Genomic DNA, 72,089 nt, shown 5'->3' on the forward strand with positions numbered 1-72,089 from the left:
CAGACCGCAGCCATCTTGCCTGCAAGGTGCTACCTAGGTGATACTTCCCATAGACAGCTCATTCATCCAAACAGAAAAGTCCTCTCTAATTATATTATACAACGTCAAAATCACCAACATTGCAGCTGTAGGGAAAGCTTGAATTATCCTCTTTCAATCTGTAAAGTGTTTGTTTCATAAAAATCCACCGTAGACATTTTATGAGCTACTTCCTGTCAAGAAATTCCTTGCATGTGATTTTTTTATAAGTGTTGGAGTTTGGAAGCGCTCGTTGAATATCACTCAACGGCCCATGCGTACCACCTGTTTTGAATGTGCACATAGTGCAGCAAGCAGCAGGAGGCTGCTTTACTGATAACAAGCGCTTCCATACTCTGATACTTCTTGACAGGAAGTAGCTCATAACATGTCTACGGTGGTTTATTATTAAAGAAAAACTTTACAGATTGAAAGAGGATAATTAGGTAATAATTAGGTTGCTTAGGTAGTAGGAACCTTTGTAACAGGTACTGTGTGACACAGGAACCTGTCAATGGTTGCACCTCTGTTCACATGAGCTGCAGAGCATGTTCCAAACGCGTGAATTCCATTTGTGTCCGAGCATAGGCATGGTAACACCCCGCCTGCCAGTGATTGGCCTACCGACACTGCCTGTCTTGACTGTCCTCCGAGGTGGATATGCTGGATAGTCTGATGCGAGGTTACTCCGTGGTGGGAAAATAAATACAAGTAGTATGGTATGATACAAGAGAACGCTAACTTGTAGGCCAAAGTTTTATTTTTGTAGAAGAGGCAAAGTAATATTGTTTATGCCGTTTGCTTTGATGGAATAATTGATTGAATTTGAACATGCACACCATAATATGATTTGTTCTAAAATAAAGTGTTTGTGTTGATTATTGTGTAATTTGTTTGTATGTGTAAACTTGAAACATTATTGTACTATAAAAAGGTCTATTTTCCCTTCATCTTTATCCTTTTTAGTGTAATAGTATTAGTTTACTATAATTAGATTAATACACGATAATCAACACTAACACTTTATTTAGAACACATCCAAATCAAATCATAGTACAACATACGTGTTCAATCAATTATTCAATCAAAGCAAACGGCATAAACGATATTAGTTTGCCTCTTCTACAAAAAAAAATCACACCCGTGTGAACTGAGTGGTGTAAGGTCTTATATAGACTGATCAGCTGTGGTCTGACGTAATGTCTGACGTAATGAAATCACACCCGTGTGAACTGGGTGACCATAGCAACCATGCTCATTTTTTGAGCACAGACAGACAGACTAACAAAGCCAGTTGTAGGAGTGGTTTACACCACTCAAAAAACTTACAAGGCTGCATTCTGTCACGCGTGTCAAGGCTCAAGCTGTCATTGTCTTGTAGCCTATTATTTATTTCTCAATCTCACCACGGAGTAACCTGCGTCTCGGAGGACAGTCAAGACGGGCAGTGTCGGTAGGCCAATCACAGGCAGGCGGGGCGTTACCATGCCTCAGCCATGCCTATGCTCGGACACAAACGAGATTCACGCGTTGCAAACTCATTTAATAAACTATTGCCCAGGTGGATTAATTAATGGGGTAAGAACATATCAACATGCCCCTGAAAATATGGGCACCCCTCACTTCACACAGGTGCGATTTTTTGTCTAATTGTAGTATTCTTACTGAATGTACAGCACTTTGGTTCAATGCTGTTTTAAATGTGATCTATAAATCAGTAGCTGTGAAACTTTTTCATATCAAGGACCCACAAATTGTCCACCGACCCCCATTTGAAAAGATTTGCCAGGGACCCCCATAAGAGAAGATTTTTACGGCTCTAGCAGTGACCCTCAACCATTTTAATTTCAAAGACCCCCAGTTTGACATGCATTAGTCTGCGGACCCCCATTTAATGGCATTTCTATCTCTGGGACCACCAATTTATATTGTAAAATCAATGTTAATTTATAAATGGAACCAAATGGACCATATAGCAGGTCCATTTGGACCTGAGGGAAGAAATCCTCTGAATTAGCTAAATTAGCCAAAGTAGCAGATCTACAGTAGAAGATCACAGCATGCCCTTTTCCCATTTGATTGATTGATTGTTTGAGTAATTGTTTTTGTGTGTGATGAAAATGAACAATATATGATTTTCTTTAATATATAGTAAAAGAAACATCATTCTATCAATGATCTCATGTGATCAGAGCATCAGTTAGATTAGTCAACATGACCTAAATGTTTCTACAATAATGTTAATATTCAGTGATACTCATGGATGTTGTAGTTATCATACTGTTAATATTCAGTGATACTCATGGATGTTGTAGTTCTCATAATGTTAATATTCAGTGATACTCATGGATGTTGTAGTTCTCATAATGTGTCATATATATGGACATCAACACATCATCACTGCTCTTCTAGAATGTATCACAGTCTTAATATTAATCAGTAAAACCTACAACAGACAACAATGCTTTTCAATGTGTTTATTGACAGGATGGATATGAACATTATGGAGGCTCTTTAACCTAATGCTTCTCAAACATGTTCATGTCAAGGACCCCAAAATGATCTATTTGTCTGTGGACCCCTGTCTGTGACAGCATAGACCCCAACATGATCTATATTTGTCACATAGAATTACACTCTAATGGTACCAGTAGCAGTGTTACATAGAATAGACCAGAACACTCTATAAAGTAATGGTACCAGTACCAGACAGTGTTACATAGAATAGACCAGAACACCATTGAACACAGAGCGGTTGTTTGGGTCATCATAGAGCCTGTCCCTTGTAAGTAAACGCATGTAAACAGTGTCTCCCTCCTCCAGTTCTACCACCATTCCATTAGATATCTGTTCCCAACCTCCATTATTGTATCCACAGTTAAATAAGAGTGTCTGCTCATTCTTAGACATGTAGACACAGAATTGCTCTGATGACCAGTTGTTAAATGCAGTATAGAAGTGATAGAGTCCTTTGACCAGTGCAGAGAAGACCCCTGAGAACACAGGATGAGAGAACACATTCAATTAATAGAAATACAAATACAAAATACAATTATAAAAATTAAAACCTAAATTAAAAAGATGTTTATATGAAAACTTGAAATGGCACATTTCTACTTTTTACTTGTAGTACTTTAAGTACATGTGTGTACATAGATTGATTGTAGTTGAATCACCTGTAGATGGATTGTAGGCGTTGCCGATGTTACTGATGACTCTCTTGTAGACCAGAGTGGTGACAGAACTATACGGTCCAACTTGTCCAACATCAGTCAAACCAGCAGAGAAGGCCACCTTTGGTTTGTCTGTCAACACAGGAGGAGCATTATCAAACTGTTTAAATATTATAATAGCATATTATTAAATTAAGCCAATACACCAATCTTGTTGTAAAGCAGCTTATCAGCTCCAACAAGACAAAAGATAGGCTACTAAAACTAAACGGTCACTAACAATACTCCATGGAATATTACTGTCTGTCAAATACAAAGACAGGATTTATTATCATTTATTATTAATTACTTGAACCCTAGTACCTCTGTTCTGGAGCAGAAATAACAGATATCTTGCAATGTGTTGAACTGGGCCATGTTGTGCACTTGTAGATCTTTTTTTTTGTTGTTTTCTTTTAAATATTTATTATCCCACGATTTTGCAACAATTTTTTTTCACCCAGTGTCAATTATCTAATGTAATCCTGGGCGCTACACTTCCTCTGCCAACCTGGGGGGGGCAGCGGACTTTGATTGATTGATTGAAGAATTTATTAACAGTTTGCAGAATTACAGTACATTTCAAGCACAAACTCAATACAAAGGCTGTTAACTGTGAGTGGACGACCCAATTAAGCATTACACTTGTTTCCAACAGGGTCCACCATGTTCAAATCATCAAAACATTTAGAGACGTACAAATAGACACTTCTATAGACAGAACAGGAATTCATCAAAAAGGAGGTAAAAAGGGAAAAGAAATATATACAGTGAGGGGAAAAAAGGGGGGGGGCGGGGGGGGGATTCAGATTTTACGGGGGCCAGTTTCGAATTGCAGCCATCCGTAGGTGCCCTTTGAGAGCGGTTTTGAAGGAGTCAAGGGATTCGCATGTCTTAATGACAGTTGGTAGGGCGTTCCACATTTTGGTGGCATAGGAGCGAAAAGAATTTAGTCCCTTGTTTGTGCCGAATCTGGGTTGTACATGGTTCGTTGCACTCCCTCTGGTGTTGTGGGTGTGGACTTCGTTAACAATAAAGAAGTATCTAGACAGGTACATGGGTATCTTGGTGGTGTATCGAATCTTGTGGACCAGACCCATTGCAAGTTGCTGTACTCTGTCGTCGACCCTAAGCCATTCCAGCCTGTCGAAGTGGGCAGGGGTGAGGTGGGTTCGGGGGGCTAGATCAAGTAGGAGCCTGACCAGTTTGTTTTGGGAAGTCTGGAGCCTGGTTTTAAGGGCCTTTGAGGTGCTGTGGTACCAGGAGGTGCATGCATAGTCAAAGAAACCCTGTACAAGGGCTCCTGTTAAGGTCTTCAAGGTGTTTTTGTTGACCAGTGAGGAGATCCTGTAGAGGAATCTTGTTCTATGGTTGACTTTTTTGATTACGTTGGTGGCCATTTTATCACCGGAAAGATTAGCCTCCAGGATGGAACCTAGGTAGGTAATTTCATCTTTACGTGTGATAACATTGTCACCCACTCTAACCAAGAAGCCATTTGCCTTGCTGAGATTACTAATAGAGCCAAAGAGAATGGATTCAGTTTTTCCCAGGTGTAAAGATAGTTTGTTATCAGCGAGCCAGGTGCAGATTCTACCGAGTTCAGAGCTGAGGGCATTTTCAACCTGCAGTTTGTCCCTGTCCGAGACCAGCAGTGCTGAGTCATCTGCGAACAGGAACAAGTTGCAGTCACAGGCTGAAGTCATGTCGTTTACATATATTAGGAACAGTAGAGGCCCTAGTATGCTTCCTTGTGGAACGCCACAGCTCACTGGGAGGGGGGGGGACAGTGTTCCGTTCACTTCCACCATCTGTTCTCTCCCCTCCAGGTAGGATTGCATCCAGCTCACTGATGTGCTATCGAAACCAATTGCTTTTAACTTGTTAACCAGTATGGAGTGGTTCACGGTGTCAAAAGCCTTTTGGAGGTCCAGCATGACCATGCCGCAGTATTTGCCAGCGTCCACCTCTTGTTTGATGTGGTCGCTCAAATAGAGAAGGCATGTGTCAGTGGAGTGGGATGTTCTGAAGCCAGATTGGAACTCGTACAATAATTTATTAGTGGCAAGATACTTTTCAACCTGTTCATAGACTATTTTTTCCATCACTTTCGAGATGGAACTAAGAATAGAAATAGGGCGGTAGTTGCCGGGGTCTAATTTACTCCCTTTCTTGTGCAAGGGGGTTACTTTGGCCAGTTTGAAATCTTGGGGGACCTGTCCCTGTTTGATGGAAAGGTTTACTATGTGGGTGATGATTGGAGCTATAGAGATGGCTGAGTCTCTGAGAAATTTGGAGGGAATGTTGTCATGGCCTGTGGCCTTGTGGGGTTGGAGGGCACTCAGTTTCTTAATTATCTCATCAGTTGTTACCATAACTAGTTTAAAATCGTCTTTACAAACACCTAGGTTTTTGTAGAAGGTTGTAATGTGCTCTACACCAAAGAGCCCAGAGTGGGAGGGCAGTTTGTTAACCAGACTGGCCTTCCTTCTAGTCTAAGCTGCTTATTTTCACCTGACAGGGGGGGAGTTTCCCCGGCCAGATGTAGCGTGTTCCGACCAGTTCTTTTCCCCTCCATCAGGCGCCCCGGCCAGGTGGAGGCATGACCAGGATTACTGCATGTTTTTTTTCTTTTTGGCCAAGTGTGTACCAAAGAATAGTGCTACAGTTATTTTAAACTGATCATAAATTCACAGAACTAGTTTCAGATCATTTCATGTTCTATGCATATTTGGGGAATAATGCTCAGTATTCAGTCCTCATACATAATGAAGACTGAACATAATGTTTACTAAGCATACATATAGTATTTTATATTAGTATATCATACTTACTTACTCTTTTGGGGATTTTTTCAATTCCTACTTTTGATATACATGGATACGTAATATGTTAGTATATATTATATTTATAAAACATACTTACTCCACAGTTGGTGCACTTGGCTTTCAGCAGCAGTCAGCCTGGTTTCTATGGTGGTCAGCTGAGCAAGATGAGCTGAAATCAGTACATTAGCATTAAGTCAGTCATACAGTAAATACTCATGCACTTTCACTGTTAAATTGCATACATGATCAAAAAAGGATCAATTACATTAATTAAAGGAGTAGTTCACCCAAAATGTGACTTAATTACACACCCCATGAAGCCTTGAATTCATGGACATTTCTGAGGGGTGCTAGCCCCTCCTATGCCCAGGTTTGTCTGTTTGTGTGACCACAAACACGATGATTTGATTGGCTGATCGCGCAATAGCGATGATTTGATTGGCCAAAGATGAAATGTGATGGCAGAAAAGTGAAGATACCAAACGTGATTGGCCGGAATGACATTTGTGATGATTTGATTGGCTGAGCACGGAATGTGATGTATGATGATGTACGGTATGGTGAATGATAAGAGCGCCCCTCACTTCACACGGTTGTGATTTTTTATTTGTTTTTGTTTTAATTTGATGACCGGCTGAGTCACGGTCAATTCAAGGCTTTGTGGGTGTGTAACTGATAAGTCATTTTTGGGTGAACTACTATTTAACCCCAAAGTAAGTCCCTTTTCAACACTACACGTGTATACTTGCATTCACTGAACACAATCTTGATCAAATTACCTTTGCTTTCTTCCTTCAAGTCTTCAACCTGGACATCACTGGTGTTGAGTCTGGTCTCAAAGCCCTCAATCTGACTCTCACTAGCATTTAGTCTGGTCTCAAAGCCTTCAACTTGACTCTCACTAGCACTAAGTCTGGTCTCAAAGCCTTCAACTTGACTCTCACTAGCATTAAGTCTGGTCTCAAAGCCTTCAACTTGAATCTCACTAGCACTAAGTCTGGTCTCAAAGCCTTCAACTTGACTCTCACTAGCACTAAGTCTGGTCTCAAAGCCTTCAACTTGACTCTCACTAGCACTAAGTCTGGTCTCAAAGCCTTCAACTTGACTCTCACTAGCACTAAGTCTGGTCTCAAAGCCTTCAACTTGACTCTCACTAGCACTAAGTCTGGTCTCAAAGCCTTCAACTTGATTCTCACTAGCATTAAGTCTGGTCTCAAAGCCTTCAACTTGACTCTCACTAGCACTAAGTCTGGTCTCAAAGCCTTCAACTTGACTCTCACTAGCACTAAGTCTGGTCTCAAAGCCTTCAACTTGACTCTCACTAGCACTAAGTCTGGCCTCAAATCCTTCAACTTGACTCTCACTAGCACTAAGTCTGGTCTCAAAGCCTTCAACTTGACTCTCACTAGCACTAAGTCTGGTCTCAAAGCCTTCAACTTGACTCTCACTAGCACTAAGTCTGGTCTCAAAGCCTTCAACTTGACTCTCACTAGCACTAAGTCTGGTCTCAAAGCCTTCAACTTGACTCTCACTAGCACTAAGTCTGGTCTCAAAGCCTTCAACTTGACTCTCACTAGCACTAAGTCTGGTCTCAAAGCCTTCAACTTGACTCTCACTAGCACTAAGTCTGGTCTCAAAGCCTTCAACTTGACTCTCACTAGCACTAAGTCTGGTCTCAAAGCCTTCAACTTGACTCTCACTAGCACTAAGTCTAGTCTCAAAGCCCTCAATCTGACTCTCACTAGCATTAAGTCTGGTCTCAAAGCCTTCAACTTGACTCTCACTAGCACTAAGTCTGGTCTCAAAGCCTTCAACTTGACTCTCACTAGCACTAAGTCTGGTCTCAAAGCCTTCAACTTGACTCTCACTAGCACTAAGTCTAGTCTCAAAGCCCTCAATCTGACTCTCACTAGCACTAAGTCTGGTCTCAAAGCCTTCAACTTGACTCTCACTAGCACTAAGTCTAGTCTCAAAGCCTTCAACTTGACTCTCACTAGCACTAAGTCTAGTCTCAAAGCCTTCAACTTGACTCTCACTAGCACTAAGTCTGGTCTCAAAGCCTTCAACTTGACTCTCACTAGCACTAAGTCTGGTCTCAAAGCCTTCAACTTGACTCTCACTAGCACTAAGTCTGGTCTTAAAGCCTTCAACTTGACTCTCACTAGCATTAAGTCTGGTCTCAAAGCCTTCAACTTGACTCTCACTAGCACTAAGTCTGGTCTCAAAGCCTTCAACTTGACTCTCACTAGCACTAAGTCTGGTCTCAAAGCCTTCAACTTGACTCTCACTAGCACTAAGTCTGGTCTCAAAGCCTTCAACTTGACTCTCACTAGCACTAAGTCTAGTCTCAAAGCCTTCAACTTGACTCTCACTAGCACTAAGTCTAGTCTCAAAGCCCTCAATCGTCTCTCACTAGCACTAAGTCTAGTCTCAAAGCCTTCAACTTGACTCTCACTAGCACTAAGTCTGGTCTCAAAGCCTTCAACTTGACTCTCACTAGCACTAAGTCTGGTCTCAAAGCCTTCAACTTGACTCTCACTAGCATTACGTCTGGTCTGGAGAACTTCAACTTGGCCTTCACTGGTGCTGAGTCTGGTTTGGGGGTCTTTCACGAGGCTATCGCTAGCACTCAATTTGGCAGCCATTACTGAAAAACATCACAGAGCAACATTATGTTAAACTATGAAACATTTTAAACACATTTCAACCTGTATACCTTTACAACTTCTTCCCTCCAGCTCCATTGTGACCATGCTAACCTGTCATGAACATCTTCTGCTTTTTGGCTTCTTCCTCGCTGGTTGCCACCCTGGTCTCCATGTCCCTCACATATACCTCACCGGTGCTGAGTCTGGTTTGGAGGTTTGCGACATGGACCTCACTGGTGCTGAGTCTGGTTTGGAGGTTTGCAACATGGACCTCACTGGTGCTGAGTCTGGTTTGGAGGGCTTTCACGAGGCTATCGCTAGCACTCACTTTGGCAGCCATTACTGAAAAATATCATAGACAAGAGCAACATTATGTTAAACTAGAACTGCACTCTGTCGAGTGCCTACTTGCTTGTTGCACACAAGTAGTAGTGCGCAAGCAGAGCGTGCAAGTACTGTAGACCGCTACAAACTTTCAAATCTCAGCCTCTCTGTGAACGTTTGCAATATTGAATTATTAGGTTTAGCCATTTGCTACGTACCTTGTTTTTGGAGGGAAAAAAAGTAGTATTTTGAAGTATGGTAATGATTACTTATGCCTGTTATGGCAGTGGTGTCAGATTACATACATGTATACATAGGGGCATTACCTTTACTCCACCCGACACTGAAACATGTCATCGTTACGTCACCATCGATAACCAATTATACCATGGCATTGGTACATATATTCATCACGTCATATGCTCATATGTCTATATATATGTATATGTCTATATGTATGTATATGTAATTTCTGAGTTGGTTAGTGGTATAATGTGGTTAATCGGGTGGTTTGATGCGTATGTCCCTTTAATCCACCCGACACTGAAACATATCATCATTACGTCACCGTCGTAAACCAATTATACCCTGGCATTGGTACATATCTTCATCACATCATGGGACATACGCTTAGTAGCATGACGGAACACATACCTGCACGGTCTGCTTCCGTATGTACCGTGCAAGCATATGACGTAATATCTTATGCTGCTAAGGGACATACGCATCGTAGCACCTGACTGATAACATTACTTGCACGCTCTGCTTGCGCAAGTAACTATGAAACATTTTAAACACATTTCAGCCTGTATACCTTTACAACTTCTTCCTTCCAACTCCATTGTGACCATGCTAACCTGTCATGAATATCCTCTGTTCCTTGACTTCTTCCTCCATGTTCCTCATCTTCTCTTGCTGCACCACCACCATGTCTCTAAGCTCTTTCAGCTCCTCCGAGAGGTCAGGTGTGAAGAAGGAACCTGGTTCAGCATCACTCTGTCTCCCATTGACCAGTCCGTTCTCCCCCGGAGCCCCAGCAGCCTCAGACAGACAGAACAGTAAAACAAGCAAAGCCACACAGCCCTTCATCCTGAAGCAGAGTCACTATATGATATCGTGCAGCTGCTTTTTATATCCTCTCCCTGCTCGTCCACCAACACTAGACACGTCACCGTGCCCAGTGGAAAGTTAGTGTACGGGACACTAAATGGTGTCAAGGACCACCTGAGAACTACAACATGTGCTTTGATAAGACATGAATTAATGTCCTCACTCTGAAGAGAGCGGCTGTGAAAATCTTTAATGTAATCAGCTGTTGTTATTTTTAACCCCTTATGGACGGAATTAATTTCTAAAAAAATATTTCTTTGTGTTTCTGCCATCAATCAGATACTATATTAAGTTGAGATACTCAATTTGCATTTAGCACCAACAATAGATAATAAATCTAGGTATGTGCCAAATTTGGCACATTAGGCTATTATGGTTATTACACTATTACACTATTTCACTATTGTACTAATTACACAATTACACTATTACACTTATTACACGTATTACATTAGTACACCAGTACACTTATTACTCTTATTATGCTTATTATACTATTACACTATTACACTTATTACACTATTACACCATTACATGTATTACACTATTACACTATTGCATTTATTACACTATTACACTTATTACACTATTACAAAATTAGACTTATTACACTATTTCACTATTCCACTATTACAGTTACTACTATCTCTATTGTGAGATGCCATGTCCTAGTGCCTGATGGGTCAAATTTGTCCCAAAAAGACAGTAGTCCTAGTGCCTGATGGGTCAAATGTCAGACAAAAGTAAGGTCAAATGTAATCTACTTCAATATTTCTATAGTTGAGTCATCGAGTTAGCTGGTGTGTATTTTTATTTTAGCACAACTAATCTCAGATTTCGGCAGTAAGTCTTACACTGGCAGTCTAGAGCCATGTGCTGTCATCTCCACTTCCTGCTTTTTCAAATTAATGTAATTTATTCTCCAAACCACTTGATGGCGCCAAAGTACTTCCAGTCCTACTTTGGCATGTGCCAAAACTGACCCACTAGGCATTGACAGCCTCCTTTTTCTACATCGCCTATATAAACTGGTATGTGCCAAATTTGACCCAGTCGTCCAAAAGGGGTTAAATTGAATTGAATTAATATTGAACTGATTCAATATTAATACATACATTTAATACGAACAAGAAACAGGTGAAACAGTTTGAAATGGAAAGTGTAGCTTTGCTGAGATGTGATGCTGGTACAGTAGTTGTAATAGTTTATCCTACAATCATTAAGATTTCATGTTATGTTCTCTTTGATACAATGTCAACCAAACACCAACAATTAAAATAGCATTCAGTCTTGTTTAGTTGTTGAATTTAAGGCTTCAACAGAAATGTTACTTTATAGCACCTTTTGTCATATTAACGGTATCTAAATATGTAAATCTTTCCCCCAAAGATACAGTTTATGTCACGATGAAAACTGAGGAGAATATTTGGTTCCATTTAGGACACTGACAATAACTTTTATACTTGGTGTTTTAACCACTTAAACGCCAGAATTCCTATTCTGGGGGGAACATTCACCACAAATAGCAGATCTACAAGCTCACAATGCGTCACGTTTTGGTGAGGCTGAAAAATAACCCACAGTAGGCCTACAGTTTAACTCTGGTCCTAAGTTTAAAATAACCCACAGTAGGCCTACAGTTTAACTCTGGTCCTAAGTTTAAAATAACCCACAGTAGGCCTACAGTTTAACTCTGGTCCTAAGTTTAAAATAACCCACAGTAGACCTACAGTTTAACTCTGGTCCTAAGTTTAAAATAACCCACAGTAGACCTACAGTTTAACTCTGGTCCTAAGTTTAAAATAACCCACAGTAGGCCTACAGTTTAACTCTGGTCCTAGGTTTAAAATAACCCACAGTAGGCCTACAGTTTAACTCTGGTCCTAAGTTTAAAATAACCCACAGTAGACCTACAGTTTAACTCTGGTCCTAAGTTTAAAATAACCCACAGTAGACCTACAGTTTAACTCTGGTCCTAAATTTAAAATAACCCACAGTAGGCCTACAGTTTAACTCTGGTCCTAAGTTTAAAATAACCCACAGTAGACCTACAGTTTAACTCTGGTCCTAAGTTTAAAATAACCCACAGTAGACCTACAGTTTAACTCTGGTCCTAAATTTTAAATAACCCACAGTAGACCTACAGTTTAACTCTGGTCCTAAGTTTAAAATAACCCACAGTAGACCTACAGTTTAACTCTGGTCCTAGGTTTAAAATAACCCACAGTAGACCTACAGTTTAACTCTGGTCCTAGGTTTAAAATAACCCACAGCAGGCCTACAGTTTAACTCTGGTCTTAAGTATAGAACTTAGTCAATGTGGTTAAAAAGCAAAGTATAATATGTATTTCTTCTGGACCTGGAGTTCCCTACTGACAGCAAGGAAGTCTAGAGAAGGAAGTGTCATGGTCACGTGACTGTGCTGCGCCATGACACTTTCATGGGAGCCAAATCTCCCACCGGAAGTTACATGAATAGAAATTGATCAGCTCATAACAAACATTATTTATGAACTATTGAGACCTGTGTCATATAATCGGTTCAGGCATATAAAAGAAGACGTATCAAAGTTTGTTTTCTAATCACTTGCTTTTCGATGTGCACAGAGTGCACAGTAGGCTACATCATTTTATTTGAGGATTTAAACAGCAGCAAGTTTCTGTCCCGGGGGTATCGCAAGATTTGGCTGCCAGACAGGAAATGGTGGACAGTCTCGCATTCAGAAACGTACTTTTTGCTCTTTAGATACCTCTATAAAATTACACGGTTTACACATCGAAAAGCAACACAGCAGACAACTAGAAAAAGTGAAAGAAACAGGAAACAAGAAACAGGTGAAACAGTTTGAAATGGAAAGTGTAGCTTTGCTGAGATGTGATGCTGGTACAGTAGTTGTAATAGTTTATCCTACAATCATTAAGATTTCATGTTATGTTCTCTTTGATACAATGTCAACCAAACACCAACAATTAAAATAGCATTCAGTCTTGTTTAGTTGTTGAATTTAAGGCTTCAACAGAAATGTTACTTTATAGCACCTTTTGTCATATTAACGGTATCTAAATATGTAAATCTTTCCCCCAAAGATACAGTTTATGTCACGATGAAAACTGAGGAGAATATTTGGTTCCATTTAGGACACTGACAATAACTTTTATACTTGGTGTTTTAACCACTTAAACGCCAGAATTCCTATTCTGGGGGGAACATTCACCACAAATAGCAGATCTACAAGCTCACAATGCGTCACGTTTTGGTGAGGCTGAAAAATAACCCACAGTAGGCCTACAGTTTAACTCTGGTCCTAAGTTTAAAATAACCCACAGTAGGCCTACAGTTTAACTCTGGTCCTAAGTTTAAAATAACCCACAGTAGGCCTACAGTTTAACTCTGGTCCTAAGTTTAAAATAACCCACAGTAGACCTACAGTTTAACTCTGGTCCTAAGTTTAAAATAACCCACAGTAGACCTACAGTTTAACTCTGGTCCTAAGTTTAAAATAACCCACAGTAGGCCTACAGTTTAACTCTGGTCCTAGGTTTAAAATAACCCACAGTAGGCCTACAGTTTAACTCTGGTCCTAAGTTTAAAATAACCCACAGTAGACCTACAGTTTAACTCTGGTCCTAAGTTTAAAATAACCCACAGTAGACCTACAGTTTAACTCTGGTCCTAAATTTAAAATAACCCACAGTAGGCCTACAGTTTAACTCTGGTCCTAAGTTTAAAATAACCCACAGTAGACCTACAGTTTAACTCTGGTCCTAAGTTTAAAATAACCCACAGTAGACCTACAGTTTAACTCTGGTCCTAAATTTTAAATAACCCACAGTAGACCTACAGTTTAACTCTGGTCCTAAGTTTAAAATAACCCACAGTAGACCTACAGTTTAACTCTGGTCCTAGGTTTAAAATAACCCACAGTAGACCTACAGTTTAACTCTGGTCCTAGGTTTAAAATAACCCACAGCAGGCCTACAGTTTAACTCTGGTCTTAAGTATAGAACTTAGTCAATGTGGTTAAAAAGCAAAGTATAATATGTATTTCTTCTGGACCTGGAGTTCCCTACTGACAGCAAGGAAGTCTAGAGAAGGAAGTGTCATGGTCACGTGACTGTGCTGCGCCATGACACTTTCATGGGAGCCAAATCTCCCACCGGAAGTTACATGAATAGAAATTGATCAGCTCATAACAAACATTATTTATGAACTATTGAGACCTGTGTCATATAATCGGTTCAGGCATATAAAAGAAGACGTATCAAAGTTTGTTTTCTAATCACTTGCTTTTCGATGTGCACAGAGTGCACAGTAGGCTACATCATTTTATTTGAGGATTTAAACAGCAGCAAGTTTCTGTCCCGGGGGTATCGCAAGATTTGGCTGCCAGACAGGAAATGGTGGACAGTCTCGCATTCAGAAACGTACTTTTTGCTCTTTAGATACCTCTATAAAATTACACGGTTTACACATCGAAAAGCAACACAGCAGACAACTAGAAAAAGTGCCCTTCTGGGCACAGGTCTCCACCAGGAGGATAGGAGTGTGTGTGTGATGTTTGGCAAAATGTTTAGGAGCAATATAAATGTGTGTGTGTGTGTGTGTGTGTGTGTGTGTGTGTGTGTGTGTGTGTGTGTGTGTGTGTGTGTGTGTGTGTGTGTGTGTGTGTGTGTGTGTGCGTGTGTGTGTGTCGCGGCTTGGCCTGTTGTAGCGCCACCATGAGGCTGATTTGAAAACGGTCAAGTGGCATTTCTTCCAAAGCCTAGTGGGAATCTGCATGCACAGTTTCACCACAATCGGACGCTGCGTTGAGTAGTTGTGGCGATTTGTACAAAACGGGCTACTCCTGAAAAGTTTAGAAGCCAATCGTAGCCAATGAGGGTGGATTATGAGAAATCAAACAAACCCGTCTTGATCACATGACTATGGAGAGCATGTGTACCGATTTGCGTGAAATTTGGATAAAATCTGAAGGAGTAATATTAGAAAATGTTTTTTACATGTCGGCCTCTTGCTATAAAGAGCAGATGTGAAAAATTCCAGGCAAGGGTTTTTCCTTGGCTTCTAGGGAGTTGGCATACAAAGTTATTCACAGATCCGTGCAGTTAGAGGTAAAAACACTTTTTGGCCAATTATAGCGCCACCATGAGGCTGAGTTGAAAATGTTCATGTGGCATTTCTTCCTCTGCCTAGTGGGAATGTGCGTGCACAATTTCACGGAAATCACACAATGTGTTCATGATTTGCAGCATTTTGTTTGAAACTGAGCACTCCTGCAAACTTTGGAAGCCAATCTTAGCCAATCAGGATGGAGTCTGAGAAATCTGAAAGACCCGTTTCGTTGAATTGCTCTAGAGAGACACCAATTTGCGTGATGTTTGGACAAAATATGTAGGTGTACTGTCCAAAAACGTGTTTTGCACAAAGCGCCCTCCTGGTGGCGCTATAACAGGCCGTTCTGGAAATTTTGGGGCAGAGGTTCATCGTTGGCATCCAGGGAGTGTGTGTGCAAAATTTGGCATCGACTGGGTTAACGGTGCCGTAGATTAGCTGTTCACAGACGGACGGACACACGGACGGACGGACACACGGACGGACGGACACACGGACGGACGGACGGACGGAGTGCAAAACATACTCTCTCCCCATGCCTTCGGCCTGGTGGAGACAATAATGTGTTATATGTCTTCTGTTATTTGCCAGAAGCGATTACTTTACAAAAGATCTCAGTCATTCAGAAATAGTTTGTTCATGAGCTGGTCACAGAGCTCTCATTGACTCCAGTGCATTCTGCCGAACTTCCGGGTGCAGTTTGGCTCCCATGGTGCGACAAATCTGCCATCTGGAATTGCGTGATAGCGAAAATGACGTTGGTGACCTTACCTCCATTTCATATACCTTGACTGACAGTGTAGGCTTCCATAACACCTGCGTTTGACAAAGGCTGATCACCTCCATGCCACGCCCCATTGATGAAATAATTTGTTCAAAAGTAGCCCAGACCAAGTATTGACTGCATACATTAATATACTTTTCAGATGGTCGACATTTCTCGTTTAAAAAAAGGATTTTTTGATTTTCATGAGCTGTACGCCATCAAGATTAAAACAAAAAAGGTTTTAAATACTTCACTTTATGCACAATAAATTGAGAAAATATGAAAGTTTCACTTTTTGAATTATATTACGGAAGAAAATGCACTTTTACACAATATTCTAATTCATTGAAATGGACCTGTATATAAAGATTTGCGCCACATTTTCACAATCTTTAAAAAATAGCAGACCTACAGGCTCGTGAGCTTGTAGATCTGCTGTTTTTCCAACAGCTAAAGCATAACATAATGCTTAAAACACCAAAAGGGGTCCCCATCCAGAATGTGTTAATAGGATGATTCACCACTGATTGATAGAGTACTTTATTAACAGTTTGCATGGACAGGTACCGTACAAAACAAGGTCTGCTAAAAGGATGAAACCAAAGAGAGCCTTTTGGATTCTTTCCACTGATGTCCTCACGCTCAATAAGGGCCTTTCTCGGCCCCACCCCTCTCCCACTGTTTATATTGTGTTTAGTTTCCAAGATGGCCACAGCACCAGGAGGGGGTGGGGCGGAGGTGAGCGGGCGGGGTTGACATATGCCCTTACTGAGCTGCATTCAAGACACTTGCCTTGTGCCTGACACCTGACTTGTGTCTGAACACAGCTTTGATGGATGTGTTCTGCCCCCCTCCCCCCCCATCAAACAAAATGTTTGGTCAAACCATAAGGGCTTCCATTGGAAATGCATTCCATTAAACACAGACAAGACAGGTGTCTTGAATGTGTGAACGCAGCCCAGTAAGGGCATATGTCAACCACACCCGCTCACCTCCGCCCCACCCCGTCCTGCGGCCATCTTGGAAACTAAACACAATATAAACAATTGGAGAGGGGCGGGCCGAGACAGGCCCCTTATTCATGGCAAAAACATTAAAGACAGACATATACACTGTACACACTACTACGGGTATGTCGTGAACCAGTACAGATTACAGAACATTTATTCACAGAACCTCTCAAAACACAACAAATTAAATCACTATGAATCTGAGACAAACAATGAGACGTCCATTAATTAATCCTGTTAGCTGGTAGGTCTAATGTGTTCATCCATTCATTCATCCTGATACATAAATGACTTATACATTATATTATAAGTCATAATACTTCATGAACCTTGTTACAAGTTGTTAATATGCATAATTATGAACATGTACAACACCATAATGCTTTATAAACTATTATAATGCATTATCAATGTGGTTATAACACAATATAGACCCAACCTTAATATAAAGTCTTACCAGGCACGACGGCTAACATTGGGAAGAGATTTTAATTGCAGACTAATTTAAAAAACAACTTATAAAAGAACAGGTTTCAACAGCACCTTCCTGTACAACAATTCCGTAACCGTACTGAAATATTGAAATATTGAACGATACATAATATATACTTGTGATTTATTTCACTCCAACAATGCATTTCATGTTTTACTAATAAGTTACGTACATTTAAGGGGAGGGGGGTGCTTCTCAACGGTGGGTTCTGGGGAAAAGCGGACACTCGGTACCTATGACCAAATGGACCCTTATCCCAGTGCAGTGTTCCTTTCGACAGCAAATTTTGATTTATTTTTAGTCATAGTCTTTTGACTAACATTTCATTTACCGCTAGTTTTTGTAACATTATAAATCATCTGGAATGTTTTGGTTTTAGTCCGGTGTTTTTACACAAGATGGCGCTGTTCCGCTGACATTTGAAAACACACGAAAAAAAAGGCCATGAAAGTCGTCCTTTGCAGTCAATGAGTTAACTCTTTTACCGCCAACAGCCCCATCTGGTGTCTGAATTGTGTACTCCAAGCCAATCATTTTCTATTGCGGACCATCTCATTCTGAAAACCATTTCACTCGGAAACCGAGTCAGGAAGTGAATATGCGCTATGTAACGGGTCCCGCGAACGTTATTTAATTCACCCAAAACATACATCTTGTAACCGGGGATAATATAGTTTGGAGAAATGAGCCGCAAATCTATTGAAAATAGCCGATCTACAAGCTCACAATATGTCGCAAGCTTGTAGATCGGCTATTTTCAAATGGCCGAAATGTATAGGGTTGAAATGGTTAATGTATGTTTTCTAATTAAAATGAAAATCACCAAAGTAACTAGTAAAATGTTCAAATAATTGTAGTGAAGTAAAAGTACAAATGTTGGCTCCGAGATGTAGTGTAGAAGTACTGGAAATTGGAAATACTCAAGTAAAGTACAAATACCTCAAAATTGTACTTAAGTAAGAGTACTTAGTTACTTTCCACCACTGGTTTTGATCCAGAAACAAGAATCAGAGATATTCCGATTCTAAAATCCAGCCAGACGTAGAGAAACCGACGTTCACAAACTAACGTTACGCTACAATACCGGGAAGAAGTCCGAGTCCGTCAGAGAGACGCCGGCCTGCGATAGGCCGAGCTGCACGTCCGTCAGAGAGATGCCGGGCTGCGATAGGCCGAGCTGCGAGTTGGAGTTTGCGGGGTTTGATGACGACGAAGTCACAGCGTGCTGATTGTTGGCCTGCTGCTCGGGGGGAGGAGCCGAGGAGGACAGGGAGGCGGGGAATGTGTTGGACGACGTCATGCTGTTGAACTGAGGCAACGCTGGGCTGATCCTCCGCTGCTGGCCACTGGAGGGCGCTGCTGCAACACAAAACCCTGAATGGTCACTCTTTATAGATTGCATGTATTTATTTATAACTTTTTATTTCAGTATTGTCGACTAAAAAAAACTATGGCGAAAAATGTTGGTTGAAAACTAAGCTATGGTGACTAAAACCAATACTAAATATATTGACAATTTAAAAAATGTAGATTTAGTCGGCAAAAATATTGACGCAACGCAACCAATAAAGACTAATAAATAAAAACTAAGCAACGACATTTGCTAGTAAACTAAAAAGCAAGAGAACATTTGCTATACGTCAAAGCTATGCTTATTTATTATTTAAGTTATGCTTTAGCTATTGAAAAATAGCAGATCTACAAGCTCGTAGTGCGGCACCGAGTGCCGCGCTACGAGCTTGTAGTTCTGCTAGTTTTGAAAAATCGTGAAAATGCGGCACAAATCTTTGAATATATATATTCTTTCAGAGCGAACGTTTTAACTAAAATATTTGCTTCTGAGGGGTTCCTGGAATAACAACTTTTCAGATGGGGGTCGGCGGCCAAATACAGATCATTTTGGGGTCCTTGACATGAAGTATTGAGCACCACTGATATAGAATTTCAGAAAACCGTCATGATTTAGAAGACATTTTTAAAATGTCGACGTCAGGCCTAAACGGATTGATAAATCTAGATGCCTCATTGGTCGCTGCAGTTTGTTGGAGCGACCTGCCTCCAATGGGAGGAGGAAGTCAAGCAGGAAGTGCTGAAGGCACTTCCGTTTACATTGCCAAAAGCAAGTGCTGCTGGGAAAGAGGGAGTTACGCTCCCTCTGATTGGCCTACTGCGAACGTCCCCTTCCGTTAAGTACCCGGAAGCTTGGCAAGCCTCCGCTATGCTTCGCAAGGAATCTCGTGAAAGCTTAACCCATTCTGGGCGAGAACCCCTTTTGGTGTTTTTAAGCATTATGTTATGCTTTAGCTATTGAAAAATAGCAGATCTACAAGATCATACTGCAGCACCGAGTGCCGCGCTACGAGCTTGTAGATCTGCTATTTTTTTTAAATCGTGAAAATGTGGCACAAATCTTTGAATATAATATTCCTGCAGAGCGAATGTTTTTAACTAAAATCTTTGCTTCTGGGAGGGGTCCCTGGAACAACATATTTTCAGATGGGGGCGGCGGCCAATTATATATATTTTTGAGGGTCCTTGACATGAAATATTGAGAACCACAGAGATAGAAACATGAGGTTTTCAGAAAATTGTCATGATTTAGAAGACCTAAGAGGGCTGTGATGCATTCTGGGTGTTCTTACCTCTGAGCTGCTGCTGCTGTTGTTGCTGCTGCTGATGATGAAGATGATGATGATGTGGCGCGAAGCTCTGGGCCCCTGCCCCTCCCCCCACCTGAGACAGAGGAGAGACACGGTTACCATGGTGACAGAACCCCTCCCGAGACATGACCCCCTCCCCCCACCTGAGACAGAGGAGAGACACGGTTACTGTGGTGACAGAACCCCTCCCCCTCCCGAGACATGACCCCTCCCCCCACCTGAGACAGAGGAGAGACACGGTTACCGTGGTGACAGAACCCCTCCCCCTCCCGAGACATGACCCCTCCCCCCACCTGAGACAGAGGAGAGACACGGTTACCGTGGTGACAGAACCCCCCCGAGACATGACCCCTCCCCCCACCTGAGACAGAGGAGAGACACGGTTACCATGGGGACAGAACCCCTCCCCCCTCCCGAGACATGACCCCTCCCCCCCCCCACCTGAGACAGAGGAGAGACACGGTTACCATGGTGACAGAACCCCTCCCCCCTCCCGAGACATGACCCCTCCCCCCTCCCGAGACATGACCCCTCCCCCCCCCCACCTGAGACAGAGGAGACACATGGTTACCATGGTGACAGAACCCCTCCCCCCTCCCAAGACATGACCCCTCCCCCCACCTGAGACAGAGGAGAGACACGGTTACCATGGTGACAGAACCCCTCCCCCCTCCCGAGACATGACCCCCTCCCCCCACCTGAGACAGAGGAGAGACACGGTTACCATGGTGACAGAACCCCTCCCCCCTCCCAAGACATGACCCCTCCCCCCACCTGAGACAGAGGAGAGACACGGTTACCATGGTGACAGAACCCCTCCCCCCTCCCGAGACATGACCCCCTCCGCCCACCTGAGACAGAGGAGAGACACGGTCACCATGGTGACAGAACCCCTACCCCCTCCCGAGACCTGACCCCTCCCCCCACCTGAGACAGAGGAGAGACACGGTCCCCATGGTGACAGAACCCCTCCCCCCACCTGAGACAGAGGAGAGACACGGTTGGATGTATGTTGGATGTGGTTGGATGTATAACGAATTGCATTTTCATAGCGCTTTTCCCAAGTGCTCAAAGCGCTTTACAACGGTTCATTCATTCATACATTGAGGAGGTGAAGCGGCGAACAGTCGACGCCAGCGTCCTCACTTCCCACATTCACACACCGACGGTGGCGAGCTCACACAACCGACTCATTGGAGGCAATGTAGGGTTCAGTGTTGTCTTGCCCAAGGACACTTCGACATGTGGACAGGAGGAGGAGCCGGGATTCTAACCGCCGACCCCAGGGATCATTGGACGACCTGCTCTACCTCCTGAGCCACAGCCGCGTGCAGATTTGCCGTTGGATCAGTGTTGATTTCGTCGACTAAAACTAAGAGGAAAAATGTTCGTCGACTACCTTTTTTCACTGACGAAAACTAAATGAAAACTAAGCTATGACGACTAAAACCAAGACTAAATACAGTATACTGACAATTTCGTCTAAAAACTAGACTAAAATGTTACGAAGGGACTAGTGGACAAAAGATCCATTATAAGTCATTTTACACTTGGTTTGAATGCTGAAAATAGCCGATCTACAAGTTCACAACGCGTCGCTCTGCAACGCGTTGTGAACTTGTAGATCGGCTATATTTAGCAAGTGTAAAATCAGCCATTACGACGGCATCAAGGCCCGCCAAAACACATTTTAGTCGACTAAATCAACTGTAGAATTAGTCGACTAAAATCTTGTGACATGTAGTCGACTGAAACTAGACTAACACTAAAACATTCCGGGTGACTAAAATGTGACAAGTGAAACCTATTCAAGAGACTATGACTAAAACTAAAATCAAAATTTGCTGCCAAAAACAACACTGCGTTGGATGCAGGTTGGATGCAGGTTGGATGTACCTGTTGTTGCAGCTTCCTCTTGGCCCTCCAGCGTGCGACCCTCAGCCTGGTCTTCTCGCGACGCTCTCGAACCTGCGACACAAGTCGTAAAGCGGTCCTTAGCAGTAGATGAGTTAACCGAACACATGCCTATACCTTTCCAGGGATTTCAGCCCTTTTTAGTGTTATTTTGTAGAACAAGAAATTCGCAACCCACATGAACCCGGAAGCAGTAATCCGCCATTTCGTGCCTCCAGCTGGTCCCCTTCGCTAGCGTCAGAACAAGCGCTAATATGCTAACCGCGATGTAGTGCATATTTATGCGAATAATTTATGTAGAATAATTGTTATTTTGAGCAACATTTGCTTGCCATCCCTCCTAATAGTATACCAACATCAGTACAGCATGGAATTGTGGACAAAATATTATCCAACGACAACAAAATGTTTTGTGAACCGGTCTGGAGCTGATGATATCGTTACGTCATGTTGTAGTATTGTTTTGTAGTCATCAGGATGATATCGCTACGTCATGTTGTAGTCATAGTTTTGTAGTCATCAGGATGATATCACTACGTCATGTTGTAGTCATTGTTTTGTAGTCATCAGGATGATATCGTTACGTCATGTTGTAGTATTGTTTTGTAGTCATCAGGATGATATCGCTACGTCATGTTGTAGTCATTGTTTTGTAGTCATCAGGATGATATCGTTACGTCATGTTGTAGTCATTGTTTTGAAGTCATCAGGATGATATCGTTACGTCATGTTGTAGTCATTGTTTTGATGTCATCAGGATGATATCGTTACGTCATGTTGTAGTTGTTTTGTAGTCATCAGGCAGGAACCATCATCTAGAACTTCCTTTCCCTCAAACCGGAAGAATAACAATAAAAGCTCTCGTAGCCTGCAGCTTTTATTGAGAAAAATCGGTTTGAGGGAAAAGTAAGTTCCAGATTGATGGTTCCTGCCTTATGACTACAAAACAGACTACAACATGACGTAACGATATCATCCTGATGACTACAAAACAATGACTACCTTGATGACTACAAAACAATGACTGCAACATGACATAGCAATATCATCCTGATGACTACAAAACAATGACTACAACATGACGTAGCGATATCATCCTGATGACTACAAAACAATACTACAACATGACGTAGCGATATCATCCTGATGACTACAAAACAATGACTACAACATGACGTAGCGATATCATCCTGATGACTACAAAACAATACTACAACATGACGTAGCGATATCATCCTGATGACTACAAAACAATGACTACAACATGACGTAGCGATATCATCCTGATGACTACAAAACAATGACTACAACATGACGTAGCGATATCATCCTGATGACTACAAAACAATGACTACAACATGACGTAGCGATATCATCCTGATGACTACAAAACAATACTACAACATGACGTAGCGATATCATCCTGATGACTACAAAACAATGACTACAACATGACGTAGCAATATCATCCTGATGACTACAAAACAATACTACAACATGACGTAGCGATATCATCCTGATGACTACAAAACAATGACTACAACATGACGTAGCAATATCATCCTGATGACTACAAAACAATACTACAACATGACGTAGCGATATCATCCTGATGACTACAAAACAATCACTACAACATGACGTAGCAATATCATCCTGATGACTACAAAACAATACTACAACATGACGTAGCGATATCATCCTGATGACTACAAAACAATGACTACAACATGACGTAGCAATATCATCCTGATGACTACAAAACAATACTACAACATGACGTAGCAATATCATCCTGATGACTACAAAACAATACTACAACATGACGTGGCGATATCATCCTGATGACTACAAAACAATACTACAACATGACGTAGCGATATCATCCTGATGACTACAAAACAATGACTACAACATGACGTAGCGATATCATCCTGATGACTACAAAACAATGACTACAACATGACGTAGCGATATCTCCCGACCGGATCATAAACCTGAAAAAGAATGCTGCCCAGGCTAAGTGAATGTCCTATAATACAGTTGAGGGTGCAGTGTACCAGGTCGGCCAGCAGGGGCTGAGGCAGCGCTTTCTCCATCTCCCGCCGTCGGTTGATGCTGCGCCGGCGCAGCTCGTTGCGCCGCAGCTTGTACTCCTCGTAGAGACTGAGGTCTTTGGACCAGCTGGGTCTGCTGGGGGGCCGCGGGGGCCCCGCCGCTAGCACCGATGACAGGCCCCCACGGGACCGCGAGGGGCCCGCCAGCATCGCCGGACCGCCCCGGAAGCCGCCACCACCCATGGCGGGGGCTGCCGCCTGGTGGGCCATGAAGTCTGGAGAGAGGAGAGGAGCAGTTAAGCCATTTTAGACCTGGGAACGATTCTACAAAATGTCTTCTAAATCCTGACAGTTTTCTGAAAAACCTATGTTTCTATGTCAGTCGTTCTCAAACGTTTTCATGTCAAGGACCCCCAAGATTATATGTAATAGGCCGCCGACCCCCATCTGAAAATATGTTGTTCCAGGGACCCCCCCTCCCCCCCCAGAAGCAAAGATTTGAGTTAAAAACGTTCACTCTGAAAGAATATATTCAAAGATTTGAGGCATTTTCACGATTAAAAAAAATAGCAGATCTACAAGCTCGTAGTGCCGCGCTATGAGCTTGTAGATCTGCTATTTTTCAATAGCAACATAATGCTTAAAACACCAAAAGGGGTTCCCACCCAAAATGGATTAAGGGTGTGGGAGGGGGGAAATGGCTCTGGCTCTGGTCTCAGCCACCGCTGTGTATTTTTTGACATTCCGTTTCTCTCCAAAGCAGCCATAAATTACACAGGTTCATCCCGATGTTCTGGGAATCTTTGTAAAGTTAGTGTTAGTAAAAAGCAGGTAAAAGAGTAACGTTTGAGGCAGACTAACATTCAATGTAGTGGAAGAGCCGACCGCAGATATGTCGTCTCCGCGTACAGGAAATACGTTTCTCTGAATGTGTCTATAGACCGATTCAGAAACGGGTCTCATGGTTGCAGGCAACGTATTTCCTGTAGTGGAGACGACACTGCACCTCTTCTACTACAGTGAATGGAAAAGTGACTGATGTTAGTCTGCCTCAAACGTTACTCTTTTACCTGCTTTTTACTAACAACACTAACATTACAAAGATGAACCTGTGTAGTTTATGGCTGCTCCAACAGTAGTGGCAACATTAAAAAAAAACAAAAGAACGAATGTCAAAATATCTACCGCGGTGGCTGAGACCAGAGCCATAGAGTAATGGTCGAGACAAAGCAGCGAAAGGTCCTGAAAGATACATAACGTCAGTCTTACCCAATACCCAATCTTTCTGTTTTAGGAACACAAGGCTGCTGTACTTTATACCTCATACTAAGCATTTAAAGTATGAGGTATAAAGTACAGCAGCCTTGTGTGTGTGTGTGTGTGTGTGTGTGTGTGTGTGTGTGTGTGTGTGTGTGTGTTATTCTTGATGGTCATGTGACTTACAGCTGTGTGCTGCGCTGCTGAAGGTGACACGTTGACCCATGTGACTCCGCTGCTGGCCAGCAGAGGGTGCTGTTGTCCACTGAGACCTAGCCTCCTAAACAGACAGACACATGTCAAAAGCTGTCGACAACCTCTTGTTTGTATCAATTTATATACAGATATTTATATACAGATATTTATATTTATATACAGATGCATCAAAATATAAGAATATAATTTTCTTAAATTTCTTCCATAATATAATTAAAGTGAAACTTTGATATATTCTAGATTAACACCCCAATCGCCCAGGACGAAGTTCACCGTCCTTTGTATTAGTAACACCCAGCGCCCAGGACGAAGTTTATTGATATGAAAACCGATCGCATCGCTCCACAGCCTAGGAGCGCCTGTTGCGCAATACTCGATGTTGCGTAACAGTGGGACGTCATCGTCCCGACCAATCACGACACTCGTTTCATACACGGAGAATGAAAACAGATTTGTAAAGCGTCAACGTCATTTCCCGGAGCGGTACTTCCGCCATATTCCAGCAGTGGACTCTACAGCGTAGGTCTTGCCCAGCGTGACCAAATGGATAGTAGGGGCAAGACAGTGAGACACTGTGTGACCTTTGACACTGACCTCCAACCCGGGAAGTGGTCCTGGTAGATGGAAGTCGGGCAGCAGAGTTGCCAGCACCTCCTGCGGCTCCTCGACCTCCTCCTTGATGCAAATCACCTCCTCTTCATGTTGAAACTCCTCCTCTTCCTGTTGAAACTCCTCCTCTTCCTGTTGAAACTCCTCCTGCTTCACCTGAGAACAAACCTTAGTGTAATATAGTAATAGTAATAGTAATACTAATAGTAAGAATCAGAATAAGAATAATAAATATAGCTGCAAGCAGCGATAATATGGAGTCAAGCCATGAAAGCTTAAATAGCTGCTTGGAGACTGGAGATGACGTCACTTTTTATTAAACCGGCCTCATGGTGGCGCTATAATGGGACAATCTGAGAAACTCAGGGCAGGGTGTGTGGGTGTGTGTGTGTGTGAGTGTGTGAGTGAAATTTTGCAGCGACCGGGCCAACAGTGCCGGAGATTAGCTGTTTACAAACAGTGTGTGTGTACCTGTGGGGTCATGGTGGAGCTGTCAGCCTGGGGTCGGAGGTCAGGAGACGGCAGGGGGGTGGAGGAGGGGCCGGGGGCAGGGCCGGGGAGGTCCATGGTGATTGGCTGCAGGCCGGAGGCAGGGCCGAGGAGGTCCATGGTGATTGGCTGCAGGCTAAGCTCCGCCCACACACACTCGTCAGACTCCTCCCCTTCCTCCTTCCTGGCCACGCCCTCTGTGAACAGACCAGGTCAGAGGGGTCAAGGGTCATCGTACAAGAGTGCAGGGTTGCCAGATTCAAGCAACCAGGTCCACGAAAACAAGTAACTATTACTGTAAACCTAGCAACCAGGTCCACGAAAACAACTACCTATTACTGTGAGCATTTCTACATTGTGAGCTTGTAAATCTGCTATTCAAAAAGAATCACACCCGTGTGAAGTGAGGGGAGCTCTTATCATCATACATCATCTCATTCCGGCAAATCACAATTTGCGTCCACACTTTTGTCTTCAATGTTTGTGTGTACACAAACACTCAACGCTGGACATTCATTGTCAATGGCATTCAATGTTTGTGTTAGGGCAATGTTTGCACAAATCTGGAAAAGGGGTCCCTGGCACAAAACATGTTCAGAATTTAGATGGCCCCCTCTATCTTAATCTGGGGGCGTTCGTCAGGGACAAGCCTGAGATCAATACCTTTAAATTCATGGTATAGGGATAGGCTGGGATCAAGCCCAAATAAACAACTACACATTAGAAACAAGGCCAAAGAAACAACTACACTTTAGAAACAAGCCCAAATAAACAACTACACTTTAGAAACAAGCCCAAATAAACAACTACAATTTAGAAACAAGCCCAAATAATCAACTACACTTTAGAAACAAGCCCAAAGAAACAACTACACATTAGAAACAAGGCCAAATAAACAACTACACTTTAGACACAAGCCCAAATAAACAACTACACTTTAGAAACAAGCCCAAATAAACAACTATACTTTAGAAACAAGCCCAAATAATCAACTATACTTCAGAAACAAGCCCAAATAATCAACTACACTTTAGAAACAAGCCCAAATAAACAACTACACTTTAGAAACAAGCCCAAATAAACAACTACACTTTAGAAACAAGCCCAAATAAACAACTACACATTAGAAACAAGGCCAAAGAAACAACTACACTTTAGAAACAAGCCCAAATAAACAACTACACTTTAGAAACAAGCCCAAATAAACAACTACACTTTAGAAACAAGCCCAAATAAACAACTATACTTTAGAAACAAGCCCAAATAATCAACTATACTTCAGAAACAAGCCCAAATAATCAACTACACTTTAGAAACAAGCCCAAATAATCAACTACACTTTAGAAACAAGCCCAAATATACATTACACTTTAGAAACAAGCCCAAATATACATTACACTTTAGAAACAAGCCCAAATAAACAACTACACATTAGAAACAAGCCCACATAAACAACTACACTTTAGAAACAAGCCCAAATAAACTACACTTTAGAAACAAGCCCAAATAAACAACTACACTTTAGAAACAAGCCCAAAGAAACAACTACACTTTAGAAACAAGCCCAAATAAACAACTACACTTTAGAAACAAGCCCAAATAAACAACTATACTTTAGAAACAAGCCCAAATAATCAACTATACTTCAGAAACAAGCCCAAATAATCAACTACACTTTAGAAACAAGCCCAAATAATCAACTACACTTTAGAAACAAGCCCAAATATACATTACACTTTAGAAACAAGCCCAAATATACATTACACTTTAGAAACAAGCCCAAATAAACAACTACACTTTAGAAACAAGCCCAAATAAACAACTACACTTTAGAAACAAGCCCAAAGAAACAACTACACTTTAGAAACAAGGCCAAATAAACAACCGCCGAAGAAACGGCAGTGCTCAAATAGCAATATGTACAAGAGACTTTACAGAAAAAAAACATGCCCAACATCGCTTAAGCAGTAAGGAGACGTGGCAACACACCTTTCATAGTGAGCGGTGGAGGGGGTGTGTCCATGTGATCCTCAGAGGGGGCGGAGCCTGGCGTCTCCACGGCGACCAGGGAGGAGGAGGAGCTAAGTCTGGCAGGAGGCGGTCTGCGCTGGCTCCCTAAAACACCACAACACATCAGGCGCTCAGACATGAGGGTTGTGAGCTTGTAGATCGGCTATTTTAACTTTTTGACAAAATTGTCAGTGTATTAGGCATTAGTTTTAGTCCTCATAGCTTAGCTTTTATTTTGTTTGTCTTAGGAAAAGGTAGTCTATGAACATTTTTCATCATAGACACACACACACACACACACACACACACACACACACACACACACACACACACACACACACACACACACACACACACACACACACACACACACACACACACACACACACACACACATTTCCTCACCGTGGCCGCTGATCCTTGGTGGTAGCTCCGCCCCCTGGGCGTGGCCTCTCTGTTGCAGCATCTCCTCCTCCACGCCCTGACGATAATACTTCAGCTTCAGCTCCGCGTACCTGCAGTACCATACAACACCACTAGGGTATTAACTCATTGAATGCCACAGACTTAATTGACCTATAGCTAAGCCCCTCCCCAAACTGCTATGGTCCAATCACAGCTAAGCATAACATGGGTTAAACAAACCTCTCCACCAATATTTTTCCTAGATGATAAAACATTGTTTTAAAAAAAGAAATGTCACGCACATATTTTTCCAGTGCATGTGGCATCAATGGTATCTCAAAACAGCCTATAAAAAGAAATTGTATAGGCCTAAACAGAAGGAATGTGCTCCAATATTGTTCTGCTGGTGAAATAGAGTATACATTTTTGTTTCTTCTCATTTTTGGTGGAAAAACTACACTACGGGCACCATTTTAAATTAAAAATCACCATAACATAGCTGGCCAACATCCTAAACACATTTATTTCACAAACATTTGAATACTTTCAAAAATAAATAAGGTCTGGTTAAAAAATGAACCAGTATTTAATGAATGAATGAAAGTATGAAATCCATGATATTTACATTGGAATGAATGAGCCCGGCTGGAAAGTGTCCAAGTGGTAGTGTATAAGTGGGAGAGGGCGGGGCTTAGCTGAAAGGTGAATTAACGTGTTTTTCATGGAACCCCATGTGGCCAGGAACGCTTTTAATGTGTTAGTGTCTCCACCAGGCCTACCTGAGCATAGCTGTGGTGGTGAAACACTGCTCCCCGCAGGCCTACCTGAGCATAGCTCTGGTGGTGAAACTCTGCCCCCCGCAGGCCTACCTGAGCATAGCTCTGGTCTTGTCGCTGTCCTTCTCCCTCAGGATCTTCTCTCTCTGCAGCGCCGTCATCTCCTTCTTCAGGCTGGACACCTGGTGGACAGTGGAGGAACTGCGTCACTGTCCATTCTCACAAGCAAACTTTCATTTAGTTTTTAGTCATAGTCAGCTCACAATAGATGCACCACATCTCTGTACGCGAGATGTGTGTGCGTGCGTGATTGAGCCTGACCAACCAAACATGCAAGTGTTTTTATGCAAAACTAATGCTTGGAATGGATTCAGCATCATGAAAACACCCTAGTTTGACACGTCACATGCTACTTGTGGCCATGCTGTACAGGCCATTTTCAACACTTTCCCCTCAGACAATTACAGGCAACTTTGTTTTTTTTGCAATTAGGTCAAATTACATTACTATTGGACTATTAAGACTGAGGCAGAGAAATACCTACAACTCAATGTAACATTATCACTACTGACTGAGGCAGAGACATACCTACAACTCAATGTAACATTATCACTACTGACTGAGGCAGAGAAATACCTACAACTCAATGTAACATTATCACTACTGACTGAGGCAGAGAAATACCTACAACTCAATGTAACATTATCACTACTGACTGAGGCAGAGAAATACCTACAACTCGGGGTGCTCCAAACAAACTTTTATAGTCCCAGAGTTTTGACACCCCCACAATCCCCCCCCCCTTTACCTGGGCCTTGAGCTCCTCGAACTTGACCCCTACGACCTTCAGCATCTCGGCCAGGACGGTCTCCACGGCCCCGTTGACCGCCCGCTCGACCACCGTCCCCATCTGACCCCGGATCAGCGACACCGCGATGCTCACGTCCATCACAGCAGATCTGACCTGCAAGACCACACAGAGCTCAGACACGTCCGTCACAACAACAGATCTGATCTGCAAGACCACACAGAGCTCAGAGACACGTCCGTCACAACAACAGATCTGATCTGCAAGACCGCACAGAGGGGGTTTAGATCTACAAGCTTGCGTTGTGACTGTGAGCTTGCAGATCTGCTATAGTATAGAGTCAGTCGGTCCATCCTCTGAGTCGCGGACGTCATTTCTCTGTTGATTTGGCAGCAAATTTTGATTTTAGTTTTAGTCAGTCTTTTGAATAGTTTTCATTTTGTTTTTAGTCACATTTTGACTAAATGTCATGAGATTTTAGTCGACCAAATCTACAGTTGATTTAGTCGACTAAAACGTATTTTGGCTGGCCTTGATGCCGTCGAAATGACGGATTTTACACTCTCTGAAAATAGCCGATCTACAAGCTAACGCGACGCGTTGCGACTCACGAGCTTGTAGATCGGCTATTTTCAGCATGCAACAAAGTGTAAAATGACTTATACTGGATCTCTTGTCCATTAGTCCCTTCCTAAAAATGTTGTCTAGTTTTTATTTGTCGACAAAATTGTCACTATATTTAGTCTTAGTTTTAGTCAACAAAGTCAACACAGTACAGCATAGTTTTCATGTAGTTTCCGTTTAGTTTTCGTCAGTGAAAAAAAGGTAGTCGACCAACATTTTTCGTCATAGTTTAAAGGCTCATTCATAGTCTGGATTTTCGGTGGTGAGGTGACCACCGCTCCGGTGGTGAGGTGACCACCGCTACGGTGGTGAGGTGACCACCGCTACGGTGGTGAGGTGACCACCGGAGCTGAAATAACGTTGAGCGGTGGTGAGTAAAAACAGAGAGAAGGGCTGGGGCGGTTGGCGGTGGTTTGCTCTTCACCGCGGCTCGTGACGTCATGTTGTAGTTCGGTGGTCACCTCACCACCGAAAATCCATACTATGAATAACGCTGAGGTTAAGGTTAGGTTTAGGCTGTCAATCACAGCGACTGGCCAATCACAGCGCGTCGACTGCACAACCCGTGTAGGCTTTGGTATGTTGCATTGGAGACACTGGGCTCACTGCTAAAATCTAAAACCACATATTACACACAGATGACCCCCAGGAAAGTGTTCTAAACGTCATATATCTAGGGTGAAGTGTCCCTTTAATGAGCTGCAGTTGTTTAACAATAATTTAAGTGAACGAAACCATGCATGGGTCCATTTGGTTTCATTTTACACTCAAGAGTTAAAGGTCTATAAGGGTCCATTTGGTTACCTACAATACTCTCTATCATTTAGCTGGGGACCACCTGGAACCTCCTCAAAACAGGCAGACAGACAGACAGACAGACAGACAGACAGACACATACTATAGTACAGAGTAGTACAGAGTACAGACATACAGCGTGCTGACAGCTTGTAGATCTGCTATTTTCAACCCAGACAGCAGTCCAATTGGTTCTCAATGCACTTTGAGAACCATCATATCATTAAATGATGTCACCATCAAAGTGCATGACATCGGCTGTGTAGACTGCAGATCTGCAAGCTCACAACGAGTCGTGAGCTTGTAGATCTGCCGGTTTTTTTCAAACAGTTAAATACAGGATTGAAACTAAAAAAATAAATACAACGTAAGAAATTATATGTTTGCATCAAACGAAAGATCGATAAAGTGATCTATTGGTGGTCTATTAGATCTAATCGATGTGATTGGCCGCCACAGTACCTTTGAAGTCCTTCTGTTGAGTTAAACACTATGAAGATGTTTGTTGTGTTTAAAAACACCAAACATTTAAAACAACAACACTCTCACGGTTAGAGGAAAAAATAATAATAACGCTAACTACTTCCGGGACGATGTGACGTCATCTCTGCAGTGTTGCCAGACCGTGTGAGAGAAACAAGCAGCCATGGGCTGTTTGGAAATAGCAGATCTACCAAATCAAATCATGCAGCCGCCAGGTCTAAGGAAACAAGAGAATACTGGGCTGTTTTGAAATAGCAGATCTACAAGCTCAATGTGGGCTCTCTGTGGGCTAACAACATATTGGTATGGGGGGTCCCTGGCACAACATATGTTTAGATGTTGTTGTAGGGGTCCGACATGATATAACAACAGGACACAAACATAAATCCTGGGGGAGTCAGAATAGGATACAAAAGCATGTCCTCCCGGTGGGGGCTCCTCTACTCACTTGCAGGTGAGTCGGTAGGATAACAACTACACTTGTACAGAAACAAGCCCACATAATCAACTACCAATATTTACAGTACAAGCAACTGTTCCCCCCCCCCTTTTCCCCCCTCACTGTATATGTTTCTTTTCCCTTTTTACCTCCTTTATGATGAATTCCTGTTCTGTTCTTTGACTATATAGAAGTGTCTATTTGTACGTCTCTAAATGTTTTGATGAATTGAACATGGTGGACCCTCTTGTAAACAAGTGTAATGCTTAATTGGGTCGTCCACTCACAGTTAACAGTCTTTGTATTGAGTTTGTGCTTGAAATGTACTGTAATTCTGCAAACTGTTAATAAATATTTCAATCAATCAATCAAAAACATGTATAAGAAATGAGCCCAAAGTCGCTTATAATGAACAGACATGGCATCTCTGCAGCGCAGCGTTTTGAGGCCGATGGCGACCCCAGGTGGACGCTGTGAAAACTGCATGAATAGGAAAAATCACACCCGTGTGAACTGAGTGGTGTAAGGTTTTATATAGCATGATCAGCTGTGGTCTGACGTAATGTCTGACGTAATGAAATAAGGTAAGGTATTATGTAGCCTGATCAGCTCTGATCTGACGTAATGAAATCACACCCGGATGTGATTTCACAACTGGCTTTTTCTGTGCAGAGAAAATGACCATGTTTGCTACGGTCATCCAGTTCACCCGGGTGTGATTTAATTACGTCAGAAATTATTTTGAACATAGCAACCATGCTCATTTTTTTCTGCACACAAAAGCCAGTTGTAGGAGTGGTTTACACCACTCAAAAAAGTACTTCATTGTTCTTCTTCACTCAAGTAAAAGTATCAATACTGCAATGTAGAAATACTCTGTTACAAGTTGAAGTCCTGTATTCAACATTGAGTAAAAGTACAAAAGTATCGTCAAAATATACTTGTAAAGTAGGATAAAACAGTACTGTAGTCCTCCCAGAGGGGGCTCCTCACTGGCAGGTGAGTCAGTAGGATACAACAGTGTGTCCTCCCGGTGGGGGCTCCTCACTGGCAGGTGAGTCAGTAGGATACAACAGTGTGTCCTCTCGGAGGGGGCTCCTCACTGGCAGGTGAGTCAGTAGGATACAACAGTGTGTCCTCCCGGAGGGGGCTCCTCACTGGCAGGTGAGTCAGTAGGATACAACAGTACTGTAGTCATCCCGGTGGGGGCTCCTCACTGGCTGGTGAGTCAGTATAGGATACAACACCACGTCCTCCCAGTGGGGGCTCCTCACTGACAGGTGAGTCAGTAGGATACAACAGCACGTCCTCCCGGTGGGGGCTCCTCACTGGCAGGTGAGTCAGTAGGATAAAACAGTACTGTAGTCCTCCCGGTGGGGGCTCCTCACTGACAGGTGAGTCAGTAGGATATGACAGTACTGTAGTCCTCCCGGTGGTGGCTCCTCACTGGCAGGTGAGTCAGTATAGGATACAACAGTACGTCCTCCCGGTAGGGGCTCCTCACTGGCTGGTGAGTCAGTAGGATACAACAGTACGTCCTCCCGGTGGGGGCTCCTCACTGGCAGGTGAGTCAGTAGGATAAAACAGTACTGTAGTCCTCCCGGTGGGGGCTCCTCACTGACAGGTGAGTCAGTAGGATATGACAGTACTGTAGTCCTCCCGGTGGGGGCTCCTCACTGGCAGGTGAGTCAGTATAGGATACAACAGTACGTCCTCCCGGTAGGGGCTCCTCACTGGCTGGTGAGTCAGTAAAATACAACAGTACGTCCTCCCGGTGGGGGCTCCTCACTGGCAGGTGAGTCAGTAGGATACAACAGTACGTCCTCCCGGTGGAGGCTCCTCACTGGCAGGTGAGTCAGTATAGGATACAACAGTACTGTAGTCCTCCCGGTGGGGGCTCCTCACTGGAAGGAGTTGGCATGCAGACTGAATTGGGGAGAAAAATGCGGTATAGCCTAGTGGTTCTCAAAGTGTTCACATCAAACGACCCCCAAATTAGTATGTAGCTATTTGTCCACCCCCAGTATTTGTGTTGTTAAGGAGAGAGAGAGAGAGAGAGAGAGAGAGAGAGAGAGAGAGAGAGAGAGAGAGAGAGAGAGAGAGAGTGAGCGAGAAAGAGAAAGAGGCAGAGAGGAGAGAGAGAGAGAGAGAGAGAGAGAGAGAGAGAGAGGGGGGGGGGGGGAGAGGGAGGGGGAGAGAGAGTGAGAGAGAAAGAGAAAGAGGCAGAGAGGAGAGAGAGAGAGAGAGAGAGAGAGAGAGAGAGAGAGAGAGGGAGCGAGAGGGAGAGAGAGAGAGAGAGGGAGCGAGAGGGAGAGAGAGAGAGGGGGAGAGAGGGAGCGAGAAAGAGGCAGAGAGGAGACAGAGAGAGAGAGGGAGAGAGGGAGAGGAGAGAGAGAGAGGGAGCGAGAGGGAGAGAGAGAGAGAGAGAGAGAGAGAGAGAGAGAGGGTGAGAGAGTGAACGAGAAAGAGGCAGAGGAGAGAGAGAGAGAGAGAGAGAGAGGAGAGAGAGAGAGGGAGCGAGAGGGAGAGAGAGAGAGAGAGAGAGATAGAGAGGGAGCGAGAAAGAGAAAGAGGCAGAGAGGAGAGAGAGAGAGAGAGAGAGAGGGAGAGGGAGAGGGAGGGGGAAGAGAGAGTGAGTGAGAAAGAGAGGCAGAGAGGAGAGAGAGAGAGAGAGAGAGAGAGAGAGAGAGAGGTTGACTCCATACAGCCCAGAGTAACGGAACAGAGCACACGGCAGGACAAGGACTTTAAAGGTAGGTGTTGAACAGTTACTTTAATAACTCTATGATTTCATCACTGTGTTTGACTGATTTCTATGTTTCTATATTCTACTGTAAGACTGATGATCCTATAGTCTATTTCTATGTTCTACTGTTAGACTGATGATAGGTGCTTGGTTTACTTGTGATCTATATGTATTTGATGCATTACCTTATGTTGTTCTTACAGTAAATCACTCTGGATTAAGAGTGTCTGATACATGCTTCCACTTATATATTAGCCTATATAAGGCTATTGTATATTGTAATATATATTATATATGGTATATTATTGTAATATATTAGATATTGTAAACTGTCAGTGTGATGTAGTTAACAGTAAACATCAGAATGATTCAGGGACTTATTGAATATCTAAGTTTTCCCATTTGTCCAGCCTTCACATTGTCAACGTTTACTCTCTTTACCCTTTGATGTCATTATTACAATGGAATGATCCTTCCTTCCTTCCTTCCTTCCTTCCTTCCTTCCTTCCTTCCTTCCTTCTCCGTCCAGATCTACAATGCGTCTCTCCTCAGTGTCTGTCAGCCGCATCACATTCCTCCTGGCGTGGATCCATCTGCTCCTCTGGCCCTGTAGCGACGGCAGCAGGGTCCACGGCCCACCCAGCGATGGGAGCAAGGCCCACGGTCCACCCAGAGGTCCACCCAGCGATGGGAGCAAGGCCCACGGTCCACCCAAAGGTCCACCCAGCGACGGGATCAAGGCCCACAGTCCACCCAGCGATGGGAGCAAGGCCCACGGTCCACCCAGTGATGGGAGCAAGGCCCACGGTCCACCCAGTGGTCCACCCAGCAATGGGAGCAAGGTCCGCGGTCCACCCAGCGATGGGAACAAGGCCCACGGTCCACCCAGCGGTCCACCCAGCGATGGGAGCAATGCCCACGGTCCACCCAGCGGTCCACCCAGCGGTCCACCCAGCGATGGGAGCAATTATCACGGTCCACCCATCGGTCCACCCAGCGGTGGGAGCAAGGCCCACGGTCCACCCAGAGGTCCACCCAATGGGTCTTCTCCTCCTGGTCAGTGGTGTAAAGTAACTAATTACATTTAGTAGGGCAGCTGAGAGGCTCCGACAGCACCCGAGTGTCATGTTTTCGTAACATGGTTTGTTGGGACCCTTATGGTGTCTAGTTACGTTTTCTTCTTGTTGCCCGGGTCTACTAATGTCCCATGGGGGGTATTTTTAACCCTTTCTTACACCTACCCCCAAAATTAACCATTACAATGGAGCTAAAACAAAATACCATAACTCTTGAACTAAACAACATGCAGAGACAAATGGACACATTTTTCTATATAATTTGGACCCAGGGAATTCAGTAAAGTGGTTATTATTAAGATTCAAGATTACCAGAAAACTTTCAAATCAGATCTATACTTCTCTTTGTACAAAATGTTTGAGGTGTATTATTTTTTTTACCACATGCTATTTAGGACCCTTATGGTGTCTAGTTAAGAGGTCTTTTTGTTACCCAGGTCAAAATGTCACAAGGGGTTCATTTTAACCCTTTCTTACACCTATCGCCAAAACGAACCATAAGATGGAGATAAAAGAAATGCCATAACTCTTGAAGTAAACAACATACAGAGCCACAAATAGCCACATATTTCTATAAAATTTGGACCCAAGGAATTAGTTAAAGTGGTTATTATTAAGATTCAATCACATCTTGACTCTATTTCAGGACAGAAACAACAAAACACGATCAGAAAACATTTAGTAGAGGCCCCAAAAGGGGTCCATGTGCACCCCCCTTTTTGTTTGGATTTTTGGCATCCATATGGGACCTCTAATATAGGCTACAGATTTTGATGATCCCAAGAAAACAAAAAGGTCCAAAGTGTGTTTTGTTATGTTGTATTACATATGAGACCTGCATAATTGCTGGATGGAAGTAACACCGGTGAGACTGTCTTTCAGAGAACGTGTGAACATTTAGAGATAGACCATTTGGATTCTAGACAACCTCAGGTTTCCAATGGGACCAACCTTGTCATGCCACCTTGTCGGGAAGGGGGTGAATACTAAAGCATCTATAGACCCCATACACAGGCCACTGTACTGTATCTATAGACAGCATCTCAACCCAACTCAACTCAACACAAAATATATTTATAAAGCACATTTGACTCTTTTTCCCCCATATATATACAGACCCCGACAATAGGGGGCGCCATATCCCAAGTCTGTATATATACGTACCCCAACGTATACTCCGTCTATATAATGGTTGAGTCCCAGCTCTGCGTTTAACATTGGTTTTGATTTTTGATTCATTTATTAGATCCCCATTAGCTTACTGTGAGTCACAGCAGCTATTCTTCCTGGGGTCTTAAACATATCATCATTAAAACATTTCTTCCATATTATTACAGACATTCACACACAACATTCATCCAACACAACAATACAACACAAAACCACTCATGATCCGTCTACTACATTTGATAGCTAGCTCCACAGTACAATAAAATCTTCAACATTGATAATAAAGTAAATATACATTATAATGGGATATATAGCTCATATGCATCTCCTTCACATCTCTTGAGTGAACAAAAACAACTTCAGCTTCTTCTTAATACTCATATAGTTATCCTCATAAACAAAAAACATAGGTAAAGAGTTCCATGCCACCATTGCTCTGTAATGGACTGGTCTTTGTTTAACATTTTGTTCTACATGAAGGCAGCAGGAATCGACCCTCTGCTGACTGCCGAGTAAAATAATGATGTGTATCTGAGAACAATGATAAATCATTATAAATTATTGCTGGGGTTTTAGTTGTGATGATGTTTTTTCACAAAACACAGTAATGAATAATCCAACCTACTTTTTACACTTAACCACACTAGATCATTGTTCATTGTACTTACTTACACGAGCTGCTTTGTTTGTAACCACCATATCACCACATAATTTCGTAATCTTCTTGCTGAAGTAATCACCTAGGTAATTAGCAATATCTAATGGCTTAGTGAAAAACCTGCCTTCTGCTTCCAAGTACGAGGGTGTTTGATTTACTTTCCTTCCCGTCAATTCATTGCGTGTGTTCCATATGTTCCTACTGTCTAAATTAGCATTCACAATTCTGTTTTAAAAATAAATCATTTTTTTTTGTTTTCGTTAAATTTCTTCACATAATTTCTTCATTTCCTACAGTAGGCCTATATATCTTCCATTGTAATACATCATTTGATTTGATTGCTTCTGCCTTAGCATTATTTCTTTGAGCCATATATTTTCTGAGTTATTGGTCCAACCATGGAGATATAGAACAGAACGAAAATACATCGCATGGATGCACCTGGGACGTATCCTCAGTGATGTATCCCAAGGTCATCAGGGTTTCGGGTCTCGCGGACATCATACCCCTCACTCAGGTGACCCAGCCGGGGTGATCATGAGTCACTATAAATAGAATACCTCAGAACGAAAATACATTGCATGGATGCAACTGGGACGTATCCTCAGTGATGTATCCCAAGGTGTAATATTTCACAGTTCACTTTTTTACAGGAACATGTGTATCAATAATTGGCATTAACAAGTTATTAAGAGCCTGTTTGGATCATCTTCCTGTAGGACTGTTGACCAGTCAATTTCCTTTACCTCATCATAATAATTGTTTTCATTAAAATATCTAAACATCCTCTTTTGAATAATCTTCTGACCCGATTTTGGAACTTTAGTCTTCCTTCCAATTGCAACTACATTATGATCGGTACAACCTACAGGAATTGATACTGCTTTCGAGCACAGCTCAGCCACATTTGTAAAGATTAAATCAATACAAGTTGATGTTTTTGAACCATCTGGGTCCGCTTCCTATGGCAACGCCCCACCTATGGGATTGAAAATACAATCACGGTGTAAAGCAGTTGAAAGGAGGATTTTCAAACCTCCATAAATCGGACTCTAGGAGAGCTGTCCTTGGTGGATCTTCTGCCATCCAAAATTCGGATTTAATTTGTGCCTTTGTACCGCGACGCTCCCGCCATGTAAAAGCTTCTGACGAAAGGTAAAAAGAGTGTGCTTGTTCCAATGATACTAGAGTGTGTGTATCGAGTGTGTGGCAGGCTCAGCTGTCCCTAAAGACCACACAGAAGGAAGTAGTCTTTAATACATATTGGCAAATATCAATTGACTGGGGGGCCGAGGCTCTGGAACAGCCTGCCCCCAGTGGGATGCAGTTGCTGCAAAGGCTCAGTAGATGCAGTACAGTGGTCTACATATGCACTGCAATTATCTATAGATATAGTACAGTATCTACACAGGCACTATAGTAGTCTACATTGCATCTTAATAATAACCCCTTTAATGAATTCCTTGGGTCCAAATTATATAGAAAAATCACACCCGTGTGAACTGAGTGGTGTAAGGTCTTAGCCTGTCTGACGTAATTAAATCATGTCTGACGTAATGAAATCACACCCGGGTGAACAGGGTGAACATAGCAACCATGCTCATTTTTTCTGCACAAACAAAGCCAGTTGTATGAAATCACACCCGGGTGAACAGGGTGAACATAGCAACCATGCTCATTTTTTCTGCACAACAAAGCCAGTTGTAGGAGTGGTTTACACCACTCAAAAAAGTGGTTATTTGTCTCTGTATGTTGTATGTTGTATCTTGTACTTCAAGAGTTATGGCTATTTTATGGTTATGGTTATTTCTATTATCTCCCTCTTATGGTTCGTTTTGGCGATAGGTGTAAGAAAGGGTTAAAATGAACCCCTTGTGACATTATTTGACCTGGGCAACAAGAAGACACCTTAACTAGACTTAACTAGACACTAGACTTAACTAGACACCATAAGGGTCCTAAAAAGCATGTGGTAAAAAAGAATGCACCTCAAACATTTTATACAAAGTATGTATAGCTGTGATTTGAAAAGAATATGGTCGTTTTGGCTGTTTTTGTCCTGACATGGAGTCAAGATGTGCTTGAATCTTAATAATAACCACTTCACTGAATTCCCTGGGTCCAAATTATATGGAAAAATAGTAGTAGTCTACAGATGCACTACAGTGGTCTACAGATGCACTACAGTGGTCAACAGATGCATTAGATTAGAGTGGTCTACAGATGCACTAGAGTGGTCTACAGATGCACTACAGTGGTCTACAGATGCACTACAGTGGTCAACAGATGCATTAGATTAGAGTGGTCTACAGATGCACTAGAGTGGTCTACAGATGCACTACAGTGGTCTACAGATCACAACAGTGGTCTACAGATGCACTAGAGGGGTCTACAAATATAGTGCAGTGGTATACATATGCAGTACAGTGGTCTATAGATGCAGTACAGTGGTCTACAGAAGCACTACAGTGGTGTGTAGACCACTGAACTACATCTGTAGACCACTGACATGATCTGCAGACCACTGTAGTGCATCTGTAGACCACTGTAGTGCATCTGTGGACCACTGTTGTGATTTGGAGACCACTGCACTTTATCTATAGACCACTCTAGTGCATCTGTAGATGACTCTAGTGCATATGTAGACAACTGTTCTATATCTATAGACCACTCTAGTGCATCTGTAGACCACTGTAGTGCATCTGTAGACCACTGTAGTGCATCTGTAGACCACTGTAGTGCATCTGTAGACCCCTGTAGTGCATCTGTAGACCACTGTAGTGCATCTGTAGACCCCTGTAGTGTATCTGTAGACCACTGTAGTGCATCTGTAGACCACTGTAGTGCATCTGTAGACCCCTGTAGTGCATCTGTAGACCACTGTAGTGCATCTGTAGACCCCTGTAGTGCATCTGTAGACCACTGTAGTGCATCTGTAGACCACTGTAGTGCATCTGTAGACCACTGTAGTGCATCTGTAGACCACTGTAGTGCATCTGTAGACCACTGTAGTGCATCTGTAGACCACTGTAGTGCATCTGTAGACCCCTGTAGTGCATCTGTAGACCACTGTAGTGCATCTGTAGACCACTGTAGTGCATCTGTAGACCCCTGTAGTGCATCTGTAGACCCCTGTAGTGCATCTGTAGACCACTGTAGTGCATCTGTAGACCCCTGTAGTGCATCTGTAGACCACTGTAGTGCATCTGTAGACCCCTGTAGTGCATCTGTAGACCACCCGTATGTTGTTTACTTCAAGAGTTATGGCATTTCTATTATCTCCCTCTTATGGTTCGTTTTAGCGATAGGTGTAAGAAAGGGTTAAAATGAACCCCTTGTGACATTATTTGACCTGGGCAACAAGAAGACATCTTAACTAGACACCATAAGGGTCCTAAAAAGCATGTGGTAAAAAAGAATACACCCCAAACATTTTGTACAAAGAGAAGTATAGCTGTGATTAAAAAAAAAATGATGGTCGTTTTTGGCTGTTTTTGTCAAGATGTGCTTGAATCTTAATAATAACCACTTTACTGAATTCCCTGGGTCCAAATTATATGGAAAGATGTGTTAATTTGTCTCTGTATGTTGTTTACTTCAAGAGTTATGGTATTTTGTGTTCGCTCCATTGCAATGGTTAATTTTGGGGGTATAGGTGTAAGAAAGGGTTAATAAATACCCCCCATGGGACATTAGTTGACCCGGACAACAAGAAGAAAACGTAACTAGACACCATAAGGGTCCCAAAAAAAACATCTCACGAAAACATGCCACTCGTCCATAAAAGGTTGTCAATAGAGAGTATGCGCATGCTTAAAGTGAATGGCACATCGAGTGGCAAATCGAGTGGCAAAGCAACAGGCAAAGTGAGTTTAACATTGTTTAATGTTGTTTAATGCAATCAGATAAGACTTTTCTGTGTGGAAGTATATGGGCTGTCAAGGCCAGAAAGTAGTTTTTTGCCACTCAGTAGGCGTTCCTGCATAACTTCCTGGTTTGATGATGATGTCACACGCATACCCTCTATACTGGAATGAGCTCCCTCTCACACTGAGGGAGATCCCCACTTTCACAGCTTGTAAAGGACTTGAAACAATGGTTAAAACATAACCAGTCTTGTGATCATGTATGACGCTCAGTCCAAAATAGAGTAAACCTACCCTAATAACAGTTTAATCATTTCTTATGTTTTAGTCTTACTGGTCTTATTACGTTTGAAATGTACTAGGTATTTGTATGCTGTGTCCTGTATGTCAGTCCTGTTTGTATTGTTTGATGGAAATTAGCATGTTTTGCTAAATCTGGTATATTTACACTGCATTTTTAATGTAATCAATATACACTGTCCCGACTAAATAAACGAATAAATGTGAAATGTGGGTGCTGTCGGAGCCTCTCAGCTGCCCTACTAATTTAGGCCTACTTAAAAGAGTCATCTTATTTTCTTCCAACTACACACTCCATGAAGCCTTGAATTAATTTATCCCCAGTGAGGACGCCAGGCTTCCAGGGTCCGCTGGAGAGCTGGGTCCGGACAGGCTTTCAGTACCTGAGGATGACACTCTGCCACGGGGCCCCCCGCTCCCTGCCGGAGGGGTGGTGCCGCGGGGCCCCCCGCTCCTCCCTGCCGGACGGGTGGTGCCGCGGGCTCTCCTCCTCCCTGTCAGAGGGCGAGTGTCGGCGGCTGGCCCAGCTGCACATGTCCGGGGTGGCAGTCTACGTCTCAGACCGCGGTACTCGTATACTCCATTTGACTCATTTATCATAAAAAAATGATTTATCCCACGATTTTGTAACCCATTTTTAACCCCTGTGTCAATTATCTAATGTGATCCTGGGCTCTACACACACCCTCCGCCAACCTGGGGAGAGCAACGGACTTGAACTCATGCTTCCTTCATGCACGAGTGTCCAAGTCGCTCCTTTACACCTGACAGGGGGGGAGTTTCCCTGGTTGGACGTAGCGCGTGGAAGGAACACGTTATTTCAACCAGTTCCTTTCCCCTCCATCAGGTGCCCCGGCTGGCCAGGGGGAGGCCGTTTAGAGACCAGGATTACTGTATAGATCGGCTTTTGACGCATCCTGGTCCAAAATGCCATCACACGCCGAGATCGTGTTTCGATGCTTATTTTCACAACTTTTGTTCTCTAAAAATTAATTGTATAATTATTGTAGTGGAGTCGGACAAAGTGGTGGCCATCCTGCCGAACTCCTACCCCCCCAGCCCCGGGACGGGAGGCGGCGCCACGGCTCACGTCCTGGACCCCCCCAGCCCCGGGCATGATGGAGTACTGGTCCTTGACCCCCCCAGCCCCGGGCATGATGGCGTTCTGGTCCTGGACCCCAGCCCGGGGCACAACTTCGGTCACCCGCTGATGGTTCTGTACGTGGACAACAACGTCACCAAGAAGAGATGCTCGCACATGGACGGCATTTATGTAGGTAAGGACAGATATGGTCATTTATGTAGGTAAGGACAGATATGGTCATTTATTTAGGTATTAAGGACACATATGGACACATTTATTTAGGTAAGGACAGAGATGGTAATTTATGTAAGGAATGAAAAAACATCCCATGGATGCACCTGGGACGTATCCTCAGTGATGTATCCCCAAGGTCATCGGGGGTTTCGGGTCCCGACTTACGTCCCAGTATAGCTACCCTCGATCAAGGACAGAGATGCTCATTTATGTAGGTAAGGAGAGAGATGGACGCATGTATGTAGGACTGTTAGTGTTAGGTTTAGCCACATTTTTGTGAGGTTAGGGTTAGGTTTAGGCATAATTGTTGTGAGGTTAGGGTTAGTCAAGTCAAGTCAAGTCAATTGTATTTATAAAGCACGTTTTACTGTACTGTACACCAAGAGAAAACAAATAACTAGACATTGCCATCTGGATATAGACCGGGACTTTTCACCAGTTGAAGTAGTCCAGTAATAATGTAATTTGACCTCAATCTAATTGCAAAAAACCAAACTCAGCTGATTTTGCATCTTCAATATATCCTGAATAACAGAAAAAAAGTTGCCTGGAATTGTCTGAGGGGAAAGTGTTGAAAATGGCCTGTACAGTATGGCCACCATTGACATCCTATTATAAGGCAATATTTTCTAAATTTCCTTATGCTTTAAGTAGCACGTGACATATCAAACTAGGGGGTTTTCATGGTGCTGAATCCATTCCAAGCATTAGTTTTGCAACTTGCCAAAATGTGTGAATGTCAGCACATTTGGGCAAGTTGCTATGGCCAAATTTAGCCCTTATCCTTTTTTTTTTACTATTTTGCTAAACATTTTTGAATAGTTAAAATGGCCAGTCTACAAGCTCACAACGTGTCAATGTAGATCGGCTAGTTGAACTATTCAAAAATGTTTTTCAAAATAGTAAAAAAAAGGCAAAGAAGTTTAGGGATAAGGGGTTTAGCGGTGACGAAAATGGAGCCCTAGGTGTCTTGTTGTTCACGAGTGAGGGGAGGACGGAGTGAGGAGATCAGCTGGATAATGCTCTCCGTAGACCGAGCAATAATAATTCCTACTCTCACCTATATGGTCATGAAGTGTGGATCATGATCCAAAGAATATGCATTTATTCATAATCTCTCTCTCTCTCTCTCTCTCTCTCTCTCTCTCTCTCTCTCTTCTCAGGTGAGCAGTGCGTGACCGTGGCTTTGAAAGGTCGCTGCCGGAACCACCTGAAGCGCTGCCCCCTGGGGGCGGGGCGTCTGGGGGGAGGGGCAGGGCGTCTGGGGGGTGGAGCCATGCAGGGCCTCATGTGTGAGGTCCACTTCCTGCCGCTGGTTGTGGGCGTGGTCGACAAGAACCACACCCAGAGGCTGAGATGTGTGGGTGAGAAACGTTTTATATTAAACATGTATGTATGTGTAAAGTGTAGCATTGAATACCATTGACAGTGAATGTAAAGTTTTGAGTGTTGCAAACGCCGCGCAAAACACAAACATTGATGACGAAGGTGAGGACGCAAATTTGTCATTGGCCGGAATGAGATGACGCACGATGATGCGCTCACTTCGCTTCCCGCTTCCAATCATATCAACCCATAATTAATAACAATAGGTTACTTATCAAGCCCATCTTATCGACCTACAACTGGCTGGGCAACTTTGACGATGTAGAGGCCACTATATTTCCACACTCACTCCAAGAGGGGCCACATTGCATATTACTGTCGTAGCAAAAACTAGCCGATCTACAAGCTCAAAACGTGAAAAGTGTAATTTTTATTTCATTTTAAATGCATTTTTGTTATACTTATGTTAACTTTATTATGAACTTAAATACAAATACATTGGACATATACAATAAATACAATAACATTTGAATACTAAGCTACTAATATAGACACAGGTTCATGTTTGCATGTTTGGAATTGTAACAGCTGAAGATCAATACTATATGATGCATGATTTTCCCATCAGGACACGCCCCCCTCATCTAGACTGAGTGGCAAAACATTGAGCAGCATGGAGTGTTGTAGTTTGGAAGCACTCGTTGGAAATCACTCAACCGTCCTGCGTACCACCTGTTTCTAAATTTCACATAATGCAGGAGGCAGCAAAATGTTGTTTTATTGAAAACAAGCACTTCCAAACTCTGACACTAATCTGACAATAATCAAATGCAGGGCATTTCTTGACAGAAACTAACTCATAACATTTCTATGGTGGATTTTCATGAAACAAAAACTTAAAGAGGATAATTCAAGCTTTTCGTACAGCTGCAATGTTGGTGAGTTTAACATTGTTTAATGCAATCAGACAGGACTTTTCTGTTTGGATGAATGGGCTGTCAAGGCCAGAAAGTAGTTTTTTGCCACTCAGTGGGCGTTCGGACGCGTTCCCGCATAACTTCCAGGTACGATGATGTCACCCGCATAACCTCTATTACGATATTAAGTGAAGGTGGGGGCCGCCAGTTGCCCATATATGACCTACTGCATGGAGTCTGGGAGCCTATACTGGCTGCGATTGGCATTGATAAAACAAAAACGACGATTAAGGTTGGGACCGCGCTGCTACGTGCTTGCGGTTATGTTTAGGTGAGGGTATACGAGGTGGCTTGTCGTTTCTCAGTAGGCAGTAGACCAAAACGACCCGATTAAGGTTGGCGGACATGCGTTAAGGTTGAGATGCGCTTATACGTGCTTGCGGTTATGTTTAGGTTAGGGTATGAGGAGGCTTGTCGTTTCTCAGTAGGCTCCCAGCATGTGCAGTAGAGACCGATAAGATGGGCTTGATAAGTAACCTACAGGGAATTATCGGTTGATTTTTCACTCGAATGTTTTATCAATGCCATTCGCACCCAAAGGGCTCCCAGACTACATTCACACTGCGCAAAAAGCATGGAATACGGATGTGTATATTACAGGAAACTCCCGTTAAACTTTCCAACAAACTCCGGTAAACTCCCGTACACACCTGTATGTTACCTTATATTAACTGTATATGCCCGCTAAACTTGAGGTTTACGGGCAAAATGGCAAAAAGGCCCATAATTGCCCAATTGCCCATTAACTAATTATCGTTTGATTTTCCTTTTCTGTACTCTTCACCTTCAGTCTCAGTAGCTAACTAACGAGACCAGGCCTGGAATTTGGTCAATTTAGGGACGCGGCCTGCACTTTGCCTTTGGTGTTGTCCATCTTGTAAGGCCAAACGCAGTGCAGCAAGGCCATGAAATAAAACAAGATTGAGTCCATGGTTAATATATGTTGACTGTCTGCAGTGAAATATTAAATTATCTCTCTCTCCCTCTCTCTCTCTCTCTCGTCCAGACCACCCAGGGTTCTCTCGCTGCCCGCGGCCCCTCCCCCCCAAGGCTCCTCCCACTCCCAGCATGCATCAGGCCTCCAGCTGTGAGCTCAGCGAGAACACGCGACGGTGTCACGTGACGCGGCCCGTGGCCACGCCCCCATCCTGCCGACTGTACCAGACATGTGACCGCGCTGTGTTACTGGCAGGTGTGTGCGTGTGTGTGTGCGTGTGTGTGTGCATGTGCGTGTGTGTGTGTGTGTGTGTGTGTGTGTGTGTGTGTGTGTGTGTGTCAGTGTGTGTGTGTGTGTGTGTGTGTAGGGGGCTGGCAGCATCACTTGCATGACCTCTCCTCACCATGTTGACATGTGTGTGCGTGTGCGTGCGTGCGTGCGTGTGTGCAGGGACCTGGCAGCATCACCATGTTGACAAGCTTCAAAGCTTCTCCAGGATGTTGAGGAGCAACGGTCTGCACGCTGGACACGTCACCACCTTCACAGGTGACCTTTTACCCCTGACCTTTACACTCTGGACACATCACCACCTTCACAGGTGACCCCTGACCTTTACACGTTGCACACATCATGACCTTCTGGAACACTGCAGGATGACCTTTCACCTCTGACCAGACAGCACTTCTGGTCAATTATTTTAGACAATTTAGAGAGAGACACGAGTCCTGCATACAAACACACTTCCCTGCCAACGATTTGTCCAAGTAACTAAAGGACAGATACAGAACGTATACACATGTGCAATGTAAAATATTATGGTTATCCATATTATCCAGCAATATGAAAACATCAGTGACAAATAATATCAAAAAACATAATTACTTCACAAGTACAGTAATGTCAAACCTGTGTGTGTGTGTGTGTGTGTGTGTGTGTGTGTGTGTGCGTGCGTGCGTGCTTTGCGTGCGTGCGTGCGTGCCTCAGAGGCTGAAGGGCGGTACCCGGCCGTGCAGGATAAAGCTGCGGTCCGTAACCACATCTCCTACGTGTGTCGTAAGCAGCACTGTGCCGACTCCCTGGTGCTCTACCTCAACTGTCCCACGCGCTGCGACGGGGCCATGCTGCTCTGGGACCACAACCTCAACGGGATAGTAAGACGTTATACGTGTGTGTGTGTGTGTGCGTGTGTGTGTGCGTGTGCGTGTGCGTGTGTGTGTGTGTGTGTGTGTGTGTGCGTGCGTGCGTGTGTATGTGGCAGTATAGTTTTTGGCAGCACATTTTGGATTTTAGTTTTAGTCATAGTCTCCTCAATAGTTTTCATTTAGTTTCAGTCACATTTTAGTCACCTGGAATGTTTTAGTGTTGTATTTTGGCGGGCCTTGATACCGTCGTAATGGCTGTTTTTACACTTGCTGAAAATAGCCGATCTACAAGCTCGTAGCTCGGAGCTTGTAGATCGGCTATTTTCAGCATGCAACCAAGTGTAAAATGACTTATACTGGATCTCTTGTCCACTAGTCCCCTCCTAACATTTTAGTCTAGTTTTTATTTGTTGACGAAATTGCCTATATATTTAGTTTTAGTCACCATAGCGTAGTTTTCATTTAGTTTCCATTTAGTTTTCGTCAGTGAAAAAAGGTAGTCGACGAACATTTTTCGTCTTAGTTTTAGTCAACAAAAACAACACTGGTACACTGTGTGCGTGTAGGTGTATGTGTACGTGCGTGTGTGCGTGTGTGTTAAGAGCTCTTAACAGGTCCAAATTTTTTTACCCGAAACCCGAAATGGACCCGTTAAATTTGATCCGATTCCGACCCGTCCCGATATTTCTTTCAAATGACAAATGCACCGAGGCTCGAGTGGACCCGTGAAAGTTTGGTCTGATTCCGAGCCGATCTTTTCCGACTTTAATAAATTTTAGCTGCATAACCCGCTTTCCCACGCTATATTTAATCCATGTTTCTCCCATGCGTAATACGTCAAACCCGCTATTTGTTTTATGTGTTTAATTCGCCGTTTTTTATAATTAAAAAGTGGAAAAGACAAGTCACAGCTAAACTGAAATTGACAAATAATAAGGCAATGAATGAATGAATGAATGAATGAAATAAATGAAAACGAATGAGGAAATGCCCTATAAACTAATATATAATACTAACCGTGGTCTCTGGCGCCCCCTACAGGCGGAGCCGCAGGAGCGCTACTCAGTCAGTGAGCTGCTGGCGGACCTGGCGGGCTGCCAGGCCTCCAGGGTCCTAGTGTTCGTGGACCAGAGCTACAGCGCCGTTCTGGACAAGAGGCTGCGAGGCTCGCGGAAACACAGCAACGTGGCCCTGATCCACCGGGGGCAGCACCGAGCGCCATGGGTAAAATACATTATCTCTGTACTCAGTGTACTGCAACACCCACCATGGGTAAAATACATTACTCTCTGATCCACCGGGGGCAGCACCACCCGCCAGTGGTGGAAAAAGTACTCAATTGTTTTACTTAAGTAATTTAGAACTACTTCGTTACAAGTAAATGTACGGAATTGAACATGTACTTGAGTAAAAGTACCAAAGTAGCGGCATCAAAAAGTAGGCTACTCATATTGCAGAATGTCCCAATTCACAAGTTCAAAATGTGTACAAAATCTTTTGAAAATAGCTCACAACCTGTGACCTTGTAGATCGGCTATTTTCAAATGGCTGAAATGTATAGGGCTGAAGTGGTTAATGTATGTTTTCTAATCAAAATTAAAATCGCCAAAGTAACTAGTAACTAAAGTTTTCAAATAATTGTAGTGAAGTAAAAGTGAACATTTTGGCTCTGAGATGTAGTGGCATAGACGTAAAAGTACTGGAAATTGGAAATACTCAATTAAAGTACAAATACCTCAAAAGTGTACTTAAGTACAGTACTCAAGTAAAAGTACTTAGTTACTTTCCACCACTGCCACCCGCCATGGGTAAAATACATTACTATCTACTCCTGCACTGCTCCACCAAAGTGTGGAATGCCCTGACACCGTCCCTTAAAACATGTGGACCACTGGCTTCCCTCAAAACAGGCTTCAAAATCCATCTTTCCGGGAGATAAATTCACTTCTTCCATAGAAAGGTGATGGCAGGTAAAAGATAGGTTCTTGGTTTACTGATGATCCTAGATGACTATTTCTATGCATTTGATGTATTACCTAATATGTTGTTCTTGCTTATACTGTAAATCACTCTGGATTAAGAGCGTCTGATAAATGCCTGCATAACAAATTGTAACAAAGAATTCAATCAATCAAACCAGCAGCAGCACCACCACCACCACCTCCACCTCCAGCAGCAGAACCCCACCTGGGAGGAGGGCAGCTGGGACTCCATCAGGCCTGGCACCTGCCTCCTAGACCACCTGGGGAAGGTAAGGACCCTCTGGTGGTTAGTAGCATAGACATACTGTATAAAGGTAGACGCCCCTGGAGCGTATGTGCTCAAGGGAGGGCAAAAAAATCCCGAGATTCCTTGCGAAGCCCCACGGAAGCATGAGCGTGTGTCACAGAGCGCATGTTCGGGTCTGATAAGTCCCGGAAAAGATGCGCTGTGATTGGCCAGTAGTCACTTGAGTGGCAGTGTGACGTAGTGTGCCTTCCACTCTTCCGGCGTATACTTCCTCTCCCAGTGTAAATTCTTCCGCCCCTCCCGTCGACACACATCACTCCAAGAAACTGCAGCGGCCAATGAGGCATCTATTTTTTTATATCTATGGTTAGTAGGCTAGTCTACTGGAAATTTCATGAACCCAGAAATGGTGATTAGTATAAACTTTCATGATAGAAATGTTATCTATAGGCCTAATGGATGAAATTCAGCTTGGTTGTTAGTTGGTTGTAAGTTGCACGTTGAGCAATTTGAGTAATTAGCATCAACAACCTATAGGCAAACAATTCAAAATTGAATCATTCTTTAAGTAGCATGTGACGTGTCAAACTAGGGGGTTTTCATGATTCTGAATCCATTCCAAGCATTAGTTTTGCACAAAAAACACTCCTTGGGCTAAAACTGATCTCTTGTGCTGACCTCATCACATTTGTGATGACGGCTATGACCGTTTTTAGCCCAAGGAGTGTTTTTGTGCAAAACTAATGCTTGGAATGGATTCAGGTTTCAGAATCATGAAAACAGAACAGAATATCAATACAAAGCAACTAAAAAAACATGATTTTTCAATGGTAGTGGATGTAGAGATAGGATTTTTGTCCAACCACGAAAACGGCAACCAATGGGTGCAAAGAGTGGCAGAACCACGGGCGGGACTTTGACAAAGGGTGAATTGTTCACAACAAACTTGTCTTATACACTTACTACCCCCCTCCTCACCAAGCGCCTCCCTCTCTCGCCATGTCCTCCAATCACATCCCCAGAGCCCGGGGATGTCCCGCCTCCTGGAGCCGTGGGCGGGCCTGCTGAAGGTGACCCTGGCGGGCGCGCCCTGCGACGCCACGCCCCCTCTGACGGACGGCGAGACGAGGAGAGAGTACCAGGGCTGTCAGAACCTGCCCACCGCCCTCTGGCGCCGGGACCCCTCCCCCGAGCCCCGCAACCCCTCCCCCAAGCGCCACTACTACCCCTCGCCTCAGCGCCGGTACTACTACCCCTCGCCCCACCGCAAACACTACTGATGGAGCAACGGGGAGGGGGTCATTAACGTGTCCGTATACAGGCCAGGACAAATGTGTACGTGGCAAGAGACTTGTCTTTATTTATTTTTTAATTTTCTTATTATTTTTTAGACACCATTATGATGTTCTTATTTTGATCATAAGACCTAGGGCTCTATTTCCGTCACCGCTAAACCCCTTATCCCTAAACTTATTTGCCATTTTTTACTATTTTGAAAATCATTTTAAAATAGTTCAACTAGCTGATCTACATGTACACGTTGTGAGCTTGTAGATCAGCTATTTGAACTATTTTTAAAGGTTTTTTAAAATAGTGAAAAAATGGCAAATAAGTTTAGGGATAAGGGTTAAGGTAAGGGTAGGGCAAGATATAGCCCCTAATCTCCAGTCTCCATGGTTTTCTTCTTTACTACGACACTATGGCGCAAACAGATTCATATGAGCAGTTGAGACAGTCTAAATCCATAATTTATTCTGACCCCTCCCAAAAAAGGCCTAGTGTCCTGAACCTTTATCTTTTTTTTAATCTTAAATGTTTTATCCCACATTTTTGCAACCCATTTTTTCACCCAGTGTCAATTATCTAATATAATCCTGGGCGCTACACTTCCTCTGCCAACCTGGGGGGGCAGCGGACTGACCTCATGCTTCCTTCTATTCATGAGGAGTCCAAGCTGCTTCTTTTCACCTGACAGGGTGCTTCTTTCCCCTCCATCAGGCGCCCCGGCTGGCAAGAGGGAGGTAGTTTAGAGACCAGGTCCCTCCTGAACCTTTATCTATGATTTATACATCATGGGACTTGGACTGCACGCACGCAGGGCGGTGCAGACATGTCAAGGGCATGGAAAGTATAGGGGGGACTAATATTTACTATTCTGTCGGTGCGCAACTCGAGCGGCGCTGAGTCGGCTCTGGTGGCCTTGAGCCACGTGAGGTACCGCCGAGCGAGGCGCTAGCCGAGCAGGTCGCCGTGCCGAGACCTGTTGTGGTCATATTATTCGGGGCTCGCTCGTGTTCCTGGTAGAGATGCACGATATTGAAATTATGACCAATAATCCGATCTCCGATTATTTTTCCAGGGTCATATCGGCCGATACTGATATATTACATTGTTATATCATATTTGAATTGAACTTTTGTATTTTAATTTTTTGTTTTGCTTGTGAAAGTAAATGGTAAGTGTAAATGGTAAATGAAAAATCATCTCTATTGTAGGTGTCTTTTTTTGTTTTTTGCTTTTAATCTGAAACATTTTCTAAATATGAAATTAGACATCTCTGCCTTCTGAACTTCCACACCTCCAGACAACCCATTGGTAAAGTTAATGGGTCATTTACTCATTTGCATTTCACTGTCAGCTCTGAACCTGGCAACTTCAACTTCAACTTCAAAATCTAAATAAAAAGGTCAACATGACAAAGAACTTTGTTTGTGTTTCTGTGTTTATAATTCTTCCAACCCAAACTTGTAACTGAAAATGTCCCAGCCTGCCCTGCACGCGTGTATATTTATTTAGCGGGCACTGGGACACACAGCTACCCGACCTTAGAGTAATAGAGGCGGCACCCGGAGGAAATCCTGAGGTGAAATGGACATAGTGGCCTAATTTGGTATTGCAGCTCTGGGCCAGAGCTGGTCCGTTGAGTATCATTGCGCACGTTCATGATGACACATGAGCGCTGTTTCATACGTGAACGTGTGCAATGATAGTCAACGGCCAGCGCGTTCATGTGTTTGGGCCCAATCCATCCCAGAATGCACTCTGTTCCTACCCGGAAGGAGGATTGAAATCACCTCATGCGCTTTTGAGCAACTTAATGCAAGTGGATGGGAGGAGAAATCCGGTGCCGTCTCTATTAATGTATACTCTAAGTACCCAACGCTAAATCACAACATGTAAACCAATATTTAAGAGGCCGCTGCAGGTGGGAGAAGGTTTCAAGAGCGTTAGAAGCAAGGGGGGCGAGTGACCAATGAGATCGCAGGAAAGACACGGTCAACTTCATCTGAAGCTTGTCAGCGAGAGAAACGTTACCGCCACCTGAACCCGAGTTACACGAGTTAATTGATAAAGACCTCTTTTTCTCCACTGACCACGAGTTACCCGAGTTGTGTTTGTTTTATTCGCCGTTTTTGATAACTTTCAAGACCTATAAAAGGTTTTCCTCGGACATTGTTGGGTATACGTCACGAGTTTGGATCACGTGACAGAAAAACAAAAAAAACTGCCGCTGGCTTCTCAGGGCTTCTGAGTAATTGAGTCTCAATGCATTCCTATGGCTAATGGCAGTGCAGAGAGAGAGGCGCCATGTTTCTCTGTGTTGTTATCGATGACGATTTTGGGATGTTACCCGACGATCGGAAAAGCGACCACGTCATTTTAAGGCGGGCTATCGCGAAAAGGAGCTGCCTTTACGATTAGGTGATTCTTCAAAAGTTAGTGAAAAACAGCAGCGAAACGATGTTTGATATCAATAGTCAATGTTAAAGATTTGTATATATTTCTTCCCCGGTTTTTCATGTGTCTATGAGATGACAGTACTTTATTAGACCCATTGGTGTGGTTATGTTATGTTATGTCATGTCATGTGTTTATGAGGTGACAGTACTTCATTAGAGCCCTTGGTGTGGTTGTTATGTAATGTGTATATGAAGTGACAGTAGACCCCTTGATGTGGTTGTTGTGTCATGTGTTTATGAGGTGACAGTACTTCATTAGACCCCTGGGTGTGGTTGTTATGTCATGTGTTTATGAGGTGACAGTACTTCATTAGACCCCTTGGTGTGGTTGTTATGTCATGTGTTTATGAGGTGACAGTACTTCATTGGACCCCTTGGTGTGGTTGTTGTGTCATGTGTTTATGAGGTGACAGTACTTCATTAGACCCCTTGGTGTAGTTGTTATGTCATGTGTTTATGAGGTGACAGTACTTCATTAGACCCCTTGGTGTGGTTGTTATGTCATGTGTTTATGAGGTGACAGTACTTCATTAGACCCCTTGGTGTGGTTGTTATGTCATGTGTTTATGAGGTGACAGTACTTCATTAGACCCCTTGGTGTAGTTGTTATGTGCAATGATGTATTTCTTTTGTATTTAGGGTTTCAAACGTGCCAATGGAAAAAACAGTGATATGGTGACATCACAATATCATCCCCTCCCCAAACCCCTCCCCCTTTATCATACAACAACAGCTGTGGCTTCAAGGTTAAGGTGAATCTGCACCCATTGCCACCCACCAGGGAAACCAGGCATACTTAAAGGGGAATACCACTCATTTCCAACATTTTACTATGGCATTAATATACATTAGAGCTGTTGTGTGGAAATAATAAAAAAGTCCCCCCATTCTGTGTTAAAAATCATTAACATGGGAAATCACATCTTGATGATGTCATCAAGATGTCGCCATAGGATAGGAAACACAGAATGGGGGGACTTTTTTATTATTTCCACACAACAGCACTGAGGTATATTAATGACATAGTAAAATGAGCGGAATGCCCCTTTAATGAACTAACTGGTGGGCGTGTCCACATAAAAACGACATTTTAACAAACACTCCACACTAATAAAATAAAATCGTCCTCCTTATATAATAATAATACCTGATGATCATGTTTTAGGGTGGAAACAAATAATCATGGCACTTAAAAATGTCCCCAGAATAGCTGTAGACTTTCCCCGACAATATCCCAGAGACGGTTTGTTTATTTTTGGACCTCGATGCTTATATGAGACGATTCTAAGAAAAGCCAATGTGACGAGTCTAAGATGAGCCAATGTTATTCTCGTAGTACTACTCGTACTCATACTCGTGTGCGCGCGCGCGTGTGTGTGTGTGTGTGTGTGTGTGTGTGTGTGTGTGTGTGTGTGTGTGTGTGTGTGTGTGTGTGTGTGTGTGTGATCCATGTCCTGTCCTTGCTATGAACCCTAGGCCATCCCACCGGGAGTGTGCTGAATGCCATCTAAAGTGTGTGTGTGCGTGTGTGTGCAGTGTGTGTGTGTGTGTGTGTGTGTGTGTGTGTGTGTGTGTGTGTGTGTGAGTTCACTTAGAGGACAGCAGGCTGGTGGCTGGGTCACAGTGCGGGCATGTGTGCGTGCGCGCGTGTGCGCGCGCGCGCGTGTGTGCGTGCGCGCGTGTGTGCGTGCGTGCGTGCGCGAGCGCAGAAACACCTTTCTTGGCCACTTTGGCGAGGCGGCGGGGAATTCAGTTTCTCTGCCGTTTATAGCCTACTGTATGTTTTTGATTGATTGAATAGTTTATTGAACATTAATGCCCGTGTGAGGTGAGGGGCGCTCTTATCATCATACATCATATACATCACATTCCGTGCTCGGCAAATCAAATCAACACAATTTGCGTCTTCACTTTTCTGTCCTCACTTTTATCTTCAATGTTTGTTTGCATGGAAAGCTGCAGCACAGGAGGGGCTATAGCAACCGGGTCAGTGTTAAAAGTTGATTTTCAGCCCAGGCGGTGGCGTAACCGTCTGGGCACCCGACTGGTAATCCAGTCGCAGTGTGCCGCGGGTTCGACTCCCGAGCCCGACACGGCCTTTACTGCATGTCTTGCCCCATCTCTCTCCCGTTTCCTGTCAGCCTACTGTCTGTCCCTTCAAAAAACCAATAAAAGGCGTAAGCCGCAAAAAAAATATCTTTAAAAAAAAAAAAAGTTGATTTTCAGCGAGACAGTTTCATATCCATAAAGTACATTAACACCACCTTGACGGCTTTAGATTATAAGGTGACATACCGTATAGTATACGGTATGTCACCTTATAATCGGCGTATACCGAAGCTGCCGAGATTGTTACATTTGGAGCATAATTATGCCGAAGTATTTGCGCCTTTGATCCATGAAAATAGTTCCATGTTCCATGTCGGAAAATATTCCACCGTCGCGATCCGGAACCACAACAACAGGCAGTGAGGGCTGCTGGAGTCCAGTTGAAACTACCGTTCACTTGCATTGAACTCATTTTCCCAGAAGCCCTTGCAGCCCTGCAGAGCACGGGTCGATTTCCAGTTTCATCATCATAGCACGGCGGCCTCGTCACCAGGTCCGCGACAAATCCGCTATTTCTTCTTTAATTATTAAAAAACGGCGAATGAAACAGGGTTTAGCGTATTACGCAGGGGCGAAACATGGACTGAATAGCGTGGAAAGCGGGTTATGCATGCTAAACAGAGACATCTCAATGCTGCACAGAGAGATATGTATTTACAAGACTTTTTAATGATGCATATAGAGATATACTGTTTACCCCTGTAAATGAAGTTGTACAAAGAATCAATTTCTAGTTGCCAGAAGAAGGAAAAAAAAGCGAGGGGCGCTCTTTATCATCATACATCGTTTGTGGGACTGCACACAGACACACACAGTCGGTTTGTTTGTTTGTCTGTCTATGTGTCTGTCTGCCTTTTCTGCTGTTTCTGCCACATGTCTGAATAAAGACCACCCCGGGTGACCAGGTCGGCATGTCTGGAGAGAGAGAGGGGGGGGGTTAGGTCAATGCCTGTGTGCAAATTCAGATCAATTATATTCATTCAGGACAATTGGTTGAGACACTGAGGACATGTATTCATTCAGATCAGAGGAGATGTGTTCCGGGGACAGAAGAAAAGGGACTATACGGTTCATAACTATTCCACAATCTCCGGATGCTATCAGAGTCTGGAGCTACAACTCCTTATATCTGAGTGATCTGCTTGTCATTTCCGTTCACAAAAATATATTGTAATATATCTTTCAAGCTTTTTTTTTATTATTATTTCCATTTCTGCTAAGCAGCAAGCTATAGATGCGTAGTTTCTATTTATATCAGGATACATTTGTGCGACTGTAAAGACAAAATGGAAGCGTGGAGGAGGCTCCACTTCCGCTTTATATTTTACTCATGATAGAGCTTCCGTTGCTCCAGACTGTATGACGGAAGCATTTATATTTTACTGATCAGAGCTTCCGTTGCTCCAGACTGTATGACGGAAGCATTTATATTTTACTGATCAGAGCTTCCGTTGCTCCAGACTGTATGACGGAAGCATTTATATTTTACTGATCAGAGCTTCTGTTGCTCCAGACTGTATGACGGAAGCATTTATATTTTACTGATCAGAGCTTCCGTTGCTCCAGACTGTATGACGGAAGCATTTATATTTTACTGATCAGAGCTTCCGTTGCTCCAGACTGTATGACGGAAGCATTTATATTTTACTGATCAGAGCTTCCGTTGCTCCAGACTGTATGACGGAAGCATTTATATTTTACTGATCAGAGCTTCCGTTGCTCCAGACTGTATGACGGAAGCATTTATATTTTTAGCTTTAGATCAGAGCATTTGAAAATTACGAGAGGCAACAGTCTGGCAACGCAAAACTAGGTTGATAACAACCTCTCCAATGCCGGCTGAACCTGACCCATACATTACATTCAGCGTGCACGCGCGCACGCACGCAGACGCACACACATCCTTACCTTCCTCTCTCTGCTATCTGTCCTTGATGAACCACCATGATCTGGTCTGCCTCTATGATGGTGGACAACCTGGAAGAACACGCACGCGCGCACGCACGCACGCACGCACGCACGCACGTACACACGCACGCACGCACGCACGCACGCCACACACACACACACACACACACACACACACACACACACACACACACACACACAGTACACACAAAGTACACACACACACACACACACACAAAGTACAACTGGCTATTATTTGATGTTAAACCCCACCCCAGCAGTGTGGTTGACCGATGCGTTTATTTACAGAAATAATAAAAAGAGAAATCCTGTCATTTAACATGCATCTCAATGGGCGAGAAGGACAACTTTGGTGGGGCAATTATGTTGCGATTCTGCGATTCAACGTTTTTTCCGATTCGATATCATCATTTGTTTTGTGAATGTGTTGCCCCCAAGTTACTTAGCTTTTTTTTATACTAGAACATTTAAAAAAAAACAGTTATACCCAATATAATAAACCATGAGGAGTAGAATCCTCCACTTCAATGCAGCCAGCTAACGTCAGTCCGTTTTTCTGACATGAAAATAAATTCATAGATACAATTTCAAAAATACAAAATTTTAAAAACAAATCCAAATAATCAATTACACTTTATAAACAAGGCCAAATAAACAACTATACTTTATAAACAAGGCCAAATAAACAACTAGCCTACACTATAGAAACAAGCCCAAATAAACAACTACACTTTAGAAACAAGTCCAAATAAACAACTACACTATAGAAACAAGTCCAAATAAACAACTACACTATAGAAACAAGTCCAAATAAACAACTACACTTTAGAAACAAGCCCAAATAAACAACTACACTATAGAAACAAGTCCAAATAAACAACTACACTATAGAAACAAGCCCAAATAAACAACTACACTTTAGAAACAAGCCCAAATAAACAACTACACTTTGGAAACAAGGCCAAATAAACAACTACACTTTAGAAACAAGCCCAAATAAACAACTACACTTTAGAAACAAGCCCAAATAAACAACTACACTTTAGAAACAAGCTCAAAGCTTCTTAAATAATAGTTTTAACTCTTGAGAGTGTAAAAAATAAAACATAGAGTTAAATTATTGTTAAACATCAGCATCACTTAATTGACAAGAAGTCCACACAATTAGAGAATGTAGAATAATTGTTATTTTGATCAACGTTTGCCTGTTATCTCTCCTAATGGTATACCGACCGATCAATAGAGCATGCACTGGACAAAAACATTCTACGTCTTGGGTTTCACTGCCTACGCTAAATCTAATCAAATGGTGGTCCATGTCTCAAATGCCCAATAAATAATGTTATGAGTGTATAGAAGTGAGATTAGTGAAAGATCAAAGAGCATCTGGCCTGTTAAAACCCACGACAGACATATGGTGTTATTGTTACTGGCGGATTAATCAACTGATTGATCAATACCTGGATTTATCTATACCAGAGAGAGAGAGAGAGAGAGAGAGAGAGAGAGAGAGAGAGAGAGAGAGAGAGAGAGAGAGAGAGAGAGAGAGAGAAAGCATGAAGACAAAAGGCAGATAAAGATGAAGATGAAGAGATTAAATACAAAGCTGATTATATGATGATGAGATGTGACCATGCACGTGAATGTGTTTTGTCACTGCAATCTATCTAATGCAGGGGCCAACACTGATGGTGGTACTGTACCACCTAAGGTGACCGTACATTTTTATATATTTTTGTATTCCTATACATTTATATTTTGGTATGATAACCCTTCCAAATCAGGAGCTTAACCCATTTTGACCTGAGATCAGATTCTAAAAATGTCTTCTACATCCTGACAGTTTTCTGAAAAAGCTATGTTTCTATGTCAGTCGTTCTTCGATTTTTCAAAAATAGCAGACCTACAAGTTCATAGCGCGCCACTCGGTGGCGCGCTATGAGCTTGTAGTTCTGCTATTTTTCAATAGCTAAAGCATAGCATAATGCTAACACCAAAAGGGGTTCCCGCCCAAAATGGCTTAATGCCAGTTATTATCGCAGTTATTACATGGCTTGGTTGAATGCTTGATTCTGATTGGTCAATCGCTGAATTCAGCGGTGAGTCATGTGTTGATAATGACCGCTCCGCTGTATTAACAGACCTCTGCCTATAATCAAACCCTCTGAGCACCAGCTGCGCGGCTGCGCCCCGCTTGATTTACTGTTGTTTCCAACATGACAGCCATGTAAACACACACACACACTAGTGACACACAATGTAATTTACAGCTAAACATTGCTCTCAAAAATGTTTTTGAAAACATTTGAGCGAGAAATAGACGAAGCAGTACCCGGAAATGGATTCTATTTGATCAACTCACTTCCTTGTTTTCCGACAGTGCTGCCTCCAGCCCTGCAGCTGGCCAGACGAGGCCAGCGCAAACTTATGGAATACTTTTTTTGTTGTGTTTTGGGTCAATGTATTAATTTATGTTAGGTAGCCATGTAATACGCGGGATAATATCTGGCTAGGTGGTCATTGTCGGGAGATAATTCACCGACAGGGAGTTTAACCACCTCGGCTTCACCTCGGTGGTTACACTCCCTTTACATTATCCCTTACTTATATGTGACCACACCACACCATAGACAACCTACTGTATATAGCAAGGTTATCCAAATGTCATTATGCTTTAAGTAGCTTGTGACGTGTCAAACTAGGGGGTTTTCATGATTCTGAATCCATTCCAAAGCATTAGTTTTGCACGAAAAGGGGGCCATAGCCTCACTGTATTGTTTATGCCCTGCCTTTCTTTTCTTTTTTGTGTAAAGCACTTTGAGCTGCATTTCATGTCATGAAAGATGCTATACAAATAAAGTTTTATTATTATTATTATTATTATTATTATTATTATTATTATTATTATTATTATTATTATTATTATTATTATTATTATTATTATAGCCGTCCTCACAAATGCGATGAGGTCACATTTGGGCACATTTGGGCGCCAGAAACGTTTACATGTCGGGAGCCATGCGGTACAACTACAAAGTCACAAAATGACATCCGAACTTTGGATGGCTGATATCCATACCTCGCAGAGAAAGAACTAAAGTAGCCTAGACTGGGGAAAGCCCAGATGACAGTCATGTGATGTCATGTCGTGTATGATGTCATAGTTACCTGTGTGCCACCACTATAGTGGTCCTGCCTCTGCACACGGAGGCCAGTGAGGCCTGGATGTTCCTCTCTGTCTCAGTGTCCAGGGACGAGGTGGCCTGTTGACCGTAACACCATTTACCCAGAGTGATTTACAGTAAGCAAGAGCAACACATGGTAATACGTCAAATACATAAAACAATTGTCATCAAGGATCATAAGCGAGCCTAACATCCGTCTAACAGCATTATATCTACACAATGAAGCTACACTATAGAATGCTAGAAGGCTGGCTATATGCGCGAGGCTAATGGAGTCCTATATGTCCACATAATATGCTATTCTAAATGACTTAACGTTAGCCTTGGTATATGCCTGCAAGATTGTCGAGGCTAAAGGCATGAGAGTTACCTCGTCCAATAGCACAATGCTGTGTTTTTACCTCGTCCAATAGGATGATGCGAGGGTCTTTGAGGATGGTCCTAGCGATAGCGACCCTCTGCTTCTCGCCCCCGCTCAGCTTCAAGCCTCGCTCCCCGACCTGTGTGTCATACCCTGAAGACACGCCCCCCCAGAGGTGTGTCATAGTCTGAAGACACGCCCCCGGAGGGGTGTCAGTCTGAAGACACGCCCCCCAGAGGTGTGTCATAGTCCTAAGACACGCCCCCCCCCCCAGAGGTGTGTCAGTCTGAAGACACACCCCCAGGGGTAGGGTAGGGATTTTTTTTTTGTCTAATGTAAATCTCAAAGAAAGATGTATAAGCAATGAGATTTTGTTTGTTTATGCTAGTTGTTTTCCTTCTGGTCCCAGACAGAGATCATCTAGTTGTCCTTCTGGTCCCAGTCAGAGACCACCTAGTTGTCCTTCTGGTCCCAGACAGAGACCATCTAGTTGTTTTCCTTCTGGTCCCAGACAGAGACCATCTAGTTGTTTTACTTCTGATCCCAGTCAGAGATCATCTAGTTGTTGTCCTTCTGGTCCCAGACAGAGACCATCTAGTTGTTTTCCTTCTGGTCCCAGACAGAGACCATCTAGTTGTCCTTCTGGTCCCAGTCAGAGACCATCTAGTTGTTTTCCTTCTGGTCCCAGACAGAGACCACCTAGTTGTCCTTCTGGTCCCAGACAGAGACCATCTAGTTGTTTTCCTTCTGGTCCCAGACAGAGACCATCTAGTTGTCCTTCTGGTCCCAGACAGAGACCATCTAGTTGTCCTTCTGGTCCCAGACAGAGATCATCTAGTTGTCCTTCTGGTCCCAGACAGAGACCATCTAGTTGTTTTCCTTCTGGTCCCATTCAGAGACCATCTAGTTGTTTTCCTTCTGGTCCCAGTCAGAGACCATCTAGTTGTTTTCCTTCTGGTCCCAGACAGAGACCATCTAGTTGTTTTCCTTCTGGTCCCAGTCAGATACCATCTAGTTGTTTTCCTTCTGGTCCCAGTCAGAGACCATCTAGTTGTTGTCCTTCTGGTCCCAGTCAGAGACCATCTAGTGGTTTTCCTTCTGGTCCCAGTCAGAGACCATCTAGTTGTTTTCCTTTTGGTCCCAGACAGAGACCATCTAGTTGTTTTACTTCTGATCCCAGTCAGAGATCATCTAGTTGTTGTCCTTCTGGTCCCAGACAGAGACCATCTAGTTGTTTTCCTTCTGGTCCCAGACAGAGACCATCTAGTTGTCCTTCTGGTCCCAGTCGGAGACCATCTAGTTGTTTTCCTTCTGGTCCCAGACAGAGACCACCTAGTTGTCCTTCTGGTCCCAGACAGAGACCATCTAGTTGTTTTCCTTCTGGTCCCAGACAGAGACCATATAGTTGTCCTTCTGGTCCCAGACAGAGACCATCTAGTTGTCCTTCTGGTCCCAGACAGAGATCATCTAGTTGTCCTTCTGGTCCCAGACAGAGACCATCTAGTTGTTTTCCTTCTGGTCCCATTCAGAGACCATCTAGTTGTTTTCCTTCTGGTCCCAGTCAGAGACCATCTAGTTGTTTTCCTTCTGGTCCCAGACAGAGACCATCTAGTTGTTTTCCTTCTGGTCCCAGTCAGATACCATCTAGTTGTTTTCCTTCTGGTCCCAGTCAGAGACCATCTAGTTGTTGTCCTTCTGGTCCCAGTCAGAGACCATCTAGTGGTTTTCCTTCTGGTCCCAGTCAGAGACCATCTAGTTGTTGTCCTTCTGGTCCCAGTCAGAGACCATCTAGTGGTTTTCCTTCTGGTCCCAGTCAGAGACCATCTAGTTGTTTTCCTTCTGGTCCCAGACAGAGACCATCTAGTTGTCCTTCTGGTCCCAGTCAGAGACCATCTAGTGGTTTTCCTTCTGGTCCCAGACAGAGACCATCTAGTTGTCCTTCTGGTCCCAGTCAGAGACCATCTAGTTGTTGTCCTTCTGGTCCCAGACAGAGATCATCAAACAATGACTAGTCACACTCAGAGGCGTGAAAGACACCTATGATGAAAACAAAGGAAATGCAACCTCCGCTATGCATGATGGAATAGGTGTCTGTAGTACTCTCTCTGAATGAGAGAGAGATACTCTTTAAGAGTTTTAACTTGACTTCAGTTATATAAGCTGTAGAACTGTATTCACGTTAATTAACCAATACATCATTATTTTGCTATGATTCCATGCTTTCATAAAAAGAAAAAACAAAAACACAATGATAGTCATTCTAATAAAAGTCATATTTTGCCTTTCAATAATAATAATAAAAAGGCAACACAACAGACTAGACTAGAGTGACATACATTAGGATATTTGCTATTGTGATATGGCATAAGTGTTATATAAAAATGTAAAGATCGGATCGGGAAAGATCGGTATCGGTATGTCTCAAAATCAGATGATCGGAATCGGATCGGGAGAAAAAAACGTGATCGGGACATCCCTACCCAGGGGCGTGTCATAGCCTGAAGATACGCCCCTAGTGGTGTGTCATAGCCTGAAGACACGCCCCCAGTGGTGGGAAAAGTACTCAGTCAGTTGATTCGTCATATCCATATGAGTGAAGCGGCCGGGATGACATGTTTATTTTTCAAACACAGATCTTATATGAGGCGATCTAAAATCCCCCCTATGGGGATTACAATGCAAATAAAAAGTGGATTTTGCGCCCTCTACCGATATTGACGTCAGACTTCGGTGCTCGTAGGTTTTGTTTTTGGCTAGGTGGCCCAGCCTTCATCCAATCAGGATAGAGAGGGGCCTTCCGCCAATCTTGATCGAGCGGGGGCGGGCCTTGGTGTGGGTGCTGTTGGCCTGTCGCATGTCCCCCGCCACTGTAGTGCGTGCATGTGCACATCTTGTTACCGGCGTGTACCGGTGGGTTTTTTCACTGAATCACTGAATGCTCCTTTAAGTAAATGTACTTAGTTAATTTCCACCCCCTGAAAAGACACCTCCTCCAACATGTGCGCACACACATGCACATGCACACGCACGCACGCGCACACACACACACACACACACACCCCTATACCTTGCGGCAGCTCCATTATCTTGGTGTGGATGTCAGCAGCGACAGCGGCTAGCTCCACCTCCTGGTGGCTGGCGGTAACGCGGCCGTACAGGATGTTGTTGGCCACGGTGTCGTTGAACAGGACACTGTCCTGGGGGACCACGCCCATGTGTGACCTCACAGAGCGCCTGCACACCTGAACACACACACACACACACACACACACACACACACACACACACACACACACACACACACACACACACACACACACACACACACACACACACACACACACACACACACACACACACACACACACACACACACACACACAGGTGAGAGTAGGAACACTTCATGACCATAGGTGAGAGTAGGAACACTTCATGACCATAGGTGAGAGTAGGAACACTTCATGACCATAGGTGAGAGTAGGACTACTTCATGACCATAGGTGACACTTCATGACCATAGGTGAGAGTAGGAACACTTCATGACCATAGGTGAGAGTAGGACCACTTCATGACCATAGGTGAGAGTAGGAACACTTCATGACCATAGAAGGTGAGAGTAGGAACACTTCATGACCATAGGTGAGAGTAGGAACACTTCATGACCATAGTAGGTGAGAGTAGGAACACTTCATGACCATAGTAGGTGAGAGTAGGAACACTTCATGACCATAGGTGAGAGTAGGAACACTTCATGACCATAGGTGAGAGTATAGGAACACTTCATGACCATAGGTGAGAGTAGGAACACTTCATGACCATAGGTGAGAGTAGGAACACTTCATGACCATAGGTGAGAGTAGGACCACTTCATGACCATAGGTGAGAGTAGGAACACTTCATGACCATAGGTGAGAGTAGGACCACTTCATGACCATAGGTGAGAGTAGGACCACTTCATGACCATAGGTGAGAGTAGGAACACTTCATGACCATAGGTGAGAGTAGGACCACTTCATGACCATAGGTGAGAGTAGGACCACTTCATGACCATAGGTGAGAGTAGGAACACTTCATGACCATAGGTGTGAGTATAGGACCACTTCATGACCATAGGTGAGAGTAGGAACACTTCATGACCATAGGTGAGAGTAGGACCACGTCATGACCATAGTTGAGAGTAGGACCACGTCATGACCATAGGTGAGAGTAGGACCACGTCATGACCATACAGTAGGTGAGAGTAGGAACACTTCATGACCATAGCTGAGAGTAGGAACGAAAGATTGCTCGGTAGACAGACGTCATAGTGTCTGAGCAAATCGGCTTGTTGTATATTTTCCGTCATGATGATGTACGAAGAGCACCCCTCACTTCACTCGGGTGTGATTTTCTTTTCTTTTAATAGATAATTTTTATCCCACGATTTTGCAACGCATTTTTTTCAACCCGTGTCAACTGTCTAATGTAATCCTGGGCACTTACACTTCTTCTGCCAACCTGGGGAGATCAACGGACTGACCTCATGCTTCCTCCTATGCATGAGGAGTCCAAGCTGCTTCTTTTCACCTGACAGGGGGAGAGTTTCCCCGTTTGGACGTAGTGCGTGGAGGGAACACGTTATTCCTGTGATTTCCTTTTACTGAATGGCTAAACTGAACGGCTAACGGTTAAAAATGTGAAGGAACCGATGCAGCAGTTTTCACCCATTACTGTATTATATTAAATAGCCTGCTGTACACGCACGCACGCACGCACGCACGCACGCAAATATATATAGTGTACAGTGTATGGATAGGGCTGTGAATCACAGCGCAACACATCGCATGTGAGCTGAAGGCAAAAAGTCAAGATTTCATGAAAATTAAAAAAACAAATGAATAATTAACTAGCCTGAGTGTGTACACGGACGCACACATGCACACACACACACAAGCACACACACATACACACACACGTAGACATCTGGAGTCTGGACCGGCGGTTTCATAATTCAGCAGCTTTTAGTATATTACTTATTCACTGTGCCACACACACACACACACACACACACACACACACACACACACACACACACACACTGTGGCAGGCAGTCATACGTGTGTAACAGCCGATTTGCAGCATCACTTTATGCACATTGTCCACGTTGTATATGCTCATTCAGGAGAGCATATAAGACAACCGTGTGCGTGCGTGCGTGACCGTGTGTGACCGTGTGTGTGTGTGTGTGTGTGTGTGTGTGTGTGTGTGTGTGTGTGTGTGTGTGCACCTTAGAGATGTCCTGTCCATCGATGAGAATCTGTCCACTCTGAGGGTCGTAGAACCTGAACAGTAGACGCAGGATGGTGGTCTTCCCTGAACCAGAGGGTCCTACCTATACACGCACGCACGCACGCACGCACGCACGCACGCACGCACGCACGCACGCACGCACGCAGCCCTAGTCTGTTATACAGCTGCATTGGTCATTATGCAGAGATAACAACACACCGCTGAATTCAGTGATCAGCCAATCACAATCAAGCATTAAACCAAGTTTATTATGATGACTCATCATGGATATTACGTTCATTATGATGACTCATCATGAATATTAAGTGTATTATAATGATGTCATGAATATGAAAGTGTTTAAACTAAACCTACCAGAGCTACAGTCTGCCCCGCCTCCACAGTGAAGGACACGCCCCTCAGAACCTCTGACCTATGCATGCACACGCACGCACGCACACACACACGCACGGACGCACACACACACGCACGCACGCCCACACACGCACGGATGCACACACACACATGTGCGCACACACACGCAGATATGAATGTGTACTAATTTACATCATTATAAAACAGGTTGGTCAAGTCACACAGGGAAGGAGCTCGAAACAAACCCGGTACCGGTACAGTACCCGGTATCAATAAGCTTTGGGCTTATCGAGTACCCGGTATCAATAAGCTTTGTGTTTATCGAGTATCCGGTACCAATAAGCTTTGGGCTCATCGAGTACCCGGTATCAATAAGCTCTGGGCTTATCGAGTACCCGGTATCAATAAGCTTTGGGCTTATCGAGTACCCGGTATCAATTAGCTTTGGGCTTATCGAGTACCCGGTATCAATAAGCTTTGGGCTTATCGAGTACCCGGTATCAATAAGCTTTGGGCTTATCGAGTACCCGGTATCAATAAGCTTTGGGCTTATCGAGCATGCGGGCGCGCGCGCGCACACACACACACACACACACACACACACACACACACACACACACACACACACACACACACACACACACACACACACACACACACACACACACACACACACACACACACACACACACACACACACACACAATACCTACTCAGGGACATAGCAGAAAGACACACTGTCAAACTGGACCCGACCTGAAGTCAGAACCAGGTCAACATCATCATCACCCTCTATCTGTGAGAGAGAGAGAGAGAGAGAGAGAGAGAGAGAGAGAGAGAGAAATATGTTTCCTATAGAACGTTGCAGTCCCGCCCCCTTTCATGACGACGCCAGGCCCAGGAAAGTTCCCAATGCATTTTTCCCATAGACATTTCAAAACGTATTTATTTAAAGACCTTATAAGCGTCGTACAAAGCTAACTCTTGTCGTGACAAATCATGACAACAAACTTTGGACCAAACAAATAATTACAAAGAAGAAAAACAACAAAAAAAGTGTTGTAACCTGCCGTTTTCTTCTTATTTCTAATTATTTGTTGAGCCCGAAGAATTGTGTTTGTTGTCATGATTTGTCACGACAAGAGTTGGCTTTGTCCACGGCGTAAACGTCTTCAAATAAATACTTTCTGAAAAGTCTATGAGGAAAATGAACGGGGATTTATTTTCCAGGTCTCTCGAGGGGGCGCTCTATAGATCATAATTTGTAAGAGAGATAATGTATGCTCTGCCATCCTTCCGGTCGTCCGTCCGTCCGTCCGTCCGTCCGTCCGTCCATCCATCCATCCATCCGTCCATCCATCCATATAGTGTTACCTCTGTATTCTCTGTCATCACAGTGAGCAGATTTTCCATGTCCACAAATGAACTCTGGATGAGTCTGAATACACACAAACACACATACTGTGAATAATCATAATAACATTACTCATAATAATTATTCATGCTGAGTACCATGTGTAGAGTACCTGCAGTAAGAGTATGTAGTATTTACGTGTACTCCAGTGTACATGTAGCATGTAGTAGTGTTTATGTATGGGTGAATGTTATGCAGTGTACTACTGTAGTACTACCTGTAGTATTTATGTGTACTCCAGTGTACTACATGTAGTAATAGATGTAGTATTTATGTGTACTACCTGTGTGTACTCCAGTGTACTATAGTAGTATTTATGTGTACTCCAGTGTACCTGTAGTACGTGCCAAACCAGTTGAGAGGAGTGTACAGCTGGATAATGTAGGTCCCAAACAGAACATAATCTCCAACCTGGAACACAACATAATCATATTATTGTTTACATTACAACACAACATAATCATATTATTGTTTACATTACAACACAACATGATCATATTATTGTTTACATTACAACACAACATAATCATATTATTGTTTACATTACAACACAACATAATCATATTATTGTTTGCATTACAACACAACATGATCATATTATTGTTTACATTACAACAACACAACATAATCATATTATTGTTTACATTACAACACAACATAATCATATTATTGTTTACATTACAACACAACATAATCATATTATTTTTTACATTACAACACAACATAATCATATTATTGTTTACATTACAACACAACATGATCATATTATTGTTTACATTACAACACAACATAATCATATTATTGTTTACATTACAACACAACATAATCATATTATTGTTTACATTACAACACAACATAATCATATTATTGTTTACATTACAACACAACATAATCATATTATTTTTACATTACAACACAACATAATCATATTATTTTTACATTACAACATAACATAATCATATTATTTTTACATTACAACACAACATGATCATATTATTGTTTACATTACAACACAACATAATCATATTATTTTTTACATTACAACACAACATGATCATATTATTGTTTACATTACAACACAACATGATCATATTATTTTTTACATTACAACACAACATAATCATATTATTGTTTACATTACAACACAACATGATCATATTATTGTTTACATTACAACACAACATAATCATATTATTGTTTACATTACAACACAACATAATCATATTATTGTTTACATTACAACACAACATAATCATATTATTTTTACATTACAACACAACATGATCATATTATTTTTTACATTACAACACAACATAATCATATTATTGTTTACATTACAACACAACATGATCATATTATTGTTTACATTACAACACAACATAATCATATTATTGTTTACATTACAACACAACATAATCATATTATTGTTTACATTACAACACAACATAATCATATTATTTTTACATTACAACACAACATAATCATATTATTGTTTACATTACAACACAACATAATCATATTATTGTTTACATTACAACACAACATAATCATATTATTTTTACATTAAAACATAACATAATTAAATTTTAATTTACATTACACTGCATTATGTAACTTTCCTCTTCTATCCCCGGATTTGAACTCATCTGTTTCCTGAGCAAGTGCAGACATTTTTACCATTGAGCAGAAAGAGCCTGTGTGCTTGCTCAGGGGATGAATTGATTATTATTTTGTGTCAGAGTTTCGAAGCGCTCGTTATCAGTAAAGCAACCTCCTGCTCTGCTTCCTCCCGGCATTATGTGCAAATTCAAAACAGGTGGTATAGGCCTACGTATGGGCTGTTGAGTGATAGTCAACGAGCACTTCCAAACTCCAGCACTTGGAAAAAAATCATCTGCAAGGAATTTCTTGACAGGAAGTAGCTCGCCTCATAACATGTCTACAGTGAATTTGTATTAAACAAACACTTTGAGGATAGAAAGAGGATAATTCAAGCTTTTCGTACAGCTGCAATGTTGATGAGTTTGCTGTTATTTAATACAATCAGATAGGACTGTTCTGTTTGGATGAATGGGCTGTCTATGGGAAGTTGCACCTATAGCACCTTGCTGGCAAGATGGCAGTCGTATGGTGTGCATATCCATATCGTCAATACCAAGGTATATGAAATGGAGGTAAGGTTACCAATGTCATTTTCGCTATCAGAGCTTGCTCCATTCACTGCTTTGTATTCATGTAACTTCCGGTGCGAAATTTGGCTCTCATGAAAGTGTCATGGCGCAGCACAGTCACGTGACCATGTCACTTCATTCTCTAAAGCCAAATTCCCATACCGCAACTTTCACACTCGCTCACTCCCCTCGCGTCCTCCACTCGCTCCTCGGCTCCGCCCCCAGTGAGGAGGAGTGGAGGAGGAGAGGATTCGATGCGAGGACAGAGTGGTGGAGACGGTGGAGTGGATTTGCCTCTAGAATCGGAATGTACTCCGCTGTCATTTCAAAGCGACGGCACATTCCGCGATCACTTATGACGTGAATCAATTCAATTCAATTCAAAGGGCTTTATTGGCATGGGAAAACATACGTTTACATTGCCAAAGCAAAAGTGGTGGAACAATACAGTGTCACACAGCTGGATCACTGGAACTCTGAACCCAGAGCCGTACAGTCTACAGAATAGACAATTCATTGTTGTGCATGTAACCGAGGCCAATGTGTATGTATTGGTAACATGTGCAACAAGGCTATTTATTCCTGAAATAGTGAATAAGCGCCAGGATGCGCACACTTTTATATTATATGATTGTGAATGTGAAGGGAATTCCTGACCTGCCCGCAGCCCGCGTTCCTTTTTGCTCGTATAAATAACCCCCCCCCCCCCCCCCCCCCCCTCGGACAGTC

At 43.1% G+C, this 72,089-nt stretch overlaps 2 protein-coding genes across 4 annotated transcripts in view; both read right to left on the reverse strand.

The window, feature by feature from the left end:
- Positions 1-16,542: 16,542 nt before the first annotated feature.
- Positions 16,543-32,767, reverse strand: LOC306935296 (uncharacterized protein). 3 transcript variants are annotated; one of them, XM_079518275.1, is made up of 12 exons: positions 32,604-32,767; positions 30,723-30,878; positions 30,008-30,096; positions 29,139-29,248; positions 28,713-28,838; positions 26,706-26,920; positions 26,220-26,390; positions 25,596-25,689; positions 24,156-24,427; positions 22,078-22,149; positions 20,164-20,254; positions 16,543-18,877 (listed from the first exon to the last, which is right to left on the reverse strand). In XM_079518275.1, exons 2-12 carry the CDS (start codon positions 30,861-30,863, stop codon positions 18,597-18,599), a joined length of 1,662 nt encoding a protein of 553 aa, XP_079374401.1. In that variant the 5' UTR covers positions 30,864-30,878; positions 32,604-32,767; the 3' UTR covers positions 16,543-18,596. The 3 variants fall into 3 exon arrangements, with proteins under 3 accessions (XP_079374401.1, XP_079374400.1, XP_079374402.1); XM_079518274.1 differs by having other exon boundaries at positions 16,543-18,880; XM_079518276.1 differs by lacking the exons at positions 30,008-30,096; positions 30,723-30,878; positions 32,604-32,767 and adding an exon at positions 29,963-29,973 and having other exon boundaries at positions 16,543-18,880.
- Positions 32,768-57,464: 24,697 nt separating this feature from the next.
- Positions 57,465-72,089, reverse strand: part of LOC306935517 (ATP-binding cassette sub-family B member 6-like) — a gene marked incomplete at its 5' end in the record, with an annotated part of 25,885 nt that continues 11,260 nt past the window's right edge. Inside the window, 10 exons of the mRNA XM_079518618.1 lie at positions 57,465-57,572; positions 58,566-58,634; positions 61,755-61,849; positions 62,173-62,285; positions 65,200-65,374; positions 67,399-67,503; positions 67,776-67,833; positions 68,489-68,571; positions 69,150-69,213; positions 69,524-69,600. Of these exons, the coding sequence (XP_079374744.1) occupies positions 57,494-57,572; positions 58,566-58,634; positions 61,755-61,849; positions 62,173-62,285; positions 65,200-65,374; positions 67,399-67,503; positions 67,776-67,833; positions 68,489-68,571; positions 69,150-69,213; positions 69,524-69,600 (918 nt within the window). The 3' untranslated portion in view covers positions 57,465-57,493. The remainder of the gene's footprint in view (positions 57,573-58,565; positions 58,635-61,754; positions 61,850-62,172; positions 62,286-65,199; positions 65,375-67,398; positions 67,504-67,775; positions 67,834-68,488; positions 68,572-69,149; positions 69,214-69,523; positions 69,601-72,089) is intronic.

The sequence above is a fragment of the Electrona antarctica genome (genome assembly GCF_951216825.1).
Source record: "Electrona antarctica genome assembly, chromosome: 13".
Lineage (NCBI taxonomy): Eukaryota > Metazoa > Chordata > Actinopteri > Myctophiformes > Myctophidae > Electrona > Electrona antarctica.

Coding starts and splice junctions, on each gene's coding strand:
- LOC306935296 (XM_079518274.1), bottom strand. CDS start 30,863: ATGGACGTGAGCATCGCGGTGTCGCTGATCCGGGGTCAGATGGGGACG. Junction 25,690..26,219: donor GACCACTTCCCGGGTTGGAG/GTCAGTGTCAAA, acceptor CTGTCTGTTTAG/GAGGCTAGGTCTCAGTGGAC. Junction 20,255..22,077: donor AGAGGAAGCTGCAACAACAG/GTACATCCAACC, acceptor CCTCTGTCTCAG/GTGGGGGGAGGGGCAGGGGC.